Consider the following 72,089-nt stretch of genomic DNA (forward strand, 5'->3'; position numbering starts at 1 on the left):
ATTCGAAGAGAAATCTCTCTGGATATTCGTTTCTTTTCCCGTGGAAATTAGGAAGAATCGAGGGTGATATATTTTTCATTGTGAGGGTTGTATCTTCATCAAGAATAGGGAATCCAGAAGGATCTTGGTTTCCTTTGCCTCTACCCCCTCCTCTACCTCTACCTCTTCCTCTTCCTCTTCCTTCAATCATATATTCTTCGCCATAGACATTGTGTGCTTCTCCTTCCCCTTATTTAGCCATGATAGATTCTTCAGAAATAATATAGTGTTCTTCTAATCTTTTTGGTTCCTCTATCAATGGTTGCTCAGAATAAGTTTCTGATTCCTCTTCTTCACTAGGAACTTGTAATTTTCCTCCTAAAATTTGCTCACCAGTGGAGGATAGAAAGATTACTCCTGTATTTGGGGATGTAGGATTTTCTTCAATTACAACTTCAGTAGAAGAAGTGGGTGAAGTTCTATATTGGATTTCTGATCTTGAGATTTCATGAAGCCTTTGTCGACCTCTAAAAGGAATTCGGGTCTGAGTAGGTGGTGTGGATTCTCGAAGTCTAGGTGAAGTGGGTGGATTTGTGGGAATTAAACTTCTTCCTTTCCCTACAAATCTACCTCTAGAGTCTCTATCCCTATGCATATCAAAAAAATTTAACTTCTATTTGTACTTCCCCAACAACGGCGCCAAAATGTTTGTCCAATTTAATGTCTTTAATTTTTCAATCATAAATTGTCAACCAGGATGCGTAAACTAATGAAGTACAGATGCACTATGTGTGCTAGAAGTTATTCCTTATGTTGTTATGTTCTAGTTAGGGCCTAAACTTAAGATTAATATGGAGGTGGTGTCGTTGATTATATTAGTGTCGCAATCCTTAAAGTTGTCAGCTAATTTCTTATGAGTTATTCTCTATCTAATTAGTTTATGGATGATATGAGAGTGATCCTACTTGTATTAGATTGTTTTGGGATTTTTGGTCTTGAATCTTTATGCTGCAGCTTCTAATTCACTAAGTGAAAAAATAAATATATTCTATCAATTGTGAAGAAATATTGTCTGAACTCAATTGTTTAGGAGAAAACTCTCACACTTTTACTTATTCAATTTTCATTCAAACAAGATATTTCAAACAACATCTATACTATGAAGTAAACACACTTGAACTATGCTAGATAATAAGCAAAAGAAGTAACCATGTTGTACCAGGCATAAAGCAATTCAAATAACAGACTAAACTAGGTATGAAGCAGATGAAAGTACTTATGCAAACAACAATTCATTATGCTGCATTTCCACACAAAACAGAGTATTCAAGGAATGAAAAGAAATTGAATTGCAATTGGTTAAGACCTGGCACTATTCGTATGGGCCTTCCACAAATCAGTTCATAATCTCCAATCAACGCAACACATACACACAAAACCAATTCTATTGCTGGCAAACGAAATTCACAAACTGTTTCAAAATTACATCATCCGGCGCACACCAAATCACAGTGCAGCCATAAGTTTTATAACAAGTCTCTGGCATAACAACATGAGTAATTTAAGCCTAATATCTTTATCTTAGCTAAACTATATTGCTAAACCTTTGATTTTCTATTCTGAAAGCAAATCGATAAGATTTCAATTGAACTCAGATTCTGTTTCGGCGACAATCCTGCAGTTGACTTGGGGTTTGACTGTGATCTCCTGCGCTTATCTTAATGAACAATTTTAAGGGGATAGGAAGGGATCCACGAGGAAACCATTCCCTATCCATGTTCATCCTTTGTTGTTGACCTAGAGCTTCTGAACCTTGCAAACAATGGAGACAGCTACAAAAATCTGGATTAGTTGCGGAAACAAACCGATTCGGTAGCCAATTGCATTCTTTAACAAAAAAATAGGGTATAAAGTCAAACATGAATAAGAAGACATATTATTTCATACCTTCATCAAAACTTGGTGGATATGGCTTTATTTAGGTGGTAAATATATAGGAAAAGAGAGGAATATTAAGCAAAAAGGGATGTCATGGTAAGACAATCTTCGAACTCTACAATATCCTTGAGTGATTCCCACATCTCTAGTATTGAGGACAATGTTTCTTTATAAGTGAGGGTACATGATAAGGCCCCACCCTAACCCCCTTCAATACATATATAGGTTGTTATGCATTGATGCCATCTTTATTAAATAAGGCCCATGTAGTAGATGTTTGCATTGTTGTCATTGATCTAAGGGAATCCAATGCTTAAACATATACGAACTTCTTGGTGCACATTTGTAGGTCAATTGGAAGTGTTATACAAATGTTGGTAGCATTAGACATACATGAAGATCAATTGGTAGTGTTATACTTATATATTGGTATTAATATTCATGGCACTGGGATTAAATATTCATGACGTCCTAACTAATGTTGAAAAGATGGTGAGTTATTATATGGATTCATTGAATAACATAGTGTGTTAATATATTAAATACCATATATCTAAGTGCGTCAATATATTATATGATATAGCATTGAAGACCATTAATTATATTGTGCCTTGGATTATATGATATGGCATTGAGGGGTAATAGTCAACATGTTTTGGGGGTGATAGAACTAGGTTTGGAAGCAGGAGTGCAAGATTTTTTAGGTTGAAGCCCAGCTAGAAGGCGTCAGAGACCTTGTCAGAATGGCAAGAAGGCGTGGCTCAATGAGCTGTTGTTGGTTTTTTCTTTTTTTTCTTTTTTTTTGTGCCTTGGATTATATGATATGGCATTGAGGGGTAATAGTCAACATGTTTTGGGGGTGATGGAACTAGGTTTGGAAGCAGGAGTGCTAGGTTTTTGTTTTTGTTTGTTTGTTTGTTTTTTTTTACTTTTTTTATTTGTGCCTTGGATTATATGATATGGCATTGAGGGGTAATAGTCAACATGTTTTGGGGGTGATGGAACTAGGTTTGGAAGCAGGAGTGCTAGGTTTTTGTTTTTGTTTGTTTGTTTGTTTTTTTACTTTTTTTTATTTGTGCCTTGGATTATATGATATGGCATTGAGGGGTAATAGTCAACATGTTTTGGGGGTGATGGAACTAGGTTTGGAAGCAGGAGTGCTAGGTTTTTGCAGGTTGGAGCTGAACTAGAAGGTGTCAGAGACCTTGTCAGAATGGCAAGAAGGCGTTAGAGACCTTGTAAGAATGGCAAGAAGGCGTGACTCAATGAACTATTTTCGTCAGAGATCTTGTCAGAATGGCAAGAAGGTGTTAGAGACCTTATCAGAATGGCAAGAAAGCGTGGCTCAATGAGCTGTTTTCTTTTCTTTTCTTTTTTTAATGGATAAACTAGTTGGAAATGTTAACTTAGATCCGGATCCGCTGGCAGTCTGGTTTGGAACCCATGCATCTAAATTTAGCAAAGGTCAAACTCTCGACGGCTTCTCCAGTTGTAGCCATGCCAAAACAATGAGGTTCCTTAGGGACATGTGGCATCTTTGGCAGGACTCCCAACGGATCGAGTATGGAAATGAGAACGACTTGTTCTCATGATGGAGAGTTTTTTGGAAACAGTGTGCAATGTAAGGCCTCAGAATTAGCTAGTCTTAAGGAAACAGAGAAATGTCTGGTAAGTAAATTTTCCCCTGTTCCCACAAGAAGAATATAATGTTCACAGGAGGATAGAAGATATCATTAAGATTTGTGGGTTATGAGGTTGCAAAAATGCTCTTCCTCCTGAAAATTTGGGGGTTCCAAGTTTTCCATTTTTGGGTTCATCGGTGGGCGGTATAACCTCGTCGCATTTAGTTTTATGCTCTGAGTATCTAAAGGAAAATGTATAGCATGAAAGGGTTGCATCATTAGGGGAGAGGTCATTCTCTATGGAATATTTTCCAACGGTTGAGGCTTCGAATCTTCTCCTTCATAAGGAAGTAGGTCTAACCCAAAAATCCCCCAATCTTGCAAAGGATTTTACCTTAGTTTCTTTAGGTGAAGTAGGATGGGGTCCAGTCCAATGGTTTCAAGAGTCTAGTGGGAAAGGAGCCTCCTCTCATTTCGGGATGGCTAAGAAGAAGGTATTCTAAATAAGGAAGCAAGGGTATCTATCAGGTCTCGAGGGGCTTGTTCTGTTGGTGCGAGAGAATCCTTTGGAAGTAAACCTTTGATCAGGGAAAAAACATAGTTTATCTATCCAGGCTTCAGATTCTAAAGCATAGGTGATTCGTAGCTCTGGTGCAAAGAGGAAGAAAAGAAGGGGCATTCAATCGAAGTTAGAGGACAATAGTTTGGTATTTGGGTAGGATATCCACTTTGATACAACAATGTCATACTCAGAGCACATATTGATTGGCAGAGCCAAAGGAAGGTATTTCAAAGGGTCTCAAATCAGCAAATGGATGAAGCAGACATGTAAGGACACTTCGACATATGAGGAATGAGTTACAATTTTGGTTAGGGTTTGGTTCATGATGAGGTTCAAATTGACAGAAGCGACTTCGTGGGTGTTAGGGCGAAACTAGAGTATTACTTCTTCGCTGGTTCTTCTCAAAAGATTGAACCCCTTATTAATGCAAGTAAAGAGAAGTTGGACGAAGTCCCTGTGTGGGTTAGACTCCCTGTACTCTCGCATCAGATGTGGATAGAGGTTGTTTTCAAAGTGGTAAGGGGGAAATCAAGGAGTTTCTGGAGGTTGATATGTCTTTCTTGGAGACAAAAAATAGAAGGGTGGCTTGAATTCTAGTGAAATTTGATCCCAGGGAAGGATTGTTCGAAAACTTGAAGTTTTCCTTTGATGGCGACACCCATGTACAAAACCTAAATTACGAAGAGTTTCCGTTCAGATGTAAAATATGCCATAGGATTGGCCATCTAGTCAAAGACTACCCCATGGGGTTCTGAGGCAGGTGGAGGCACACTCCATCTCTTATGGAAGAGGGAGGTAATAAGGGGTCACAGGTGGATGAAATAAAACTTAAGAATGATATGGAGGTGGGCTTCTCCGGTTCAGAAGAGGTGGAAATGTGATCAGACATTCTTAATGTCGGGGACTAAATGGAAATTGAGGAAGGAGATCGATGAGTGTAACGGGTCGCCGATGCAATCGATGGAGATGCGACCTTGGATATCGGTTGGCTCTCTTATACTCCAAGTATTTTTCATGCATCATATCTCAATCATATTTCTAGTCTCGTTTCATGTGATTTCAATGGGTTGGGGCATGGTCCTTCCAGGCCTTCTCTATTTGAGTCTCCTAACTTCTTTCTTCATAGTGACCCTCTGGACAGTATTGTAACCACCATCACTCCCCTTTGCACATCTTCTACTTCCTTTAGAATCCCAACAGTTCCCTCATCCTCCATCCCGTACAATCTGATACCTAGAGGTCCAAAGTATTCTCTCGTTGCTCAATCGGGTGGTTTAGGGGCCCTCTCGGAGAAGCAATATGTTCCTAAATCTAGGGGAAGGAAGACCAACATTTCTAAAGCTCAATCGAAGGCTAGGATGGATATTTTCGACAGTAAACAAAAATCTCTAGATGGGGCGCTTAGAGTAGCGCAAGCCCCGACCAAAGTTTCCCAATGTTAGTCATCTCCCTTAACTATAGTGGTTTGGCTAGCACTTGCAAGAAGCTAGCCTTAAAGAGGATCTATACCTCGTCTAGCCCTAATGTTATTCTGCTTCAAGAAACCCTTCACCTTAGCAAGTTGGTGTGTGAAATGCTTCCAAAATTTATTATGGGTTGGTTATTCCTTGGTCTAGATGCCAAAGGTCACTAAGGGGGTATTGTTTCTGGGTTTAGTTTGACAAAAATTTAGAATTATAAATTCCTGGAGTTTGTTTTCAACCCTTAGAGTTGAGGTATTTGCAACAGAACATGGAATGGACATGTCTTTTATTAAAATTTATGGACCCTGCCATGACCTGGAACCTTTTTTGTCCTCATTGTTTGCAAATTCTTTTATGAAAAATCCTAATATGGTTATAAGGGGAGATCTGAACTTCTCTCTGGGGGCATCTGAGGTCTGGGGTCCACAAGCACATATTAATCCATTGGCTGATTTTTTTGTTAGAAAATTAGAAGAAGGGAAGTTGATTGACATAAATATCATCAAATTCAAACCCACCCGGTGGAATAAACAAGAAGGAAACCAAAGCGACTTGACAGATTCCTGATGGCGGAGGGGCTTGTTGACAAAGTTCAGTTATTCAGACAGTGGGTCAACTCTAGAGTCGACTCAAACCATCACCCTATCTTTATTGAACTAAAAGGAGGGTGCAAAAAAACAGGATGTCCATTCAAGTTCAATTATGTTTGGTTGAATGAAAATAGTTATGTCAATATCATCTCTAAATATTGGGTCCCTTTCAGTTTGGAAGACACTAGATCTATTGCTCAGAAATTTATGGAGAACCTCAAAAAATCCAAGAAAACCTCCATATTATGGGAAAAGGAGAAGAAGCTCAAGGATGAAGAAAATCAAAAGGATTGAATAGGAATTGGAAACCTTGGAGGACCTTGATAGAGGGAGTCTTGAGTCAGAGCAAACATAGGCTAGAATCAAAGAGTTGGAGCAAAGGAAAATAAGGATCCTTCTAGATATGGAATAACAATGGAGGCTTAAGAGTAGGGCGATCTGGTTGAAAATTGGATATGAGAATTTGAATTTCTTCCATAATTTTGTAGAGGCAGGAAAAACATCAATACGATCTGGGAAACGGATAAATATGATGATAGTAAGGTAAAGTATTTTGAGGAAATAGCAAGTTTGGTTAGGGATTATTTTAAAACTTTGTATAAGGCTCCCGAAGAAGTCACTATAGTAGAAGTCATAATGGTTGCTCAAATCTTCCCTAGATTCATAGAAGAAGACGACAATTAGAATTTGATGTCTCCCATTTTAAAGGGATAGCCAGAAGCGATGCTCAAATCAATGCAAAAGGATAAGAGCCCAGGGTTGGATGGTTGGATAGTGGAATTCTTCCAAGGCTTCTTTGAATTGGTTGGAAATGATCATCTCCGAGTGGTTGAGGATTCTCTGCAAAGGGGCCTTATTTATGAACCTTTTAACTCGACCTTTTTGGCATTGATTTTGAAGACATATCACCCCCACTCTTTTGATGATTATAGGTTGATTTCCCTGTGCAACTGCATATATAAAATCATTGCCAAAATTATTGTTGCCCGACTTTGAGCCATCCTTTCTAGGAATATTTCTAGGGAACAGTTCGGGTTTATAGATGGGTGCCAAATTCATGAAGCCATAGGGGTGGCACATGAAGGTTTGCATAGCCTTCTTTCATGACACATGAAAGGCATCGTTGCCAAAACTTATATCTCCAAAGCGTATGATAGAATTAGTTGGATATATTTGTGTATGTTGTTAACCCATTTAGGCTTTGAGATTCCTTTCGTTAATTGTATTACGAGATCTATCAATAATGTGTCTTTTGGAGTATTGATCAATGGCTCAACGTTCCCCTTCTTTCACTCTTAGATAGGGCTAAGACAGGGATGTCCCCTATCCCCACTCCTTTTATTGGAAGTTGAAGGTCTCAACGCAATTTTACTGGAAGCAAAATGAAGTAGAGATCTACAGGGTATTAAAGTAGGAAAAAAAAACCTTTTTATCATGCACCTCCTCTTTGTGAATAACATTTTACTTTTTCCAATGGATCTAGGAAAAACATGGAGGTGCTGAAAGTGGCCCTTTAGTTATTTCAAAAGGTAACAGGGATGATCCTTAATGAAATGAAGTTCTCCCTTGCATATGAAGGCCTCTCCCAAGGGTATCTCCGAAGAGTTTAAGCCTACCTACCTTTTAAAACCATTCCAATCAAGGAAATCTTTAAGTATATGGAGTTCTTTTTGAAGGAAAATGTGTATAAGAAAGCAGACTGGAGATGGCCGGTGGTAAAAGTGGAGAAGAGGATAAAAAATTAAAGCTATAAGTGGTTGTCGAGGGTGGGCATATTATTACTCATAAAGGTAGTATTAGAAGCTATTATGGTTTACTGGAGATCAGGTGCTCAAGTTGATGCTAAAAAATAAAAAGTGTCATAATTTGTTAAACTCAACTTCAGATCGAAGAGCTCATCATTTTGATTCCAACCGTGTGAACGACACTCAAATCTGATCTCGTATGCAGAAGTTAGAGCAAGTCAAAGTTCATATTTGACTTACTTACTTGGCAAGATTCGATTACGTGGCAAAGGTCCCAACGAACAGGGAAGAGCTAAGTGGGAGGTTTCCATATCCCACATATCACATGTCAGGGAAAAACAGTGGTTGTGGCTTAAGAATCGACCCCCAGCAGTGCTGATTTGTGATATCGCAATCATACATCGCAGAATGTTAAGGAAATCGACCCTTGGAGCAATCAAGTTGCAATGCAATATCGCAACAGGGCAAGCCCCGCATATTTACGACTGTCGTACTCCACCGATTTCAATAAGTACCTGGATGTGATATATTTATCGGTTCCATTTTATAGTGTCGTTAGGTTCATTGATATCGCAATCACAAATTGCTCATTTTATTCATAGACTGTAAGCCCGCAACACTTGCCGATTGCGATTTGCGATAAGATCAATGCTGAAAATATATGGCTCATCGCATGGCAAAATTTTCACCCAGTTAGCAGATTTCAGGTCGAATTTGATGGTTAGTGGTCGGAAAAGGGGAATTTGTTGAGAAAATTGTGGGAGAACTAGGAGAGGTCATAACTTCTGTAGTTTTTATCCAAATTGGTTTCAAAGAGAGTCAATTCTAGCAGTTTTGGCATTGTTGAACTCATTGAGACAGGTTTCAGAGGCATTTGAGCATTGTAAACACACTTTTGTTTTAATTTTGAGCATAACATACAGACCCAAGCATTAGATGTTGGACCAAGGAAACGTAGCCGAGGAGGGGTGAACACCTCATCAAATCTCTGTGTTATGTGTTGTATTTGATGTTCTTTGTTGTTGTTCAACATATGTTTTATGTTAAATTGTTTATAAAATTTTCATAAGAAACTCTCATGGGAATAAGTTAATTAAGCAAATGGTGAATCCTTAAGCACTTGATAAGCAAATGATAAGCATCGTGGGTTTTATTTTGAATGGGGAATTAGTACAACATTACGAATCTGCTCCATTTCAGATCAAGTTGGTATCAAAGCACTCGTTTTTGCTTACTAGATTTTCTTATGCAAAGAAGGAGTATTGTTTGCTAGTTTGTGTCATGCTAACAAGGTTAAAACTCAAAAGAGGTGAAGGAAAGCTGGTTGGAAGCCCTGAAGTTGGGTCAAGGGGAAGAAGAGCAAGGTTGCCACAATCTCCAACACTAGTTCAACCTCAAGTTGTAGTTGAGACTCCAGAGATCATGTCTCATGAAGGAGAACCTACAAACATGACAGAAGATGAGAAGACCTTCAAAAAGGCTTTCTTTGATATGATAGAGAGGATGAAGGTCCTCTATGAAGAGAGGAATAATAGGTTTCAAGGAGAAAGTTCCAAACCTCCCAAAGGAGAAGGCTCTTCAGGAGGAGGTAATGGTAATGGAGACAAACCACCACCACCTCCACCATCTTCTTCATCCTCTTCCTCACAAGCTTCTTCACAAGCATCTTCACACTCTACCACTAATACAACTCTTACTCATACTCATCATCATTCTTCAAAAGGAGTTGGAAAATCACCTCTACTTAAACTAGATGTTAAATTCCAGTTGCCCATGTATAATGGTGAAGTGAATGCAGAGAAGCTTGATAATTGGATTTGTCAGTTGGAGGTGTTTTGTGGAATTCAGAACCTTCAAGAGGATGACATCAAAATTCAGTTGGCTTCATTGAGAATGGAGGGTGTAGCACTCATTTGGTGGGAAGCAAGTACTCAAGACGAGATCAAAAAAACATGGTAAGATCTCTATTACTTGGTTTGATTTCATTGCTACTATAAAAAGACAATTCTACCCTTTAGCTCATATGCAAAAAGCTATCATGAATTGGCAAAATTTCAGACAATTAAAAGGTCAAAATGTGCAAGAGTATACTTAGGAGTTTAGGATAAGAGCTCTTATGCTAGGAGTAGACTTGCAGTCACAAGATACTTTGTTGAAATACATAGGAGGTTTGCATAACTATCTTCGACACACCATTCTTATGTTTAATCCCAAGAATCTTGATGAGGTATGTGTTCAAGATACACACCTCGAAACAAGAGGGAAAAATGTACAAGAAGAAGGTAAGAAGAAGTTATTTCAGAGTGGTGAAAAATAAAACACATCTAAAGGAAAGCAGAAGAAAAATGCTTCTGTTAAGAAAGAAGGGGAGAAACCTGTGTGCAAGAATTGTTCCAAAGAGGGCCATGATGAAGAGCATTGTTGGAAGCTTCATCCTAAATTAAGACCAAAGAAATTTAATAATAAAGGGAAACAGAAGACAAACATTGTTATACAACAAGACTTGGGTTCCGACTCAGGTGATGAAACAAATATTGTAGCCATAGTCACTAAAGGAAAATTCATGGAAAAAACAAGCAAAGAGGAAGTCGTGGCATGCACCAACACAAAAAATAACTCCAACAACGCTTCAAATAAAGAAAACAAAATTGAGTTGTTCCATATCAGAGTTATTTCCAAACACACCAAGATTGATACATTGTTTGACAGTGGATCCCAGGCAAATTTAATTTCTACAAACTTGGTCAAGAAGTTAAATCTAGAAACCGTGCCTCATCATAAACCGTATCTGTTGGGTTCGATAACCAAGGATGAAAATATTCAAGTCACAAGGAAATGTGTTTTCAGGTTTTCTATTACTGCTAATCTCATTGATGAAGTCGAATTAGATGTAGTTTTTATAGACATTTTTGTGCCTTACAGCATTGAGCATGAAATGTCCATAATCTAAGGGATCCTAAGTCCCTAAACATGTTGTTCCTACCCCTAGAGGAACAAGGCTAACTAACCACAACGATTCACAGAAGTTCTCCACCTGAAACCACTAAAAAACAAGTCAATTCAGGATCATGTCAACTGCTCCACTGAGCATTTGCGCTGAATGTCAACTGCTCCACTATCTACCTGCGTTGAATGTCAACTCCAACAAAGGCTACCTGCGCTGAGCGAGTTTGGACAAGTGGCAGGCTCATTCCTCAATGTGTCAATGCTCAGGAAGCTTCCAAAATGACACTTGCCTCAGAGAATTCGACTGGTGATGAGTAAGAGGTTCCAAATCTCCAAGTGGAAGCAAGAACCTCCAAGTGGACTCAAGAACTGATAGAGGGAGAGGACACTAGTGAGATCTCAAGCTGACTCATCCTCTCTCCAAACATCTATATATGGATCTCTTCTCCATGAGATCTGGAGGCTGGAATTTTGTTATTGCAAAGAATTGTTGTTGGTTTGAGACTGGAAACATTGGGTGCTTAATGCTTTGAAGGGAGCTGAAGAAGGAATTCCATTCTGTTGGGAAGGAGATGTTGGATTGGAGCCCTCTGGGTTGTATCTCTTCCTGAACCTTGTTATCAATCAATAAAGTTATCTTGGTTTTCTCCTATATACTGGTGTATTTGTATGATTGCATTAGTGTATTTGATTTACTTCTAATCCTGAATCATTTATGAATATGAATATTTGCCTTTGTGTTGTGTTCTTCTCTTGTCGCAAGTAGTTGTTCTCTTGTCATAGGTAGTTGTTCTCTTGTGATCTCGTGGGAATCAAGTAGCTGTTCTCTTGAGCAAGCGAGGAGGCAAGTAGCTCTGAACACCCAAAGAGAAGAGGATCTAGATCGAGGGACAAACGGAAGACAACGGTAAGTCTATCGATCTCCCCTCTTTCACATTTCATAAAGGAAGAAACCAGAATAGCTGTATCTGTTTGTTGCTAAGGCACTGTCACACCTTAGGTGGATAGGATCGTCCTGCATAGGCATTTTTCCCCACAACAGTAGTGACGCTAGATATTTCTGGAATTGTGTTGGAAAGCCCATATTTGTATGACCGGAAATCCGTTTTCCATAGATTTAAGAACAATATTATTTGTTTAAATATGGAGTGGAGTATATTGTGAGAGCCCATCATAGAAATCTTAATCTGTCTTTAGCAAGCGTAGGGAAAATGAAACGACTGGTCAATTCCAGCAAGAATCTCGTGCTCCTTATGATCAAGCAGAAGAATGACACAGAGTGTGAATCCTTTGTAGGCTATGACGTGAAGTTGAAAGCCGAATTGGTTGATGTGGTCAATCAATATGGAGACGTGTTTCAAGAACCAAATGGATTGACACCAAAAAGGGGAATTCAGCACGAAATTTAGATACAACAAGACTATCCACTCCAAATATCGGTATGTATCAAATGCCAATTCTGTAAAGTTTAGAAATTAAGAAACAAGTCTAGGAATTGTTAGATAAAGGTGTAATTCGTCCCTTTACTTTGCCATGTGGTTCACCAATTTTTTGGTAACCAAGAAAGGTGGACCCTGCTGCATGTGTGTAGATTATCGAGCTTTGAATAAAATTACCATAAAGTATTAATACCCACTGCCCAGAATAGATGATTTGCTAGATCAGTTGAAGAATGCATATTTCACTAAATTATACTTGAGAAGTGGATATCATCAAGTTAGAATAGCTGAGGAGGATGTTTGGAAGACTGCTTTTAAAACCAGGCATGGATTGTTTGAGTGGCTAGTTATGCCTTTCGGTCTTTGCAATGCTCCAGCTACATTCATGAGAGTTATGAACGATGTTTTAAGATCCTTTCTTGATGAGTTTGTAATTGTCTATTTATATGATATTTTGATATTCAACAAATCACAAGAATAGCATGTCAAGCATGTGAGGAAAGTGTTGGATGTCTTGAAAATAGAATAGTTATTTCTGAAGATGTCTAAGAGTGACTTACTTAGTGTATTTGGGCCACATAGTTGGAGGAGGTGAGCTGGAGATTGACCCCTATAAAGTTTCGATCATTGTGAATTGGCCAATAACCAAATCAGTCATAGAAGTAAGGAATTTTCTGGGAGCAGTGCAGTACTGGAGGAAGTTCAGTGCCAATTTCTCTTCCATAGCAGCTCCACTACATGCTTTGACCTGCGTGAAGGTTGTCTTCCAGTGGGTAGGCAAACAACAAAAAGAATCTAATGCTTTAAAACAAAAGATCAATTCAGCCCCAATTTTAGCATTGCTGGATTTGAAACAACCATTTGAAATACAAACAGATGCAAGTGACTACGCCATGGGTGCAGTTCTTTTATAACATGGTAAGCCCATTTCATTTCATTATGAGATTTTTAATGGTGTTGTTATTAACTATCCTACATATGATAAAGAGCTTTACACATTGGTGCAAAGTGTGAAGAAATGGAAGCATTACTTAATGGGAAAAGAAACCATTATTCACACCGATCATCAACCTTTGCAATATCTGCAATCTCAAAAAAAATTGCAGCAATCAAGGCACTTTCGTTGGATGGGATTCTTACAGCAATTCCACTTGGTAATCAGTTACAAGAAATGTATTTATAATAGAGTCATTGATATTCTTTCTAGACCGGTTGTTAATGTATCCATTTTACTCAAGAATAATTATGTTTTGCCTAAAAGTTATGTTGAATAATACGCACATGATGTTGACTTTCAAGAGGTATATTCAAACTTGAGTCAAGGCCACCAAGTTGAGGAATTAGACTACCATGTACATGATAATATGTTATGTCATTTGGGAAAAATTTGTTTTCCACAGGGAGAGAAAGTAAATGTCACAAGGGAAGCGCACACTTCTCTTATTGATGGACATTTCGATGTAAGTAAAACAGTGGCAAATCTTCATAGTTATTTTTACTAGCCTTGTATGCTTGAAAGTGTGTCACGTTTTATCAGAGGTTGTTCATTGTGTGCAGTCAATAAGCCTAGTAATAGGAAACTAGGATTGTACACACCACTTCCAGTGCCTTCACATCCATGGGAAAGTGTTTCTATGGATTTTGTAGGAGGTCTTCCTTTATCAAGAAAAGGTCATGATTGTTTGTACGTAGTTGTGGATAGGTTCAGCAAGATGTGTATATTAATGGCTTGTAAAAAACAAATTACAACTGAACAAACAACTCAAATTTTCTTTCAAAATGTGTGGGTTCATTTTGGATTACCTACTTCTATTGTAAGTGATCGTGACTCCCGATTTGTTGGGAAATTTTGGTCAAATTTATGGAACTTGATGGACACCAGGTTGAAGAAAAGTACAGTCTTCCATCCGCAAACATATGGTCAAAATGAAGTGGTTAACAGGACAATTATTCATTTGCTAAGAGGATATTGTAGCAAACATCCTAAGTTGTGGGATGAACAGTTGCATTATATTCAACATGCTTACAACCGAGCAAAACACTCTTCTACTCTAACTTCGCCTTTTGAGGCATGTCTTGGTTATTTGCCTAAATCGCCTTTGGATTTCATCTTTGAGAAAGATGTAGTTGTATATGGACATAGCGACATAGACAAAGCAAAGAAATTCATTGAGCAAATTCAGTTGATTCACTAAACAGTTCAAGAACAACTAGAAAAGAGTCAAGGCAAGTATAAGGCAAGGCATGATAAGCATTCTGTGGATCATCAAGCAACGAAAGGCTTGAAGGTGAAGGTAAAAAGATGAAACCAATCCGTTATGGTCCATTTAAAATTCTGGAAAAGATTGGTAATAATGCTTTCAAGCTTGATTTGCCTTCATATATGCAAATTTATTCCATTGTTAATGTTGAAAATTTGAGATTGTATGAGCCTCCTTTGATTGAAGATCAAGGAGAAAGTGTACAAATTCCATCAATTGAAGATTTTTCTCTAGAATTTCTTGATGAGCTTCAACAAGACACCATACTTAACACAAAAACAAGGTCATCAAAGAGGGGAAATGTCAATTATCTTCGAGTGGATCTCAAAGGTACAGATCCATCAAAGGCAAAATGGATTGAAGAGGGGAAGGTGAGGGAACAATACCCTCATCTGTTCAATAACTGAATATAATCTTTTGGGGTCCAAAAAGGATTCCAGTGGGGAGGAGTGATCAAGTGCTCAAGTTTACGCTCAAAAATCAAAGTGTCATAATTTTGTTAAACTCATCTTCAAATCGAAGAGCTTGTCATTCTGATTCCAACGGTGCAAACGACACTCAAATCTGAGCTCGTATGAAGAAGTTAGAGCAAGTCAAAGTTCAGATTTGACATGCTTATTTGGTATGATTGGATGACATGGCAAAGGTCCCAGCGAATGGGGAAGCGCCAAGTGGCAGGTTTCCATTGGGTCCTGCACATCACATATCAGGGAAAAATAAATGGTCGCGGCTTAAGAATTGGCCCCCAGCAATGCCGATTTGCGATTTACGATATCGCGATCGCACATTGCAGAATGTTAAGGAAATCGGCCCCCAGAGCAGTCAGGGTTGCGATGTGATATCGCAATCGCATATCACAATAGGGCAAGTCTCTCATATTTATGATCGTCGGTACTCTGTTGATTGCAATAAGTTCCTAGATGCGATATATTTATCAGTTCCATTTTATAGTGTTGTCGGGTCCACCGATATCGCAATCGCAAATCGCCCATTTTATTCACAGACCATAAGCTTGCAGCACTTGTCGATTGTGATTTGCGATAAGATCGGTGCCGAAAATATATGGCCCACCGCATGGCGAAATTTTGACCCAATTAGCAGATTTCAAGTCGAATTTGATGGTCAATGGCCGGAAAAGGGGAATTTGTTGAGCAAATTGTGGGAGAACTGGAAGAGGTCATAACTTTTGCAGTCCTTATCCAATTTAGTTCCAAAGAGGGTCAATTCTAGCAGTTTTGGCATTGTTGAACTCATTTTGACAGGTTTTAGAGGTATTTGAGCATTGTAAACACACTTTTGTTGTAATTTTGAGCATAATATAGAGGCCCAAACATTGGAAGTTGGACCAAGGAGATGTAGCCCAAGAGGGGTGAACTCCTCATCAACTCTCTGTGTTGTGTGTTGTATTTTGATGTTCTTTGTTGTTGTTTAGCATATGTTTTATGTTAAATTGTTTATAACATTTACATAAGAAATTCTCATAGGAATCAGTTAATTAAGCAAATGGTGAATCCTTAAGCACTTGATAAGCAAATGATAAGCATATTGGGTTTTATTCTAAATGGGGTATTAGCACAACATTACTAATCCACTCCATTTCAGATCAACTAGGCTACCTTTACTTGGGTCCTAAAAGGCATCCTACATTCTATTCGAAAAATATGTGATAGGTTTCTTTCGGTTGGTAATAAGGAGAATTTCACTTTTCCCTAGGTTGCCTGGAATAAGATAGCCCTCCCTAAATCATGGGGAGGATGGGGTTTAAAATACTTAAATTTATTTTCCAAATCACTCTTAGCAAAATCCAACTGGTGGTTGTTATCAGTGGAAAATTTGTGGACCTCGGTGGTGACAAGAAAGTATATATTTCCTCTCTCGATAGATGAATGGGTCAGATCTACAGTGAAATGAAGTACAAACTGTTTTGCGATCTACAAAGCAATTATAGAATCTTTCTCTATAGTTGGCTCGGGTCTAGTGTGGCATATAGGCAATGGTGAAAATGTTAGAATAGGCCTTGATCCTTGGGTGAGAGAAACTGATAATTTTGTGCTTCCCCCTAGACTGGTAACTACTCTAAATGATGAAGGCATCCACTTTTTGAACCAGGTCATGGATAATCGAAGAAATTCCTTTTGGTCACAAGGTTGGATGAGTGTTGACCATCTCCAGCTAAATGATGAATTTGTGATCCCTTGACGCAAATACATAGAGGATATAAGGTGATCCAATGTTAGAATCAGTGACCGAGCAGATATGATCAGGTGGGTCTATGCCCCTTCAGAAGTCTACTCACCCAAATTTGGTTACCGCCATCTTATTGAATCCTAAGTTGTTATCAACTCAAATTGGTAGTGGACCCCTTTTTGGAAGTTGGACTGTCCAGCTAAGACAATACTATTTTTCTGGTGTGTTATGAGAAACAAGGTCCCGACATGGGACAACCTCCAAAAAAGACGAAAATAAGGTCTAGGTTAGTGTGTATTATGTAAAAATGCAAAAGAAATAGTTCCTATATTTTGTCCCTTCCTTACCAGCACAGTGGAAATCGTCAAATAGAGTTTGGGATGAATCTGGTATGGCATGGGTAGTCTATTAGGGAGGCTTGGCAATCCTGGTGGGACTAAGTGCAGGATGGAAATCTTAGGAATGTTCCATCTCTTCTTTGTTGGGGAGTCTAGTTAGCAAGAAATTATGTTATATTTAAAGGCCATATTTCATCCCCAGCTATCATCTCTTCTCGAATAGAAGTTGTATACTCCACCCTAGAGCATAAAGAAGTTTCAAGTGCTCTTAGGGTGATTGTAAAGGAAGTGATCAATACCCAGATCCCTTGGGCATATTTCAATGATGAATCGAACAAGAAAGGGGTATGTGGTGGGGGCTTAATCCTTCACCTAAACAGTCAGCACTACCTATTAAAAAAAAAAAAAAAATGGGTTAGGAAGAGGAACCCACAACTATGCAAAACTTTTGTCTCTCAAACTTGTGCTATGTTGGGCTTGAGAACTTCGTTTCCGCTCCATTCAAACCTTTGGTGATTCACTCAATGTGAAGAGTGGTGGCCAATGGGTCAGGTGTGATGATGAGCAGGTGGAAATGATAGAGGAAATCACATTTCATAAAAAAATTTGGTCATCTAAAATAGTAGCATCTGATCCAAATAATGAAATGAATTCTTATATATGCAATGAATTCTTACATCTTGTTCTATCAAGCTGTGAATGGATCAGAAACAACAGTCTTGCAACACTAGTACAAAAAAAGAAGTCACAATTGCAATGTGGGCCAACAATGGGAGTTGTTTCTTAGAGGCTCACTTCAAATATTGATTGGACCATCAGAATTTGAGAGCAATTGGAATACTTGGTAAGTAGTAGGGATGATAAATTCTAAAGCTACAACCTTGTTTGGAGGTTGATTTTTACTTTTTTTATATAACATAGATAACAAGAAAACAAATGAGATTTGTCTACATGAACAATAATTAACTTTACTCTCAATATACTCCTATATCTTTTGTCATCTTTCAATCCTTGAATATTGATTTCTTCATCATTATTTGGAAAGCGTCGAAGAATGTTGTTTTAGCTTTGTAATATCTTCAGTGGAGGATTTCAAACTCACTTGAAGTTGTCAAACAACTATTACAATGACCTTGATGACCAATGCAAGATGCATTCAAGTTTACTGTGGACTAACTTAGAAAGAAAGTGTAATCCTAAAAATGATGAGCTAATTTTATAAGTAGGAATTTGGTACAAATGAGAAACTTGGATCTATTGTCACTTCTTTTACACATGCTTGTTGTGCATTGGTTTCAACTGCCAAGTGACTTTCAAAAGAGAAAAATTTGCAGTAAAAGGAGTTGTTGTTGTTGCTATTTTTTTTTTTTTGGTTGATTTTCATTATGAACCACACCCCTTTGCTTGGTATGCTTGATATGTTGCAAGGTATTACAAAGGATATGTTGATCATAGATGAAGGAGTTATTTATGCTTATGATGGTAGGAGCAACAAGGTATGCTTGATATGTTGCATGGTATGTTACAAAGGTTATGTTTATCAGAGATGGAGGAGTTATTTATGCTTGTGATGCGTGTTGTTATGCTTGCTTGATAGAAGTTGTCATGTTGTTGTTGCATATAGCGTTCAGTTGGTTTATTATGGAAAAGGAGCAACAAAAAGTGTGGTCACCATATGTGTGTGAGAAGGTTATGTTGACAAAGAGATGTTGCTTGTTGAAGCAGGGTAAAGGAGCAGCAAAGTATAATGGCACAGTTAATGTTTGCACTATTGTGAACAAGTATTGTTGATGCCATGCTTGTGTTGATGCGGGTATTGTTATGCTTTGGAGGTGAAAGAGAACAATTTGTTAGAGCTTGCTTTCATATGTTGTTATTGCATGTTGATGTTCTTACATATATTGGTATGGAAAATGAGTGGCAAAGTAGGATGTCATTAGTGTCATTAATGGCATGGTTGTCTTGGAGATCTTATTTTACACATCCTTGTTGCTTACATATACTTGTTGATTGTTGATGACAGAATGTTGCAGAGATAGTTGTGATGCAAGGCAAAGGTAAAGGGATAATGAAAAGATAAAGGCAAGGGCATGAATAATGTTGTTATGCTTGTGATGTTATATTTGTCAATGTATTGATAATGTATGTTGCAAAGGCTATGGTTATTATGCTTACTAATTTAATCATTACAGGTGGCTGAAAATCATATTTGGCGAAGCGTTTATTTTCTTTTAATATTCAAAATATCAAAATGTGTGAAATGAATGAATGGAATGCAAAGAGACAAGTCTTTTCACTTCATATTCATGTTTGGAATACCAACAACCATCGAAGTATGTTTATGAAAGTGTGTGAGGTTGGAAGGTTGTATGGTTAGAGAGTTAGAGAATGTGAGAGTTGATTGAGATGTTGTTCATTAGTTACCTGACACATATATAGAGCTGATGTGAAGCAAATTTGACAAGACGAAGAAGTAGAGATAGAGATGGAGGTACGTAGAGTTATAGACCAGGTAAACCAACATATTTTTTCTTGTGCGCCTGCAGAAAATTTGTGGGAGTTGGATCTTCCTGGCAAGTTGAATCATGCAGAAGAATTGAGGTAGTAGCCTCCTGTAGGTTGGATCCTACAAAAATTTAGATGTAACAAGGGACTAAGAGCCTAACTTTGCATCACAATAATAACAATGTAACACCCTCCTACCACATTTACCCAAGTTAACTGTTCTGTTGGGGTAAACATGTGACGAGAGGCTACTATGATTTGATTCAACTCCCCATGTACAATTAAGGAAGTGGAACTAGAAAAAGGAAACCCAACTGACCTTCCACACATGCTACAGAACCTCTGATAGCCAACCAACCATTCCAGGTGACCAACCCCTAAGGAACCTTAACATTTTCCTAACCTAGAGCCTCAATCACTCCCATGACATGGGAATGCATGTGACTGGGACCCTCCAGTCTCTCTCACAACAAGGGCATGCAAGCGACTGGGGTATTTTTCAGCTAGTTCTGAGCCTACGACCCTAGATTTTGCGCCACTTTTTTAGAGCTAGGACTCAGGCCATTTCCCAAAACTCCATGAAACTTCCAAAAATGAAATAAAACATCGGAACAATGATACTAATGCAATTAATTGAACAAAGACTACTAGCCATGACAGGCGTTTCGTCAAGCATGTCACAAATATGCAATCTACAAGTCATAACAACATATCTGAGCATATGGATCTCATACTTATCTGAGAATTGCTAAGAATCATTGATGCCTTATCACACTAGTTGTATTATCATATATTAGGTCACATATTCATTGTTCATTAATTTACAAATCAAGTTACGATGAGAGCATACATCATCATAGTCATAAAACATACTCATAACCAACATATAAAAAATAGAAATAATAAGGATACAACAACCATAGCATCCACATATGAACCAGTACATTTACACATGAAATACCAAGGAGAAGGAACTCTTATTATTGAATGCAAAATACAACTAGGTTTGGGACTTCCACGAACCACCCGACCATAGATTGGCTTAACTAAATATTTCTTTCATCCAATCACCCCTGTGCCATATTCCAAGCATGAATGTGGGACTCATAACCAAAACTCAACCAGGGCTTCCTAAGGCTACACCACCTCACCCTCATCAATAGAACCAGGCTTTACCGCAATCCACACCAGATCACTAGGCCCTAAACAAGCATGGATGCCACCGGATTTCTCCACCTACACTGTGAGGAATTTTCATGTCTCCTAGTCTCTAGGATTTACCGCAATCCACACCGGATCACTAGGCCCTAACCGAGACCCCACCCTCCAGGATTTACCGTATATCCTGCCATTCATCGACCAAGGATTCCTAGGCTTGATCGAGGGCACCCACCTCTAGGATTTACCATATATCTCGCCATTCATTGGTTGAGGATTCCTAGGCCCACTGAGGTAACAAAAAATCTGGCTTTACCGCAACCCACAGTTCGGTTCAGGGGTTACTAGGCCAAGGCTTTACCACAATCCATAGTTTGATTCAGGGATCACTAGGCCATGTGTTCTTTCTTTTAGAGACCACCTCACTCAGTTTCAAATCCATCTGGAAATCCAACTCAACCAAAACATGAAAACCCCATCACACCATGGCTATCTAGAAATAACAAGGCAAGGCTGAAGAACATTGTCACACCTGGAAAAACCCATTCCAATGACACCAATAAAACCAAGAAAACACATTCATAACCATGCATGCCAAAAATAGCAAGGAAATCATACATGCAAATCGATACCTGCAAATAATCTCGCTATAGCTGCTAGATGTTTCTCTTCCTTGCTTGGTCTTTGCTTCCTCTTTCCTTCTTTGCTTTCCTTGATCCAATGCTGAAGTGCTCCAAGAAAACTCTAAGTGTCCAAGAGTGTGAGAGAGAGAATAGAGAGAGAGCTCCAAAACTGAACTGACAAAAGGTACCAACTGATCCTTAGAAGCCTTTCTATTAATGAAGCCTCCATTTTCTTCTATTTTTCATTGTTTTCTTTCATTTTCCTCCTCACATGCAACATGTGACCTTTCACCTTCCTTTTCTCCTAATTTCCTTTATTTTCATAAATAAATGCCAATTAATGCCTCATGCCTTTCCAAAGCCTTTTCCATTGCCTTTGCCAATTTCCCTAGCCATAATAAACCAAATGAACAGCCACACTAGGATGTTTTGCCCAAAATTCAACTTGGAATAAGTGTCCCATATCCATGGTTATTATTTTGCCTTTATTAACTTTATTTACATGGAATTTTCACTAGGGTTGTTACAAACAAAGTCGTGGTTTTCTCCCTTTATGGGTTTCCACTTATATGTGGTGTCCATGTGTTGCTTTTATGTGTTGATTTGATGTTATGGTTTACATATTATATCTTTGTTATATATAAAATCTATTGTCATAAGATGTATGTTGCTCATTTAATAATTCAATTAACCATTGAAAATTGATCAAAATTTAATGTCCAAGAATGCACTAAACTGATTCACCCCCCCCCACTTAGTTTGGTTAAGTCTCCATCAATAGGTATATTGTGAAAGCAATAATTGTAAGAAGGATTAAATATTTCACCTACCAAAAAGTTGGTAGAAAGTTAGATAGAAACTACATAATGGAGCAGAAGCAAGGTAATAAGATGTCTTGGGAAACATATTGTAATTGGAGCTTTGTTCATATGGAGGTTTCCCCCTCGAAAGGAAAGTGAATATTGCTTTCATGAATAAACGTATTGTTATTTGTGGTATTCATATTCTTCTATAATTTCTCTATTGCTATTATAATATGTAATTTATGGTTTAAATCTTGGTATATTCTGTTATTTTTGTAGGAAAACCCATAAAATTTTGCAACTGCTAATATGAACAAACTGAAAACTAGTTTTTTTTCATATAGACACATAATTTCTCTACTTAATTTGTAAGAGAATAGAAAAGAATTAAAAACACATTCACACAATTCAACAACACATTTTTTCTAGGGAACCCAACTGGGAAAACCCTATGCTTGTTCGGAATATTATTGATAGAAACTAAGGAATGATCTCTTATAATAAAAAAATGTTTTCAATAGAGAACACACCCTTCTCCCTGCCTTCCCTAGGTTTGAAAACGATGCTTGTTGTAGTCTGATCTGCTCCCTAAATATCTGTGCAATAGGTGCTCCAATTAAATAGTAGTTTCCTCTTATTTTTATGCACACTACCCAAGGGAATTCTTCCTCACAATAATTTGGTGCATATGTTTCTCTTGCACATTCCTCCTTACAAGCTCACACACAACCTTGTGTGTTCTTCTATTGCTTTTTCTCAGCAACCCGTGCTCACAAAACAATGAGCAACAATGTGCCTTCGCTCCTCATTTTAAAGAAATTTGAATGGCTAAGTTTAGCAAATTTCTAACTAAGGAAGGATTTTGAAATTGATTGAGTTAGCATGAGTTAACTGCGCATGCAACTCATCCTATCTCTTGAGACTCAACCACAAGTTCTTTTCCTCAATTAACTCGCACTAGAAGATTGATAACTTGGCCTTACACTTTGACACATCAGTTAACTACTTCATGAACACTTCCTTTGCAAATATTTTCTTGGAGAATCAAGGATGAGAACGAAAACTATAACAAACAACAACGAGGACAAGTATTTTGAAAAAGGTATGAACCATTCATCCAATACTACATCTACAATTTGATGGTAATCTAAGGAATGTTTTTATGTATTTGATTGTTTTGTTCTACAGTATACTTTATAAACCCGGGGAGATCACTCTTGTCTACAAGAGTGATTCCTCCGCCAAACAAAATTGGTGACTCCACCAAGGAATGAGATGCTCCTCAGTAGTATTCCTTGTTTTCTTGAGTTGAACTTTTCTTGAGTCTCTATCGAACCCTAATTGACTGTAAAAACCCAGATCTTTTAGATCTTTTGAAATGTTTTTTTATTCTTTCTTGAGTTTTTGTGCTCATCACACCCTGCTATGAGAGATAGTGCGAAGACATCGCACTTTTCTGTTTAACCATTGTGATTATCCATGTTCATCACTCTGATATGTATTGGACAATTGCGTTGGTCGTAGAAAATTTAAAATTTTCCCAGGGTTTTCTCTGTGTGATCTTGGATCTATTGATTACTATAGTTTTTGGGTTTGTTGTTAATATGATATTGGTCAAACTTTTAGTTTTGGTTTTGTTTGACTGCCTTATTTTCAAAATTTCCATTTTTACATTGCTTTGATTTGATTGTTTCATTGGTCTATGGAAAGAACAATAAGTTTTCCACTTCTTTGAAAATTTTGGTTTACTTATTCTTTCTTTCTTTATTTCAGTGATCATTTTCAGAATTTTATCGTTTATATTTTAGTAAAGAACTTTCATTACTTTGCATAAAATATGGTTTTTCACAAAGAGGAAAAAATATTTGCCTGAATTAATTTGTTTATTAAACTAACCTCATTACATATTGTGTGCTTCATTCTATCTGTAAAAAACAAAAATATAGATTCTTGTATTTTAAAGGTTGCATTGTTGTTTTTTGTAAGAAGTGTTTTTGGAAATGATTTTGGTTCAAAAGGAATTTGATTAAAATGGGACTTCTGCTTCTTGGGAATTAAAAAATATTCTCCTTTCTCTAATTAGTAGTTCATTGAATTAAAAAGATTACATCTTCACATTCGCTGCATTAAGATTTGAGTCTAGTCATAATACCATTGGATTCATTTCCATTCACCTATTGAATAAACAAAGACTGCAAAAACAACATTTAATAAAATGAATTAGACATTTTTTTATAATTCTACAGTAGTTATTGTAACGACACCACCCCACATTTACCTGCTTTTACAAGCCCTTTGGGTAAATGTGAAGCAGAGTGCCACTATGACATGACCCGACCTCCTAGTTCCAATCAATAAGTGGGGCCTACAAACTTACCATAAACTAGCATCCTACAGGGACTATAGATCACTCATGCTGAAACACCACCCCAGGTGACCAATCTTTGAGTTGGAACCCTTTTCCTAGACCTAGACCTATAACCACACCCTTGTCACTGCTTGCATGCGGTTGTGAGCCTCCTACCACATTCACAAGCCTTGCTCCATGAGGTTATAACCCCAAATCTCCAGTTCAGAGCATGCGGTCCTCGGATCTAAGCCACTTTTCTAGGATAGCCTCCAACCATTGCCCAAAACTTCCTATAACTTTCCATAATCATATTTCTCATAATGGCAATGCTAATCACTCAAACTTGAATCAAAAACTTGTCCTGGACTGACTAGAACATACTAGACATTTCTTTAAACACATGGTAAACATGTAAGTTATAGGTCATGAATGCATATCTGAGTGTAAATATTTGTACTTTAGCTGAAAATCACCGAGAAGCTCTAATTCCCTCTCAAGTAGTTGCAACAACACTTGTTAGCCCATGCTTTCATCAACCATTCATCAACTTATCAAGTATAACAAGAGCCATGACTAATACATATTATAGAACCATGTTTATAACCAAAATATTAAGCATGACAAAACAACCATCAAAGCTACATAATAGCAAGTACAAATACTCATGAATCACAATAGGAAAAATAGTTCTTATTAACTTATGCAAAATCCAACCAAGTCAAGGAATTCCACGTACCACCCGACCATAGATTGAGCTAAACCAAATATTTCTTTCAGCCAATCACCCCCGTACCATATTCCAAGCATGAATGTGGGATCTCATGGGATAAACCAAGACATAAACAACTAAGGGAATCCAGAGGTTAAACCACCTCCACCCTCAAACTACTGCAATCTTGCAAAAAACAGTTAAGAGATCACAATACCAAAACAAGCTTGGATGCCTCAGAATTCCTTCACCATCCCTTGAGGAATTTTCCTGTCTCCACCCAGCCGTTGAGGGCTTCCCAAAGAAAACCATCTCCACTCCCAACCCTTGAGAATTTTCCTGAGACCGCCTCACTCAGATCCAAAACCTTCCAACAATCCAAAGTTCAACCAGAAATGAATCCCATCTCACCAAGGCTATCCTAGAAATGGAAAGGCAAGGCTGAAACCACTTTCAAACTAGGCAAAACCCATGTCAATGGTAGCAAATGAACCAAATACACAAATGCATGTACCATGCATTCATACCTCAGCTAGGAAATCAGACATGCAACCTCTTACTTGCAAAATATTCCTATTGAAACCGCTGATCCAACCTTCTCCTTGCTTTCCTTGCTTCTCCTTGCCTGCTTGCTTACTTTATCCTCTTGGTGCTCTTCTCTCTCTCTCTCTCTCTCTCTCTCTCTTGAAACTAATTCTGAATCCAAACTAACAAAAAGTTGCGAAATTATCCTCATAACCCTTTTTATCATTGAGGCCTCTATTTTCTTCATTTTCCTTCTAATTTCCCTCTCATGCAAATTTATGTCTCTTCACCTTCCTTTTCTCCTATTTTTTTTTTCATAATTAAATGCCAATTATTGCCTCTTTTCCTTTGCCAAATTCCTTAGCCATTAATAAACCGAAAGTGATGCCCATTATAGTTTTTTCCCAATATTTAGCTTGGAATACGTGTCCAATGACCTTGGTCTTCTTTTGCCTTTATTAACCTTTATTACATGAACTTTTAACCCGAGGTTGTTACAGTTAAACCTACATTAGTTTAAGTGTAGGGCTTTAGATTAGGTGTGAAAGTAAAACATCCAAAGTTGCAAACAAACACTAGTATCTTGTGATAGGGAGAGAAATCCATTTACCGCATCTTATATTTGGGAAGCTCCTCTTACACAAGAGTGAAGCATGGCGTCATATCGAACCCAACTAAGTAATCAACCCTGCTTCATTGCTTATGGCAGTGTCCATCTACACCATTAAAAATAATGTCGAAAAGGAAATTAGGGGTCACTTTAATGGACTACATTGCTTTGAGGGATCTTTCAAGAGGATTTCGAGCTTTAATACTCTTCCGTTGAGTGTATATCTGACTTACGACTACCTTCCCAGGCCAGATTGTTGTAGGTGGTAACTTTAGTGACCATACTCCTAGGGCTAATACAGAAGGTGATGGTGAGGGGGAAGTCCTTGTTGTACCTGGAACATAAGTTGGCTAGACTCACTCGGGCCTTCTTGGAGGGTTCTTCGCTATATGTGAAGTTACTTGTACTAGGTTGTGTCATTAAGCAGGTTGTCAGCATAATTGGTTCCACCCGCTCTATCTCATCCACGTATTGATCTTTACGATGTTGGATTCCATCACCAATTAGTGACTTCACTGTGAAAAGATTGTTTGCATGGTTTGACTCAGATTTCTCACTGTGTGTTACTTTGTTTGTTTTACTTTTTAGCAAGACCATAGGTGTGAATTTTGAGTTTTTAATTGTTGGGTATTTTAAAATTCTTAATAAAATTCATCGTGGCATGTTTACCTCGACGTTCTTGTAAAATGCAAGGTTTACCCCTTGAATTTACACCTGGAAAATTGAAGAATACAAAACCAGAAAAATAAAAACCTACAGAACCTGGAACATTAGAAATTATAGAATCTGAATCATCATCACCTGTTGTTATGGAACCTGAGATCACAGAATATGAGACATTGCAAACTGAAATGGTTGAAACTTTAGAACCAGAAATAATTGAACTTGAAGTAACTGAACCTCAAATTTTGGAACCAAAATTACTTTTACCTAAAGAATTAGAAATCACCAGGCCATTAACTTCAACAACTTATGTCTCTCCTTCATTAGGTCTAGTATCTAGCCTTTCACCTGATATATCTCAAGAAGTTGTGTCTTTAACTGTCGAAGTAGACCATCTTCCACCTAGTCTGTTGAGTATTGAGGAAATTACTATAGAACTTGTTCTTATTAACCCTCCCATTACCTAGGCTACAAGACCTACTCTCATTCAACTTCCATCATCTCCTTTATAACAAAACCATTGGTATCGAGCTCTTCTAAGCTCTCTAAGACCCATTTCGATTAGCCCACCTGAGATAATTCCCTTGTTACACACTCCTTCATCTTTTTTACCTAATCCAACCATGAATGAGTCTACACTTGAAAGTCAAACTTCATTTTCTCTTGTTAGTGGACCTACTGAGTCAAGTATGACTTCCATGTTTACTAGACCCCCTAAGTCCTTTATTTATGGTGGACCTTTAATACCTACTGGTTATCAGCCACTCAATGGAACCTTTTCAGGTGTTTCAACTTGTCCTTCTTTTTTTCAATTTCCTACTTGGCCCTCTGAAATTCTATCTAGTTAATGTTTAACAAGTATTGGTCACACTGCCCAAACTGTAGTTGCTTCACAAAATTTTGTACCTGGGGTACCAAAAAAAATTGATCAACAACTTAATTTATTATCTGGTGGTCTAGGGTTTCCACAACAACTGCCAATAGGTTTCTTATCCTGCTGGGGCAATATTCTTATGGTCCTTATTTTCCCACAGTGGGGAAACCTCCTCTACGAACATATCCTCCACTTGAGGGGCAACCTGTTGTAGGATCTTGTCCACTTCCTAGTCAAACACCTCAGGTAAGTTTAGCACAACCTACAAGAACTCAACCTTTTACTGGTGCACCATTCCCATGAATAAATGGTACTCCTTGGAACCTTGCTTATGGTAGTTTACTATTGTAGGGAAAAGTATCCGACTCGGATGACCCTATCCCACTCTAAGGGTGATAGTACCTTAGCAACAACTGTAAGGAAAACTATTGAAGGTTTACTTCTTTATGAAAGCAAAAGAGAGTGGAGAAATGCACTAACCGTTGCCTTGCGCTTAATGTCGAATCCAAACTCTTCTCTTTGGCCGCTTGCTCCTAGCTCCTTGCTCTTTTGCTGGCCCAGCTATAATGAGATCCTGCAAAATGACAAAGAAGGAAACTACAAGAGGCATGCAATCATAACTGGTTCAAGGATTAGTGTAAACCAAACATGCAATTATCACAATATATTATTGAAACAAGAGCACATAGAAGAACCTCAATAGCTTTTATTAATGAAGAAGTAAAGGTTCTGAGAGTATTACAACCATTGAAGGCTCCAATCCAGCAACACCTCCCAGCAGAAAGAATTTCTCCTCTTCACCTCTCTCAAACAATCACCCAATAGCTCTGTAGTGAAACCAACAGCATATCATTACTTTGCACAAAATTCCAGCCTCCTGAGCTCATAGGAGAGAGCTCAATATATAGATGAATTGAGAAAGGATGAGTCAGCTTGCAACTGATGTGTAGCTGCCTTGTGTCCTCTCTCTCTTCAGTTAATCTTTAATTGATCTTCAGTTCTTGAGTCCACTTGGAGAACCTTGCTTCCACTTGGAGAAACAGAGCCTCTGACTCATCACAAGGCGAAATACCTGATCCAAGTGTCATTTTTGGAAGATTCCAGAGCAATGACTCAGTGTGCCACTTGTCCCATCTCGCTCAGCGCAGGTGGCCTTTGTTCCACTTGCTTTGCAACGCAGGTACACCATGGAGCAACTGAGTTTCAGTGCAGAAACCTAGTGGAGCACCTGCTTTGATTTCAGGATTGCTTGTTTTTGAGTGTTTTCAGGTGGAGAACTGATCTGAGAGCTGTTGGTTTGCTGACCTTGTTCCTCTAGGGGTAGGAACATCATGTTTAGGGAACTTTGGATCCCTTGGATTATTGACAATTCATGCTCGTTGCTGTAAGGCACAAAATTGTCTATAACAGATGCCCCCTAAAGTATGAGGTCGTTTATCGGGTGAAATGCTTTATTGAGAGGATCCGAAGTTCATTCAATCTGCTGAGAAGTGTCCTGTAATAAGATACAATACAATACATTATTTTTCATACATTTTCATGATCTAGCTGAGGCGGGCATTCCCCTGCTCAGCTTTATAAATACATTTTGGTACATAGAACAGACGATCGTCTGATTGTAGACTGATAATTCTCTGCTGAAATTATCATCCTTTGAGAAGGATGATCATCTGCTGTAATGATGTACATATCAAATGTCTTTATGTCCTGAATATATATCGCAGCCCGGATGGATGAAACTAGATCCGGGGTCTTCAATCTCTTCCGATCTTCACTCGATGTACAAGTCGATCCATGTGAGAATTTTTTGAAGTCGAACATGGAAAGACATCGCTTGATTACCGGTCAATGATGTAAACCGTTAACAACCGCGAGAGGAATCACCGATAAGGATGATGACCCTCAAGGTACGGCAGTACAATTCACATGGTGGGAATAAAGGACTTGGCGTCGACCACCATGCAAAATCTTTTGGTCGAAGGTCATTGATGTATACCTGTCGCCGGAAGTGAGAAACTTGCCATTGAGGCATGCAAGCTTCAAAGTACTGGAGGGGGTGTTCCTAGATCAACTCTTTGGATAATGAGCTGATGTCGACAAGGAGCGAGCCGTCAAAGGAGGGCCTTAATGAATCCCACATCAGTGACACGGAACGGAGCTAGTGATTGTGATGAGGTGAAAACAAACTGTGATGTATGATTCAGGGTGGCGGTCATGAAATGGATGAAGGACAATGTATGGCAGTGGATGGGACACGGTTGACTCTTTGCAGAACCACATCTCTTGAACATATAACGACACTGATGTGATGGATTGGTAGCATTACCCCAATTGTGGATGGTGTGGCGAGGACCATGGTTATGAGACCGGTGAATGAAACAACCCAACCCGATGTGATACGGAGGACAAAGTGTCATGTTCAAGAGCGACTTGCTACCATTAATGCTGTGAGGTTCTCCCAATTTTTCCCCAGTCATTGCTGACCAATACCTCTTTATTTTTGTCAAGCTTGAGGAGGATAACATATGCTTGTTCTATAACCTGCCCTTCGGGCAAGCCCATCGCTATGTTTTAACGAGCCTAGCGATAGGGAAACTCGTTCTCGTCTAAAGACAAGTTTGTCGCTATTTAATCATTTTAACGAGTCTAACGACAAGGAAAACTCGGTCCTTTTCATTTTTAGAGAGTCTAAAAAGGTACGGAAAGTTAACTCAAAAATTCCTTTTCGTCATCTAATCCCTTAAGTCCGAAAAAGTATAAAACAATACAAAAGGGATGAATTTTCGATTTCTTTAACGAGCCGAACAAAACAAGCGCTCGATCTTTTTGTGCAATAATCCCTCAGGTCCAAAAAGATTAAAATCTAGAGGAGGGATAGCTCTTCCGGTCCTTTTAACGAGCTGGAAGGCCAAAACTCGGCAAACTTTTCATATTTTACGAGTCAATGAAAAGAGCTCAAAGAAGACTCGTCTTTTGAGGAACGAGTGATAAACAGGGATAGCAGCAGATTCCAGGTACAGGTTGGAATTTTCCAATCACGGCAGTGTCACAAGGATGGCTAAATGAAATCACTCTTCGCAGCTGTTCCTCAAAATGGGTAAACAAACATATGGAGATGAACGATTGGCCAAATGAACGGATGGAGGTGATGGCATATAAACACGACCAAGGGTTTTAATATGGCTTTCAAAGGTTACTTTTCTCAAGGTTATTTACCGGTTCATTTTTTTTGAATGAGCTTGAACTGTTAGGGAAAGATTGCTCACAATTTATGTTTATTTTTTTAACGAGCATGAACTCTATACAAAAACTGCTCGATTTCTTGTGTTTATTTTTAAACGAGCATGAACATTGCCAAAACTGCTCGATTTATACCAGTCTTAGTACAAGGAATGCCTTAGGTGAGGTAATCTTATTTAAGGAGCGATACCTCACTAATTACTCCAATTTGGCAGGTTTTAACTTTTGCCTCACATCCTTTCTTTATGCAAGCTGGAAACGGCTAATCCTACGAGTTTAACGGGTTAGACCTACAGGTTTAAAGGGAGGACCTAAAAATTTAAAAAAATAAATAGTCGTCCCGTGCTTGCACTCCAAAAGGTTTGCATGCCCCCAGGTATAAAGTATAATTTCGAGATTCTGTCCTCTTACTTATTATCCGAAAAATGGTTTTGTTTGCTGCCGCAAACTAAACTCTCTTTTCGGCGATGTCTATCATTAGGTTGCTAAGGATGGTGACTACTTGTTTCAGCAATTTCATCTCTTTCTTTGGAGACTGCCCCTACTCTCTTTCAAAACATATTGTTTTAATGGGTGAGGCTTGACATTCAAAGATGGTGGCTATTTGCTGCCACAAATGGATCTCCTCCTTAGGAGAGCCTACTTTTTTAGACAAAGGGAGCGATTCTTCCGCTTCACATAACTTTGACAAAAGAATTTTATCCTAGAACAACCCTCTCTTCCTTTTTCGGACGGGGTACGGACTAGTCCATTCTTCTGCGGAAATTAACTTTATACCCAAGGTTTTCTCTGCCCAAGGCAGGCCAGGGTGCATGCCCCCTGGGTCCCAGTTCTTTCTTTCCGAATTACTCGCATTCATCGGGAAGTAGAACCGGGGGTGGTGGCATTCCTTGAGTGAATAAACCGTTAAGGGATGGTATTTGACTATTTGCGATGCATGATCCTGGAAATGAAAGTTGGTCTACGAGCTTGACCATTCTCCCTTCGTGCGGAAAACACATGACTCTAAAGAGCGAGGACACTATTGCCTCCATGCAATATATATAGTCTCGTCCAAGGAGTAAGTTATAAACCAAGGGTCCCTGGACGACCATGATGTTCATATGAACTGTCTTCCCTTTCAATGTAATTGGAACATTGGGGAGAATCCCTAACGGGTGACTGGTTCCTTTATCAAAACCTGATAGATTTCTCATCTCAGGTAAAAGCGCCGGGCAACCCAGTGCTTTCCAAGCAATAGAGGAAAGGATACTCACAGATGCCCCTTCATCAATGATAGTTCCAGCCATCACCATTCTGTAGATTTGGACTATGATTCTGAATGGGATACTGGCTGGTAACCGGGGTCTGCCTAATTGATTCCAATCAAAGGATACAACTAGGTTGCTTGGTGGTGGGACCGAATATACGGCCGGATACGACTCTGACGATGTTCCTTCCTGCGATAAAGGAATGGGTGCATTGCCCTGATGCTCATCAGAGTCTATGTTGATGAAAAGAATATGGACGGTGTCATCCTTATCCTCTTCAGTGAGGGTGTCATTTGAAGATGGGTCTTCAATGACGGGGTCATTGGAGGATGAAACCTCTGAAGGAAGAACCAGGTCAACTGCCGTTTCGACCTTTAGACTTTCGTCTGGTCTGGATTCAGTAGGTTCATTCTCAATGACCGATACTTCAGCCGACCACTTGAGCGGGTCAGCTGGATTTTCAACTATCGAGGGATTAGGCGCGAGTTTTCGGTATCTAGGAGGAAGTCGTAACGGTGAAACTGGACGATCTTCCAAAACTCTTTTTGCCTCATCTAAGAATGGACATCGGTGGATGGCATGATCGCCTTCACACAACATACAGGGTGATCTTGGTCTCCCTCTTCGTCCTTCACTCTCGCTAGTTGACGGACTGCAATCAACATGACTACCAGAGGTTGATGCTACCGGATTGTGCAACCTTGGGGACCAGTCCCTTAGTATCCGGGGAATACAAGGACAATCACGATGGAAGTGGGCCCCTTTGCAAATGACACATGGCGATTTAGGCCCGGTCGGTGCAGTGTGTGGATTTTTGTCAGCTGTCTTTTGCTTGCCCCCAGTCGCCTTCGCCATAGGCCCCTTCTGCTTCTTTTCTATTTTCTTCTTCTTTTCCTTCTTCTCCATGGGAGGCTGACTTTTGCCGGCTCTACCTTGCGAAGATGAAGGATCAGAGGAAGTATTGTAAGAAGTGGAAGGCTGGTGGGTAGTTCTAGACTGGTCTGACTGTTGATTCGACTGCTCAGGATTAGTGGCGATCTGGACTACATTAGTTGAAAAGAGCCATACAGGTAGGCCAATTGTCAATCCTGGAAGTGACAATGTGGCCATATGAGGCGCACCAATATCTCCCCAAGAGGAGAAGGGATTTGGACTTCCACCAAGGTTACTTCCTTGGTTGGTGGGCTCCATACTTTTCAACTGAAAGATCAACGTGGGAATAACAGGTGATTATGTTCCGTTTAAAATAAATTTTATTAACGACGCTTTTAGACACAAACTTGCTTTTTCATGTTTTAAGAGTCGAGAAAAAGCTAAAGATGACTCTAGTCGCCTTCGATGTTTTAACGAGCCCGAAGTGACAAATGCTCGGATGGACTTTTTCAGTTATAGAGTTTGAAAAAGGCCAAAAGAAACTTCTCTGGAGTTCTAGGCAGAGGGTGTGCCAAACTTTTCGCGAAACCACAGAATACGTTTTACGGTACGGGTGGTCGATCTTCGTGAATGCTGTGTTCACTGCATCGCGATCAGTAGGGCGGCCGACACGGCTTCCTATGGATAAAGGCTTTGTTCCTATAGGGGTCTCCCAATATATACGCGACGGTACGTGGGAGCACAAGTCCGTATTAGTGCCACCGACTCTCAGGAGGAATCACCCACCTTCGTAGAGATCGACAGTCACTATGTTTAACGACGCCGGAACACGTCTCTACCTAGACCTCTATGTGTTTGCGTTATGTTACAAAGCGTTGTTATGTAAATTGGATTTATTTTAATGTTGATCTTGCTTAGCAGTTTGCCTTTAAGGATCACCACGAGATGTATGTAACAAATTCCTGAATGCAGTCTAAGATGAGAAGCAAACTTTTCAATCTTTCAACTTTGAAAACCTTAACTACTGAGGGAAAAGAAAGGCAAATCTTTTCACACAGATCATAGAGCACACACTAAATGCAAATTTTTCCTAAATCGTCAAGCAAACAGTCAAATGCAAAATGCACAATGCATGTATTTTCTTTTCCCTTTCTTAATGTTGATGGGTTACAAAAAGAAAGTTGTTATAGAACTTTGATTTCGATTTAAAGTGAAAACAAACAAGCTTGTCCAAAATCAAAAGACACCTTAAGATTTACTTGCTTAATCACTGGAAATGCATGAAATCAAACCATAATGACGAAAGTAAAATGACTAATCAGCTATGGACAGCAAACAAGCTAACTCTTTAGACCAGCAAAATGCCTAACACAGGTTCAGATCTAAGAGGCCAAAAGCAAGACTAGTTTACTCTTCGTTATGGGAAATTGTAAATGATTAAGAAATACAAAAGAACAAGTACAATTTCGTTATATAACAGAGGCAGAATGATGGCAAGTAATGTTGGTTTCAGAACAGGTGCAAGACTGGTAACTGGCAGCCAAATCTATAGTGAAAACAGGCAAGAGAAAAGGAGGAAACCCCAACAGCACTAGGCAAAATTGGGCCAACGCAGGTGCTGCACAGCCAGTCTGGCTCTCAGCGCAGGTAGCCCCTTCGAGACCTGCGTTGCAAAGCAGGTAGCCTGTGTACTACCTGCTTTGGAAAACGAAAGTTGCGTTTTCACAGTTTCCGGGTCATAATTTTCTCAAAAATGCACAGTTTTTGCTCAAATCAGAAGCAATCAGTCAAGCACACTCAAAGGGATGATAAGGAAGGTGAAAAGCTATCACTAATAGCTTACAAGGATCCTTGTAGATCAGCTCTTCAAATCATGAACTTACTCAGAAAGGAGCTAGAGTAGCTGCCCTCTACTTCGCTTTTGATATAGTCAAAAGCTTTTCGATTTGGTACTCTTTTGTTCAGGAAATGAATAGCAAAATACTACAAACACAATCAAACGGATACGATCCCCAGCGGAGTCGCCAGTTTGTTGTAGGGAAAAGTATCCGACTCGGATGACCCTATCCCACTCTAAGGGTGATAGTACCTTAGCAACAACTGTAAGGAAAACTACTGAAGGTTTACTTCTTTATGAAAGCAAAAGAGAGTGGAGAAATGCACTAACCGTTGCCTTGCGCTTAATGTCGAATCCAAACTCTTCTCTTTGGCCGCTTGCTCCTAGCTCCTTGCTCTTTTGCTGGCCCAGCTACAATGAGATCCTGCAAAATGACAAAGAAGGAAACTACAAGAGGCATGCAATCATAACTGGTTCAAGGATTAGTGTAAACCAAACATGCAATTATCACAATATATTATTGAAACAAGAGCACATAGAAGAACCTCAATAGCTTTTATTAATGAAGAAGTAAAGGTTCTGAGAGTATTACAACCATTGAAGGCTCCAATCCAGCAACACCTCCCAGCAGAAATAATTTCTCCTCTTCACCTCTCTCAAACAATCACCCAATAGCTCTGTAGTGAAACCAACAGCATATCATTACTTTGCACAAAATTCCAGCCTCCTGAGCTCATAGGAGAGAGCTCAATATATAGATGAATTGAGAAAGGATGAGTCAGCTTGCAATTGATGTGTAGCTGCCTTGTGTCCTCTCTCTCTTCAGTTAATCTTTAGTTGATCTTCAGTTCTTGAGTCCACTTGGAGAACCTTGCTTCCACTTGGAGAAACAGAGCCTCTGACTCATCACAAGGCGAAATACCTGATCCAAGTGTCATTTTTGGAAGATTCCAGAGCAATGACTCAGTGTGCCACTTGTCCCATCTCGCTCAGCGCAGGTGGCCTTTGTTCCACTTGCTTTGCAACGCAGGTACACCATGGAGCAACTGAGTTTCAGCGCAGAAACCTAGTGGAGCACCTGCTTTGATTTCAGGATTGCTTGTTTTTGAGTGTTTTCAGGTGGAGAACTGATCTGAGAGCTGTTGGTTTGCTGACCTTGTTCCTCTAGGGGTAGGAACATCATGTTTAGGGAACTTTGGATCCCTTGGATTATTGACAATTCATGCTCGTTGCTGTAAGGCACAAAATTGTCTATAACATTTACCTAAGATTCCCTATAATCAACCTATTTAGGTCAGGCCTCAAATTCCTTCTTGTTAACCTATTCAAGGTATAACTCAAATTCCATTTCAAGGTTATCTCAAATGCAAACAAGTCAACCTTTCCAAGGAGTTCCACTTATAGCTCAACTTGCTCCAGTTTACTGTGAATTTTCTCCTCCAACTTATCCTGATGCAATGCAAATTCCTATGGCACAACCTATTCTAGGATATCCTAAGTATCCTCCTATGGCAATTGGAATTTATCCACAAGTCTACCATTATCCTCAACCTAATTTCAATAGGTACTTACCATTCATTGTTACGCTAGATCTACTAGACTTATCTTGGCTTACCGGGAGCTAGTAAATTTGAGCCTATGTGGCATGGCCCTGATATAGTCAAACATGCACTTGCAAAAGACACCTATGAGCTGGTGTATTATGATGGAATCCCTTTATCTCAGCCCATAAATGGGCTTCATCTCAAAAATACTATGCTTAGGTCTCTACGTAGTTACTTTGTACATTGTAGTACTATAACTTTTGGTGTGTTGCAATTTCTGTCTTTGCTTCTTATCTCATGTCATACTTGGTTTGTAGATGTCGACAATTCCTTTACCTTATATTAGATTTTTTGATGGTGTTAGCCGTAGTATTTTAAATCTTTCTTCTGCAACATGGGTAGTCTATACACCTAATGATGAGTTAGTGAGTTTGCGTGGGATATGTTTGGGTCATACAACAAACAACATTATGGAATATAGTGCAATAATTGAACTATTGACTGATTCCATTGCTTTTGATATTGTCGTTTGGTTGTTAGATTATATTCTCAACTCATAGTACTACAACTAAGTAATGTTTATTTTATTAGAAGTCCTTTAATTTTAAGAATGTTTTAAGGGTTTGTCTCTTGGAAAGAGAATTTGATTACATAGATATCAACACATTCTAAGAAATCTAAATACATTAACAAATTCATTATGAAACTATGTATTAGATAGACATTTGCGCAAATTGTAAAAAAACATAGCATGCATACATTGTACAAAGATAAATAGCTCAAATAGAAATAGGCTTCATAAATAATTTTGCAAAAGATTTTTACACAACAAAAAGTGTATAAGGTAGTCAAGGCTTCCAACCTTTATTATGTCGATAAGTATAAAGAAAAAAAATCTAACCTAAAAATGCCTAAACCCTAGGATGATGCTCATGGTAACACACTACAACCTTGACTACATTCCAAAGCAAACGACCTATTCGAGCAGGCACTCTCACTGTATGTCTCTAATAATAAAGCGTTACATCATCAACCTGTAAATCGAGAATGCCTTGAATGAGCCCCTTTAGATTTCTCTCAATCTCCTTGAGTGCCTCGACTACCTCATGGTTATGTTCACCAATCTCAGCCTGTTGTTGCCCCCACCTTTGAGTATGGGGCATCCTAGCTGGTCATACTGGTCCAACATTTGTATGATAATTTTATGTTAGTCTTGACATGAAACACAAATCCATAAAAATCAAATATGTTGAAAAACAAAAAATATAGAGATCTTTTTACCTAATTGGTCCCATTGCATTCCTTAAAGGAGTACTAAGTTTGGATTTCCCCTAAAGTTAACATCTGCATATGGGTAATCCTTAATCATAATGATCTATTGTCATAACCGTATGAAGGAGGTAGCATTGAAGGACATCATTTGGCCGCTACCATTGACTGCCATCAAATCAACCCATCTCTTCATACGGGGCTCTCTCAATTTAGGAACGTCCACTCCCACCCTCTGAGAATGAAGTAGCGATACTCTCTCTAGGAAAAAAGATACCAAGATTGAACCATAGAGAAACTGTTTCAAATGACCTATCTTGCACCTCTTAAGTTGGCCTTTCATATTTATTAATAGCCCTTCACACCAAGTGAATATAGTTGGCTCCATGCAATCAAAAGCGTATCACATCTGGGCCTTAATGGCCAAGTGTGGAGCAACGCTCCCAACAACACAAGTGACAGTGAACAAAATGGTCTTTAATGGAAAATATCTTATGTCTTTAATTTCAATCTTCCCACTATTAGTCTTTTGTGATCCTTGTACACAATGTTCATTGACATAGTAGTCAGTGGGAACACCACCACCCCTATGGCCGAATAGTGAAACCCTGGTTCCTCTTCATGATAGCCTAGTCAGGAAATAAATATATTCCACCTCAATGGTAAGAGTGTGGCTATCAATTTGAAAATTTTGGTCATTGACATTCCATGCATGAACCAAATAATCTAAAAGTTATGGCCAAGCTCTCATTCATGGAATCATGAAATATTTTGCTAACCCACATTATCAGAGTGCTAACATGGTGTTGGCATCATTTTCCATGATAAGATATTGAGCTTCATGCTCTCTTTCTATCCATTCCAACATTTTGGCGATCTTGGCAGTCGAAAAATATGTCAATAACAAGGGGGAAACATGTTAGATTACAAACATGCATTTTTTTTGGGTAATTTTCCTCAAAAACTTAAAAATTTCCAAACCTTTTGTGCCCTTCGCAACTATTTTTAGAAACAATGTAATGTCATCGTAGCATTTCCTTGAGGATATGCAATGATCTAGGATCATCGTAGATTTCAAATGGCATGATTGTGATGGGCCGAAGGTGAAATCTCCTACCTTGAAGAAGCTAAAAACTCAAAATTTCGCCGCAAAAAATGAAAAATATGACCGTAGAAATGAAGACGAGGGAGACTACTCTTACCTGAAAGAAATGACGTACAAAATCATCCACTAGACTGCCTGAAATCAACTCCTAAAGGTCAAGGGTAAACATGGATTTTTGGCTTTGCAATTGATGAAAACTCAAATGGTAAAAATGAATTCACTTTTTATCCTTTTATAGGAATAAAAGTTATTTTATTATTGTTATTTTTTGCCCTTTTTTCCTAATTGTCAACAATCAATCCTTTTTATATATTTTTTTGGGTAAATATGATGATTTTTACTTGTATGTGCTAAAAGAAGGTTAAAATTTTGAAATATGGTAGTTCGACGTGAGTATATTTTTATCACTTTTTAGGCTCATTAAAACTATATGAAAAAAGGAACCGCTTGGAGTTCTCTTTAAGCCCTTTTCAGACTCTCTAAACATGAAAAGATAACCGAGTGACCTTGTTTCTTTCACACTTGAAAAATTATTTGAAAGAAAGTCTACTTAGAATAAGTTTAACCCTTTTCCAGATTGAGTAGACTAATTACAAAAAGGGCATACTTTAGTCAACCATGACTAAAAGAGTTCTCCCTTGTATTGTTTTATCCTTTTTCAGCCTCGGGGGACTAAATTTATGAAAAAAACATTACAGAGTTTCCTTTTTATTTAATTTTCAAACTCTCTAAACGTGAAAAAGAAGTTGAGTTATCCCTTCATTGGACTCGTAAAATATAAACAATGTAGGACTCATTCATCATGATGAGACCGAACCACTCCTTCCTAGGGTTCATTAAAAATACTCCAAAGGACTCATCTCAAGAATGAGCTTATACTTCAAGCATATGTTATCCTCCTCAAGTTTGTGTCAAAATAAAGAGGTGCTTGCTAGAAATGGTGGGGGGGATTAGGAAAGAGAGGTGTAAATTATGTATTCGAAAAGGCAAAAAGTCGCTCTTGAACATGACATTATCACCTTTTGTGTCTAGGTTAGGGTATCCACTTGTCTCGCTAATCAATCATGCCTCATTGAAAGTCTTCATTCAATCCTATTTTGATTCAAGCGCTGCCAAGTTATTACAACGTCGTCAATATGTTCAAGAGAATTTCAACCTCAATTAAATTATTTTGGAATCCATAAAGCCCTCTATTCCATCGGCAATCCTTGAGTCAATCCTGAATTACTCCTATTTTGTACTCCAAATATTGATACTTGTTTCATGTTGTAGACCCTCCTATGACAGATCAATTCCTATCGACTTCAGCACATTATCTAGGAAGTTGATCTAGAAACCATTTTGGTACCTTGGAACTTGTGTGCTTCAATATTAGGTCTCCTCACTTTCGATGAAAACTTTACAACATTGACCTTTGATTAAAGGATTTTATGGGTGTTTGACTTTATATCACATATTCACACCCCATAGATTGTACTAGAGTACCTTCAGGGTCATTGTTATCATTGGTGGTTCCTCTCGCATTTGTTAACGATTCTTATCATTGACTAGTAATCAGATGGTTTCTACCATGTTCAACTTCAAGACATTCGTTCACATGGTTAGATTCATACCATGATAGATAGAGACGAAGACCCTAAATTTGTTTGATACATCTAGGTTGCATGGAGTTTTGAGTATTCATGACTATGACATAGATCCACGATGTATGCCTGGTGGCTGTGTTCATACGAGTCTTCACAACATGGATCCACAATGTATGTTTGGTGGCCATGACTTCATATTATTGATATGGATCTTTGCAAATTTCCATATTTACCTAGATTTGCGTATATTATGAGTATGGGAATGCCTACCTCAAAGATGATCATTTGATGATATTGTATTGTAATATCTTGATTATTGACTTGTATGTTTCCAACCATTTATTCCTTGATATGAACCTTCACATGATAAAACACTTCAATAATTATACCTTTTTTAACTTTGTACTTTAGGGGGAAATTTGTTCCACATCAAATTTGTCACATCCATGCAAATGGTGTCAAATATGGATCGTTTGCCATCCAAAGAACTATTGTCACTAATCCATAAGAAATATGGAAGAAATACATGTCCATGAAGTATAATAATCCTGGATTACATACCTAAAAAAACCTATCTTTGGAGATCATTGCAGGTGCTAGTATTACAACTTGCAGTGTCACATGTTGCATAATAAATGTGTTGCGATGTCAGTGCAGCTTGTCTTCGTTAAAAGTGCGACGATATGTTAGCATGGGTAAAATATAAAAAAGGTTATGAAGCTTCGGTTCTAGAAGCCTCGTAATGGTATCTACTCCAAGCGGTGGGGATTTGGCTCGCGTTCCTCCTATATTGGATCTCATTCCTACCATAATGGATCTCATCCCCTCCATTGTGGATCTCACCCCTACCTAAGTGGATCTCAAACTTCCATCCTTGGCCTATAAGTACAATGCACTTTAAGGAAAAAGGGTTGGCTTTTGACTCTTGAAACTATACTTCCATTCTGCTAACGTGTTCGCTGAAGCTTTTGATTGCAAGGTTGGAATTGAGGGATATTGGGAGGAATCCATCAACATCAAGGCTTGGTTGTAACTATCTCCTTTTCTCTACTTAATACAAATTCATATTTCTTTCCCACATTCATTGTTATGATGATTGTTATGAGATTCCTTGATCACTTGTATAGATTATGTTAAATCATTTATGTATCATATGTTTTGATAATTTGTATGTTCGTGTCTTTGCAGATCTTTTCTTGGGGCATCAAGGAATAGATCAAAATCTATAGAAAACAACAATAAGGACAAGAATTTTGAAAAAGGTATAAACCTTTCACCCAATTTTGTATCTATGATTTAATGGTAAGATGGGGAATGTTTTTATGTATTTGATTGTTTTTTGCTAGAGTTTACTTTCTAAACCTAGGGAGATCACTCTTGTTCGCAAGAGCGATTCGTTCGCCAAACAAAATGTGTGAATATGTATGTGTGTGATGACTGAGTGGTTGACACAATGGGATGTTATCCCCTCCACCCGGTTTCAAATCCCATGGGGGGACATCTTTGGCCCGGCTCAAGAAGTAGTATTCCCCACCTTGCTAAGTTATAAATTTATGGAATATATGGCTTACATCTTATGGGTTGTGGGATATATTATTGGTATAGTGACAACTACAAAAAGAAGAAGAAAATAAAAAGAAAAAAGAAAATTCATGTATTTGTAATATTTATTTAACTTTTTTTATTCAACAAAACGATTACGATTTATATTAATAGAAGTTGGTTTCAAGGCCATATCCTTTTACATATTTAACCGATTCTTCAGATTCCAACATTTGTCCAAACCAAAAAATACCATGATTATACTACACCTTTTGCCTATTCTATTTATGAACTGATTTCACTTGTAAATTTTCCAAAAAACACCTAGAACCAATACATATTCAAAGAAAAAGAGATGGTAATTAACTAACTATCTTAGGTCGGCCCATCTTCAACATCTTCTCCTATTGTTTTCACTTCCTCACCCTCTTGGTGAACATTAACATTGTGTTGAGAAGACTCCATATTTTCGCCATGTTCCATCTCCACTCTCACCTCCTTTGACCCAATTTAAGCAACAACTTCATTTTTTCTTGAACAAAGGTCCTATAATTTCGCCTTTACCTGCATCCTGTCTAACTTGACCTGAAGGAGGCCAATTTTTTGATTTTCAAGAAGGGGTTGAGTCTCATTTCCATTTGACAACAATTCCTCTTGTATGTTCAATAGAACTAGAATATGCTCCATGGTGGTTGTCATATAATTCAACTGCGCTACCATGTCCGCATTCTCCTAAACCATTGTACTTTGAGCTGCACCATCCATGATATATGTCATATGTTGATAGGAGGGTGCTTTAGGGAAACTACTAAACCATACATGAACCACCACCCCAGGGAGAAGAACAAGACATACAACTATGTTTTGTAGGTTTTAACCCCGTACAAAAATTACTTGCATATGAATTCTAAAACATAGAAAATAAACAAGCAAGAGCATAACACATAAAACACATATACACAAAGATTTTCCCCTGGATCGCAAAACCAGGACTACCAACTTGATTTTTCATTATATTCCTTTCAATGTTATAATACATATTTATACATGCCGAAGCATCCAATACCATGGACTGAAAATCATCGCGTCCAATACCATGGACCGAAACCATCGCGTCCAAAAACATGTGCGAAAATCATGCACAAAACCATAGGTGGGTCCACCCAACCTAAGGTACACCTCAAACCCCCTATGACCCCCCCCCGCTACACAATCGACACAACGAAAGGGGACTCCGCCCCCCCTCTAATCCCCCGGTTAACTACGTGGGCTAGTCGTGGAAAGAATATAACACAACCCAACATGTTTCCTGTAAGAACCCCTTTTAGCTCACTCTTCTTATGTGCATAGTCCTTAAACAATTTACCCCCCTCATTAATGTTCTTGTCCATCTGTATTTGACCTGAACATTTGCAGTTGGGGATCGATACAACCTACATTACTATGGTGCTAATAAAGTGTGTCGAACTCAATTTTGGAGTTAAAACCATCGTCCACATTTCCTCCATGCAATAACGAGTGGCTCTTTCAAACCACAATTGTCCTCTTACTTGGGATTATCATGATGTTTCGCCCACATGGGGAATGAATGTCCTATACCCTTCATTAGATAGAGTCACCAAACAACTACAACAAGCTTCGATTGGCTCGCCATACCTCTGTCAATGACACTATGAGGCTCCTTAATTCCCATTCCTCTTCTCCTTGCGCTTAGTTTTCCCATTCCTTTATGAACTTTATTTTTAATTACTCTAATCATGGTAAGTGCTTATATACACATCCTTCATTATCTTGGAGAATCATCCCTTGATTCAAAGAGGCTCCTTTGTTCACTAAGGTATTTGTTTTGGTGTTAAGATGTTTCTTGACATGGAAGAACTTGATGGATTCAAACTTTCCAATTTGTATGTGAATCCTTTGTTGAATAGGAGTTTGATCATAGTCGAAGGTTTCTCCTAGTTTTAGCACTTGTTGTATGACTATCATTGAATCCCCAAATACCATTAGATGTTGAATATTCTTTGATATTTCCATTTATAGCCCTTGCCACAAGGCTAAGAATTCTGCTTGGTTATTTGTGGCGATTCCCAATCCCCAAGCGTATGGCTCTAGATTTCTTTGTTAGGGCGATAACGAACCCCTCCTGCTCCTGTCTCCCTTAATATCTATTTATCTATTATTATTATTAATATTTTGTCCTACATAATTTATAGCCATGTCATTCTTATGAAAATATATTTAATAATGAATCATACATAAAAAATCAATTTTTGGGGGTTATTTATGTTTTTTGTTTGGAAATAAGTCTTCAAGAAATATTTGGGGACTTTTCCATATTTTGAGGATGATACCAAGTGTAAAGCGAGGAGCATAGACTTAGTGCACATAAATCCATAGGAAGGATTGATTAAACTAACTTTTAGGGCTCTTGGTCATTGGTAATAAGAATACAATACATTTATTTGCAGAGGACAATAGTCAAATGGTTGGGAGGTAGGACTTCACTCTCCCCACCCGTGTTGAAATCCTTGATGAAATATTTGGCCCATTGTGATAAGGATAGAAGATAGATGCCCCCAAGAGTGGGATCCCCTGCATCGGTTGTCTTTTAACATCTCAGTGCTTTCTAAGTCATTAATTAATGGTATATCTCATCCATGGTTCATTTTAACATCTCAGTGCTTTCTAAGTCATTAATTAATGGTATATCTCATCCATGGTTCATAGCTTGAGTAGTTGGGTAAACTATTTGTTCTACTCCCCACACAAGTTCAATTCCCATAAGTAAGCTTGTTAAGTCATAACTTAATGGAATATCTTGTCCAAGGTTCATATCTTAGGTGGTTGGGTGAACTATTTGTTTTCCTCCCCGCACAAGTTCAATTCCCACAATTGACATATTGGCCTATTATGATAAGTCTGGAAGCGTAGATACCCCCTAGGATAGAGGTCCACTTTAATGTGCCTCTAATAAATTACCAAATTCCTATTTTTTTAAAAAAGGAAAAAATAAATTTGTAAAATTTGTTTCCATACTAAATTGCACCAAATTAATATGTAAAATCCCTTTATCTATGAAATAATAAACCTCTCCCACATACATATATACTACCTCACCCCTTAAAAATATTATTCAACCATTAATCTCTTGCCCTTTCATGGTAAATTTTTATTTTCTTTTAAGTAAAAGGTCTCATAGTCTCCTCATGGGACGACCAAGTGGTTTGCACAACGAGATGTTATACCCTCCACCCGGTTTCAAATCCCACGGGGGGACATCTTTGGCCTCTTGTGATAAGGCTCAACGAGTAGGCTCCCCCACCCTCATCGAGTTTCAACTCTTTCCAAGTCACAAATTCCTGGCACATCTGGCTTACGGGCTGTTAAATATACCCTTGGTGTTATAGTGATAGCCGCTAGGTTCGAACTTGGGCCTCACCCAAATTGCTCCAACAAGTTATTGATTCACTATGGTAAAAAAAAGAAAAAATAACTAAGATAGATCAATCTTAGAACCAAATAATATTAGAAACACCACCCACATTCGAAATACAAGCCTGTTGCTCATTAATGACATATGACTTTTTGAACCTCATGGTGCCATGTGAACATGAAAAAAGTCAATAGAATAATTTATCTAATAAATGTGATACCGTGTCAACTACTTATATAAGTTATATCAACTTGATAGAAGAATATATCTAATAAGTATGATATCGTGTCAATTACTTATATAAGTTCTATCAACTTAATAATATAATCTATCTAATAATTATGATACCATATTATTTGCTTTCATGTCTTTTCCTTTAATCTATTTAATCGTTCTTTTTGAGTGAAAAGTTAGTTTTCTTCTTTACGTATGATTAAAGCAAATTTTGGATGCTAAGATAAAATCTCTGTTAAGAAATCAAGTGAGTTGCTATGCAACTAAGAGATGGTACTTTTTGATTTCTTTTGTAGAAAGATCAAAAGTATGTTTTTTTCCTTAAAACAAAAAAGTTACGACACTTTAAATACCAACCAAATACATCTTATAACACATATGCATATCTAAAAAAATACTAGCTTCATAGATCTAGCTCTATATATCTAATCATTCCATTCCATTAATGATTTATCATTAATATTCCCTTATATACTCATAAAAAAAACTAATAAAAATAATGGGATGCTTATCACGAGGATTGTGTAAGGTTCAGTCGAGCCTGGATGCCCCTTGGGAAGTTAATTCCCCCAAAGTAACTTCTCTCCTCAACCCCTCCTCATGAGGTTTGAACCTATGGCCTGACAAAGACTAAACCGTAGGCAAACCAACTGGTCTACACCTCATGAGTAACACATATTTGCATATTTTAAAAAATATGGCGTAGTCTAACTAATAAACGAAATGATTTTTTGGTTGGAATCCAACAATATAATTTCTAGTGAGATTGTGAATTTTTGTTGTTTAAAATACAATTTTGAATTCATAAATGGATTCAACACCTTGAAAATCCCCTAAGACACTCAATCTTTGCAAACTAAGCAACTTAAACTTATGATTTAAAAAAATATGTATCACATTTTGAACAAAATTGACCAGAAAAATGTCGAGAAAAAAGTCATTTCATCTATTAATTAGACTATATGTTTAAAAAAATACTAACTTTATAGATTTAGCTCTATACATCTAATCATTTTACTATATCACAATTAATGATTTATCATTGGTATATCCTCACATCCCATAAAAAGAGTAGTAAATAAAAACTAATAATAATAAATTATATAAAATTGAATATTTAAATACAAAACATAATTTATTATTTAATATATTATAATATATTTTAATATTAAAATTGATCAAGCATGATAATAATTAACATCCATTAAAATTAAAAAAATGTTAATAATTGCAAATTTTTTTAATACAATGATAACAATTACCATAAATTTTGTCCTAAAACTGCTCCTGTTTGGCGAAGAGTTCGTCTTCTTTGGACAAAAGGAAACAGGTTAACGATCTAAGACCTGGCAGGAGTGAAAGCTTGCCCCCTAAAAATGCTTTTGTTTGGCCAAGAGTTCGTCTTCTTTGGACATAAGGAAACAGGTTAACGACCTAAGACCTGGCAGGAGTGAAAGCTTGCCCCCTTATGGATTACCATCGGTCATTCTAAATAACGTGGTTTTCCTTGCATAACAATAATGAGTCAGCTTGCATATGAGTCAGCTTGCATTCACAGATAACAACTAGAAATGACTGTCCTCATTTTTAGTTTGACAACTGAGTTTGTTTTGTTTTGTTTTTTTTGTTTTTGTTTTTGTTTGTTTGTTTTTTTTCTTCTTTTTTTTCAACTGAGTTATGAATAAAATTACTCTACCATCTACTTTGGGTCGATGATAGATATGGAGTATGTCTTAATACTACTTTTGCTTGGTTAAGAGCTTGTCTTCTTCAAGCGTAAGGAAGCGTAAGGAAACATGTTAGCAGTCAAAGACCTAGAGGCATTTGGCATGAACGAAAACTTAACTCCTTAGTGACCACCAACTAATAATTCCAAATAACACCGTTTTTCTTGAATAATAATGATAAATTAACTTACTTTCATCTATCTCATTCACCGTTTTTCTTGAATAATAATGATAAATTAACTTACTTTCATCTATCTCATTTATTTGACAACTAAATTATAATAATTTTTTTAATATATGTTAAATATTCCCCAAACAAATTGGTGATTTTATAAATTACGATATGTGACAGATGATATAGTCAAATCAACAACATAACTTGCATTGCATATGAAACCACCCTTGTTTGTCACTACCCATTCTTTTACCGCTCTTAAAAACACTCTTAAATAGCCAATCTTTTCCCACCCTTAATCTCACACACACGCTCTTAAACACACTCACACACTTAGATAGCCAATCTTTTCCCACCCTTAATCTCACACACACGCTCTTAAACACACTCTTAGATAGCCAATCTTTTTCCCACCCTTAATCTCACACACACGCTCTTAAACACACTCTTAGATAGCCAATCTTTTCCCACCCTTAATCTCACACACACTCCTCAATGGAGAACCCCTAATTATTCTCCCCAACAAACTTGAAAACCCTTTGCTGTGCAGTATCATCAATGTGATTTGAAACCTCATACTGGCTTAAGCCAATTCAAAGCCTTGAATCCTCAATTATATCACGAGTTTTATGGAATTCCGCGGGACTATAGATCAAAAGAAGAGCGCTTCATTGCAGTGGGAGGAATGAACGAATGTATGGCTCTCAAAACAATTCAAACTTAAGAGTGCACATTTAGACAGTTTTCCGTGATAATGAGGTGGAGTGTTCACCCAAAACGACAAGGTAAACATCTAACAGTTTTTCTCCGGAAGGTCCAGACAATTAAAAACTTAATCCATCTCTTCTTGCTCTTCACAGTTGTATGCCTTTTCACGACATGGACGCGACCCCGATACCTCCTGGTCGCAAGATCAGAAGTGGGTTTATGGTCTTTGTTGCTCTTTCCCTCGATGCTTCTGCTTCTGTAGCGTTTGGGTGCCCGTTATCTTCCATCTGTGTGGTACCCTTTTCTTTGCCCCTGCAAGTTCAAGGATTAATGGGAATTAGGTATTTCACAACTTGACTGAGCAGGTTCTCTCTTCGTGTTCACTTGTAGTGCACAACATTAATTTATGCCAGGTACAGTTATTAGGCATTGCATTCCATGTCCCCAATTTGACCGGTAAAATACCTTTTCTGTCTTCCAGCAACCCTTGGCAAAACTCCACAATATGTCCAGTTCTAATGCCTTTGTATTTGGCTTGGGTTCTGTCGACACAACATATACTTACACATTAACTCCACAATGTATCCAGTTCTAATGCCTTTGTAATTGGCTTGGATTCTGTTGACACGATATATATTCACACATTTAAATGTAGTCAATTATTAAAAATGGAACGGATTGGGTGCTTACCAACTGTCTCTATCTCATCTTGTACTAAAGAGGAACATGCCTCAAAATCAAACGGGGAGGATGGGCTTGTATTGGGCCAGCCACTATCTGAATAATATTAGTACTAGTATATATCAACATCAACATTTTCCACATTAGTGAAGTGTTTCTGCCTATTGCTGTTTCTTAATTGGGCTCTCTGATTGGTTACATTCTGATATTTAAATTTTTTAGATTACCTGGAGAACTGGGATTTTTAGGTGAATTCTGGTAAGCGTGGTCCTCGGTCGCTTTGCCCCAGGGATGCAAATCTGACATGGATTCTGTGTTTTTTAAACGATTTAAAATCACTCTGCATTGCTGTTTTCTATGATTTGTATTGGGGCTTCTGTGTGATCTTTTCTAGTCAAGTTTCCAGGACTAGATATTTTGGCAAAGGGCAAACTGTCAGGTGAATTCATTAGAGGGCTTTCGAGTTGCATATTGGTCATAATTCTTGGCTTTTATCTGCAGCTTTAACCATCTTCTTTTGATGGGAGCTTCTGGCCATGATAGGTGGGTCTTTTACTTCAAGATTTTCTCCACATCTGTGCTTAAGAATGCAGTTCTTTACACTCTGGAAGGAGAGCAACGTTTGGGCACTACACAGAGTAAATATTTATATTAAAACTTCAAAAACCCCAAGGTAGTACAGAGCGTTCACTTATGATATTAGTAAAATCTCTTTATAGAAACTGAGATAACTTTGGTTCATACTGATGGCCACTGAACCCAATGGTTCAATCCTCCTGGAGCCGCCAGAGACACGAGATGACCTCACAGTGGTTTCAAGGAAGGTGATTTCACGAGATTAGCTGAGGAAGGTGATTTCCCAGATGGCATCACAGTAGTTCCGACATTTCCTAAAGAAGGTGCTTTGCCAAATGGCCTCACAGTGGTTTCGGCATTACCTCAGGAAGGTGACATCGCTCATTCTTCAACAGAGCTTAATGTTGCAAGTACGCAATTTTCACCCATCAAGACAAGTGTGTCAGTACAGAAGAAGCTATGCAAATTTCACCCATCAAGGCAAGTGTGACAGTTAAAGATGGTGTTATGCAATTATCACCCCTCAAGACAGTTGTATCAGATAAAGAAGATGTTATGCAAATTTCACCCATCAAGACAAGTGTGTCCAATAAAGGTGATCTTATGCAAATTTCACCCGTCAAGACAAGTGTGTCAGATAAAGATGTGATGGAACTATCACCCTTGATGTGAATTTGATTTCTTTAAAGCATCCTCACACGGCCATAAATATTAAATAGCAACCCAGATGTTAGGTTACATGGGAGTTTCTCTGAAAAAAAGATTGATACGCATCAAGATATTCTTACAGGGGGAAATTATAAAATGGTTAGTTCTTTATGCTCCGACGAAAAGGATGAAGAAGAAGACCACATTGAACATGGTGCTAAGAAACTAAAACTGGGAAGGACGCTAAAATTGAGAGAAGAAAACCACTTGATGATGCAATCAAGCAGATATCAGAGATTCTAATTGTCTTGGCAGGGATGGGACGGATGAGGGCAGGTAGATCTCTGACAGATTTTGAGAGAGGACTTCTGACTGAGGCACGCCAACAACTTGGATACTTGGCTGCAAAGCTGGCTCCCAAGGATTTAGTTTCAAAGGATGCTGTTCAAAGTATGACAGAGCACTGGAAACTGCAGGTCCAAAAAAATCAACGGCAGAAAGAGCACTGGAAACTGTGAAGAAGGTGTGTTTGTGTCTTTGATACTATCCTGCATATTTTGTTATTGCATTTTAGAAATTCTGTGTGATTTTTTGTATTTTTTGACAGTCAAGGGCATAACCGAGTCACCATAATCATTCAAAGTATGTGAGAAACCAATCATATGGAATGACATTATATAAAATAGAAATTCAGGATGAAGTTGGGCTGAATTCTCTGAGACCCTTTAAAATGCTATTTGGATTCTTCTGAAATACGAGGCTATAGTTTGTAACCTGGCTTTGGCAAGGTCCTTTTGGATGTTTGACTAATAGATGTTGTTTTCCTTGAACATTTGGCAAAGATCTGCAAGAGAATTATAAAATCAAATAGCCAACTTAAGCTGTTCACATGTGATATTGACTGCAATACAGCAAAGTAAAGCTTAAGCCATGGCATAAAACACTTTGGAAACCGTCTCAATAAGTGGTAGCCTATTATGGATTATATCACACTGTATTGTCAGTATTGTCAGATCCTTCAACACAGATATCAATACTTTAAACTTGATTCTTGATTGGATTTTTAGGGAAGAGGAAGGGTGACCATATTGCATGTTATATATTTTGTATTCTCTTTCCAATGTAAGTATACTTTTGTTCTGTTTGATGAAAATTTACAGTAAAAAATCTCAAATGGTTTGCTGTTCGAGATGTTCCCCTAATCCGTAGTTGCATCAATACCATCTAATGGCTTTGTTTTAGCACTTTCCTGGCATTTTGTTCTTATTGAGCAAGCAAGGCCATCAATTGCAGCCATTTTATCCAGTTCATTGGCTAAAGCAGAACATACATCTGTTAATTCTACAAGCCACGGTACCTCATTGGCATTGACAAATCAAGGAACCCAACCAGCGCTAGTGAAACTGTCAGCCTCAATTTCACAACCTCTTCCAGCATCGCTGTTATTTGTGCCAGCTATTTTAGTCACACCATAGACTCCACTTGCACAATCTGTTGAAAATGTAGTGAGCAGGGTCTTCTGGCTTGTGCCTTAGCCAGTGAAGACCTCGAATTGTCCTCATGTGTTAGATTTTAGTTGTGGTGAGTTAATTTTCAGTTTATGGGAATAATCATGTAGAGTTCATGTGTAGTGTTGGAGCTCCAGTTACGTGGAGCCTTCTTCAGTTTAACTACAGGAATGGGTGGCGGTCCGAGTTCAAGTTAGAACGAGTTGGGACTTCAGTTATTGATTGAAGGAAGGACGAGTTGTGACTCTAGTGTTGATTGGAGAGAGAAGAGTTAACTCTCAGTTAACTTGTCAATCTACAACTTGAGTTCTAAATTTGAACTAGCCTAATTTAGCATGAATAGAATCTATAAAGGAAGGATGAAGGCACCAGGATCTCACAATTGTTTTGTGCACGAAAGATTGTGACAAGACAGAGCTCACGAGTTAGTCTGAGAGAGCCTTGATTGTGGAGCGCAAGAATTGTGTCCTAAAGAATAGGAGCACAAGTGCGCCAGAATTTAGGAGAATTGGTTGTGCGCAGGTTGTGTGGAGTTGGGGTCCTAAAAAATAGGAGCTGAAGTGCGCTAAGAAATAGGGCCATAAGTGCAAGGAATAAGGGGCTCAAGAGCGCAAGGATTTAGGAGGCTTATAGTGCGTAGAAGGGAGCAGGTTTTGCAGAGCAAGTCAAAGAGGCAACAAAGGAAGAATTGTGTGTAGGAACCAAAATCAAGAAGTGATCAAGGAAAGCCAAGATAAATTGTTTAGTTAAGGTATGTGTGTGAGAAGCAGAACGCTTTCTCAAGAGAGACAAATTGCTTTGTAATAGATCCTAGTGCTCAAGAACAATCAATAAAATAGCTACATCAAGCAAGCAGGTTTTCCCTGTTGGGTTTCCTGAGAAAATAAGTGTGTCAATTTGTGCATGTGTTTTTATTCTGCTGCTTATAAGTTGTTAATAAGCTTTGTATCTTGGTGAAGGTTAACTACTTTCAATTTTCGGTTATTCATCTAAGGTTGCAGAGTTTCATGGAAATTTAACACAATCCGTTTCAATCCAACCAAGGACTCCAGTTGTAACAATAGCTTTAGTTGTATGACAGGTCCCATGTGGGCCAACATCACTGGTTTATCCGCAGGCTCAACTTTTACTGTGGCACTAGTTGCAGTATTTGCCCCCGTTCCATGTTAGAAATTGTAGCTTGGGGGTACTTCTGTAGTGGTGGTGCCCAACTTGCAGAAGTGATAAAGCAAATGTCACTTCCTAGACACTTTATTTAGAAAGTAATTTTATAAGGTTAGCGTGAAAATTCCGAAACCCAGAATCCTACTGTAGCAACTGATTTAGTTTCTTCTATTTGTTAACTAAATTGAACAAATTATATGTGTTCTACGATAAATATCGAAACTAATACACTGCAACCTTCACAAAATAAATACTGCGGAAAAAAATAACACTGGAAGAATAGATGCACACACACATAAATACACAATTATTTTTGGACTAAAGTCCCCAAAAAAACCCAACTTGGGAAAACTGGTGCAGCCGCTGGGGGTTTTAATATTATGCAGTAGTAAATCTGAGTACAAAACTATGGATGCTCAAATATAGCAATCCATACAGAGAAATGACCGACAATAAGTCTAGTGAGAAAAATCTCACTGGATTCTATCCATTCTAGTTTTAGAAATTCTAGGTTGTTCTTTCTCTTTATCAAGGAATTTTTTTTGCTCAGCCCGCAGTAAATCTAATAAGCAAGTGATATAATCGAGTAATAACCGCAAACCACAGGCGATCCCACATTGACCTTGGCTCAAGATGAGTTGCTCTTTGCTACCTCTGTGCAGCCCCTACGTCATCCTACGCAGTATTGCGTCCCACAACTCGGAACTGCTTCCCTCTTGCTATCTGATCAACTTCTGTCTTGAAGATGAACCCCTTTGGCCTTCAGATTCTCTCTCCGGCTTCTGGCATTGAATCATTGCTTCTCCCTAGCAGAATACGAAATCCCCTCTGAAGCACTGCGCTGCCTCTCTGTGGCACTCACTGCCTCTCTACAATGCACTCATCGGAATAGGGAAATCTTCCTCCGGCCTTACTATCCTTGCCCCTCTCTCACTGCTTTGAGTTCACTAGCTCTCTCTCCGACAACTCAGCGCCGCTACTTTGGAGTTCGATCTGCCCGTGAAATTGAACTGCTGGTGTCTCAAGTGTGTTCTCCAACCCCCATCGAGTTTCTTCTTATAATCTCTTGTTGAGACATCAACGACCATGATTAAAACTTAACTGATGGCTAAGATTAACTAGAACTCGATTCATGTTGTTTTCTAGAAGATTCTCACCATGAATTAATTAATACCCTTTAATTAATCAAATTTCCTAAGTTTAGACTTAGGAAAGATTAAAAAACGATTATTTATTTTAATTAAGTCGTCTCTAGTGGAATTTCTAGAAACGATTTTTGGGTTTTGGAGAATACATGTATTCTAGCCTCTCCATCAAATTTCGTGGCTAGAACACATTCGATGCTACAAAAACTAACACTCCCTCTTAGCGAGGAAAGTGTTCTAGCGCTGCAACCCTCTGAAGCAACACCCGGTCTCTGTACCATCTCCTGTCATGCTGCTAATGTCTGGCTGTTGCTGCCCACCAACTACTGCGCAACTTTGATAAACGCTGCATCTGTGTTGCTGCTGGCCCTGCTGAAGTGCTGCCAACACTACATCTGCATTGCAACTCCTCCATCTGCTGTGTTGGCATTATGATACAAGTGTTGTCCTTGATGGCAACTCACTCAGAGGCAGGTACAGGTGATGGCAACTTAATCAGAGGACAAATCTTAGTACAACAGGACAAGAAAGCGATATACGCAGGTTCAGTAAGGAAAATCAGCGTGTACACGTAGGTTGGCTTCAGTAAAAGCGCGTACATGTGGAAAACTTATCTTTGGTCCGTGGCGGTTAGTCCTTGGAAGTTGTGCCTATGGTTTTGGACCATGGTGTCTCGACGGACGTGTTGATCCCTAGTTTTGAAGTTGATGGTATTGTGTTACTATGGTTTTGGACCGTGGTATTGTGAAGGGCCTAAGCCTATATAAGGAGAAGATCATTAGGCCAGATTGGGAGTAAGTGTGTGAGTGATGAAGATCTGAGGAAGTGTGAGATCCAAGTGCTGGTTATGGGTTGGTGATCTGAACCAAGGTTTCACTCATGTGGAGGATGATGAATGTTGGAACGAGATCTCAAGGCTTGGAATGATTATCTTCATATGGTATGACTGTGGATAGACTAGATCTATTGACGCATGTTTATTGTTATGATCTGGGTATGTTTTGATGTCTGATATAGCTGCGGAGTTATAAGTTAGAATTTGCAGATCTGTACGCGGGTTGGTTTTGGTAAAAGAGCGTATACACGCAGGTTGGGTTCGTCGAAGTAGCGTATACAATGTGAAGTATGATATTTGAAGATGGAGTTGGATCTGGTTGTTGTTATGTTGTCTGGTTGTTGTTGACAGGGTTTCAGTGATTCAGTATTGGGTGATTCAGAGATTGATGATGCAGGTTGTACTACAATGGTGATAGTTTTATGGATCCAGTATGAAAATGTATGAAACGTGGTCCCGGAAAGATCGTAGGCCGGCACCTACGTACTGGTAAACATATCAGCCAGTACAAGAGCCAGGGGGTTGTAGCTCCCTTCCAGTAGCAGCTGGAAAACGAGTAAAGGTTGGAGCATTCTGTAGGTAGGCACCTACGTACTAGTAAATGGATCGGCTAGTACAAGAGCTATGAGGGTTGTAGCCCTCTGCAGGTTGTAGCCTGCGTGCTGGTAAAGGACTGCACCAGTACATTGTAAAAGAAGTTTCTTATTAAAGGAAGATAGAAACAAATTGCAGCAGGTGGTTTTCACCCACATTGGGTTTCCACCTTATATCATGGTGTTCATGTGTGTGGCTTTTGTGTGATGATCTGTTCTGTTATACTGCACCTGTTTACTGTTAATATGGTTAATAATGTTCTGATGCATTTACTGAAGATAAGCTAACTGAATCATAAGATTTCTGGATATACGCTAGTTGCTTTAGACACAGTAGCGTGTACACGCGGGTTCACTTAACTGAAGTAGCATATATGTTTCTGAGTATGAAATTTGAAAAGTTTTATTGATCTGATAATACTGATTCACCCCCCCCCCCCCTTCTCAGTATTATTTCCAACAACTGCTACTGCAACGGAAAGCATCCAAAACACTGAACCAAATGTGATTAGTATGATGCATCTGTCACCCCAGTCTTGACTACTGCTAGACTCCGCGTTGTCACTGAAGCCTCTGTGCTACTACTGACTCTACTCTGTGCCAATTGCACTACTACCAACTCTGCATTGCGCTGCTTAGTATCTGACTGCTACTAGCCACTGCATCTATCACTCTGGCATCTGACTGCACCATATGCCACTGATCCATCCTGCTACTACATGCTATGGGCTCCCGTAGCAAGGTATTGATTCATGAGGTGGACCTCCTTAAGAATCCTGCCCATCTTGTAGCTCTCTGGGGCTACAAAACCAAATCACCCCACCTCACTCCTGGAGGTATATTGGTGATCATGGAAAACTCTTCCTCCAATCTAGAGGACAACCTATCAATCTCTGCGGATGCAGCTTGCTGATCCTGCTTCTCCTCTTTGTCCTTCTTTTTGAGAGGACATTGAGTGTTGTAGTGGCCAAGCTCACCACATCTGAAGCATTTGACCTTGGAAAGGTCCTTCTTCTTCCTGCGCTGCTCTTGCTGCCCCTTTGATGCAAGGACCACATTTTCCTCTTCCTTCACTTGCTTCGTCCCACTGCTGCTGCTACCACTGATGGTGGTGCTATTCACCAAATCTCGCCTCATCTCCTCCTGCTGCCGATCAACCCACATTCGATCCCACTCTGGAAACTTGTCTTTGCCTAGAATACTTTGGACGAAGACCTGCCAGTGTTCGGAAACACTGTTGAGAGCTAACTGCACCAATTTTGTAGGTTGGGGCATTGACCCTACTGCAAACAACTGGTCTCATACATCCTGAATCCTAGTGAGGAAGGAGTTTATGCGCTCCCCTTTCTGCATCCTTTTACATCTCAACTTCTCCTCAAGATACATCTTCTGCTGCTTGGAAGATCCCTCGTATAGCATAGCAGGAGCTTCCCACATCTACCGGGCAGTGCCTTTGTCAGCTATGTGAGACACCACATGATCTCAAACCCCATTGAGAATCAACCTCTTTGCTTTCGCCATCTCCTTCTTGTAGGTCTTCAACGGATTTGCATCTGTGGGTACAGCTACCACGCTATCGATGTAGGCTTTGAGATCGTATTCATTTAGAAGACAGGAAATTCTTGCTTTCCAGATCACATAGTTGGAGGCTGCGTCCAACTGATCCTGATCTCTTAGCCGTGCTGATGCCATCTCTGCAAAAGTCGGTTTTGTCCTTTTCTCCTCTGTGCAGCTACTGACTGGCTCTACGCACTCCCTGCTCGAGTGGGCAAATCTACTCACAACTATTGCTGCTTTGCTGGGAAAAATCGAACTTTTGGACTAGAAGTTCCCTGAGAAAAGAATTCCCTCAGTGTGTGCTCTTTCTTCCTCTTGACGCTGTTTTGTACTAGCAAACTGCTGCAAAATAACTGTGTCCCAGTTGAAGATCTACTCTGTAAGGAAAATATTGTTGCTCCTTCTGCGTTTGGTAATATTTGATCTGGAAATTTTATTCTCTGTCGACTCTCTCAGATAAATAAAATTTTCCTCAAAAATTGACCCTGCTGGTCAAAGGAATTGCGCTGCCTTTGAGGGTTTCGAACTGCTGCCTACGCAGAGTTTCAAAATTCCTCTTCCCTTCTGCTACTAAGCTTTCTAGCTTACAGGCTGTGCTTTGATACCATGTGAAAATTTTGAAACCCGGAATCCTACTGCAGCAATTGATTTCGTTTCTTTTATTTACTAAATAAATTGAACAAATTATTTACTGTGTTTTACAGTAAATATCGAAACTAATACACTGCAATCTTCACAAAATAAATATTGCGGAAGAAAATAACGCTAGAAGAATAGATGCACACACGCACAAATACACAATTATTTTTGGACTAAGTACCTGGAAAAACCCAACTCGGGAAAACCGGTGCATCCGTTGAGGGTTTTAATATAATGCAATAGTAAATATGAGTACAAAACTATGGATGCTCAAATCTAGCAATTCATACAGAGAAATGATTGACAATAAGTCTAGTGAGAAAAATCTCACTCCCATAGGCGGTCCCACTTTGACCTTAGCTCAAGATGAGTTGCTCTCTGCTGCCTCTGCGCAATCCCTGCGTTAGCGTACGTAGTACTGCATCCCACAACTCAGAATTGCTTCCCTCTCGCTATCTGATTAGCTGCTATCTAGAAGATGGACCCTTCTGGCCTCCAGACTCTCTCTCCGGCTTCTGGCACTGAATCACTGCTTCTCCTCAGCAGAATATGAAATCCCCTCTAAAGCACTGTGCTGCCTCTGCGTGGCTTTGCACTGCCTCTCTATGGTACTTATTGCGTCGCTACAATGCACTCACTGGAATAGGAAAATCTTCCTCCGAACTAACTTTCCCTGCCCCTCTCTCACTGCTTCGAGCTCACTAGCTCTCTCTCTGGCAACTTAGCGTTGCTACTTTGGAGTTCGATTTGCCAGTGAAATCGAACTGTTGGTGTCTCAAGTGTGTTCTCCAACCCCCATCGAGTTTCTTCTTATAATCTCTCGCTGAGACATCAACGACCATGATTAAAACTTAATCGACGACTAAGATTAACTAGAACTCGATCCATGTCTTTTTCTAGAAGATTCTCACAATGACTTGATTAATACCCTTTAATTAATCAAATCTCCTAAGTTTAGATTTAGGAAACATTAAAAACGATTAATTATTTTAATTAAGTTGTCTCTAGGTGGAATTTCCAGAAACGGTTTCTGGGTTTTGGAGAATACATGTATTCTAGCCTCTCCACCAAATTTCGTGGCTAGAACACATCCGATGCTACAAAAACTAGCAGTTAGAAAGTGTCTTTTTATATTTAATGACTAAAAGTGGCTTTTTATTTTTAATGACTAAAAGTGACTTTAGTCATCTCAATGAGAGATTAAGTCACAACCATTGATCTTGAGATGGCAAGATTTAATTTTGGCCATTGAGATCAAGGGTTAGTGGTTTTAGTAATTATGAGTTTATAAAAGGAGAAGGGGGAAGTGAAGAGGCACATATTGACACATTAACGAAGAAAGAGGGAAAAGGAGAGTTGAAGAAAATTGTGAAGGAGAGGCAAGGTGAAATGGCATAGATCCCAAGGTGTTGGGTGTGTGTTATATTCTTTGCACAACTTTTATGCACCACGAACATAGGGGGGTTTGAGGGGGGCTGCCCCGAGAGAAATTTTTGGGCTGTTTTGCGCATAGTTTTTATGCATGATGGTTTTGCCCATGGTATTTTGTAGATCCGGTTAAGGGAACTACGATTATGTTCTAATCTAGCGTCAATGGATTGAGTGTTTATGAATGCTTCAACATGTATATAATGTATTGTAACGTTGAAAAGAACATAATGGAAAGTCAATTTGGTTTTCCTGGTTTTGGGTTCCAGGAGAAAATATTTGCGTATATTTTTATGTTCTCACCATTGCATATTTTCTATTTTTAAGAATTCGTTTGTAGGTAATTTATGTACAGAGTTAAAATCTACACAAGGCACCTTACCAACAGTTATTGCAGTTGTAAGAGGGCTTGAATTCCAAGGGACTGGGCATGCATTTTGAGGAGGTAGTACAACAGTAAAGAAGGCTGTACAGTACAGATCTGTACAGATTTATTGCAGGTTCATACAACATTTGATGGACACAAAAATCGAGCCGTGAGGCATAGATTTCGAGGTACTGATTTTTGCTGTGTGAAGGTTGTACAATATTATATAGTTGGTACTTATAAATCTGCACAGAATTCAAGAAAAGGGGCTGCATGTAATACAATTGTTTGGCACATCTTTTGAGGATGAAAAAGTGCACAAATTTCAAGGCAGATTTGTGAGATAAGTGTAGGGAATTTATTGTTGGAAATTTCTGCTGTAAAATTCAATGTAATTTTCTTTGAGCTCATTAATAAGATTTCCTAAGTTGCACGAAACGTAGAAATGTTTTGGAGTTTCTGAAATGGGTATAGTTAGAAACGTCACTTCCCAAAAATGGAAACGTCAGCCGAAACGCCATATATGTATATATAAGAAATACATATGTAAATAAATAAGTGAATAACACATTATCTTGCAAGAAAAAATGGAATAAGAGCCATAGATGACAATTTAGAAGGAAAAACAACTCTATATTAACTCTAATAGATGATTACATGATGGTCGAGTTTCGGCCAAGTTTTGGGTATGAGTACGGCCCGAAACGTCAGGTTCCTTGAAGTTTCGTGCAACATAGAAGATTTCCCTCTTGTGATTGGTTTTCTATTTTGTGTCAAATGGTGTGGCTGTTTGCTGTTAATTTCCGCTGCAAATAATTAACAGACTTATGTGTTGGAATTTAGTACATTATTGTTGAATATTTATTGGAGTCAGAAATCAAAGTTTAGCTAAGTATTTGAGGAAATGCCTAGAAGGGGTTTTTAGCTTGTAGGTGGTTTTTCTACATGGTATCAGAGCTACAGTGAGCTTATCAGCTAAGAAGTGTTGAACAACAAGCATAACCAACCTATATACCCAAAGATTTGGTGGTTGATGTTGAAAATTGTAACTAGGTTCGGTCTTCATTATGATGTAATTGTAATCATGACATTGTATATTCTTTATAAAGAAAGAAAAATGAAAGAAAGAGAAATTATATTTTATTTTGGAGTATGGGTTTCATACTCAAGTTTGAGTCAAAAGCATGTTCTTCGTGCTTTTAGGTCTTCTAGGTCTTTTTAGGTCTTTCTAGGATAAAGAATAATATTGGTCATGTGTCATAGCCCCATTTGGACTCATTGTAATGAAGAAACATAATTATTCTATCATGTAAAAGCCATGGATAAGCCTAAAACCAAGTCGGCCCAAGAGGAAGGACAAGTTAGCCTAAGGGAGAGCTATTCGACCCTCAAGAAAGGCTATAAATAGAAGGGAGCTCAACCTCATTTGGACACTCATCTCAAGCTAGTTCGATTTGCAATAGCGAAGGTGAAGAGGAGTAGCTAGAGGACGAAGAAGAGGAGCAAAAGCCGAAGTTTGTCAAGGTTATCTTTCTCTCTTTGTCTCACTAGGGTTTGTGAAGCTGCTAGCTACAAGAAGCTGAAATTTTGAAGCAGTTGCAGGGGGCTGAAGTTGCAGGGCTGAAATTTTATAGTTGAGGTCGAAGTTGCAATAGCAATGTAGCAATATCGAAGTACTAGAAGCTGTCTCAAGGAAGACCTTGCTGGGGGCTGACTTGGGCCTTGGAGGGTTTGTTGGCTTGGGTCTTTGGGTCTTGGAAGTCTCTTTTGTAAGCAGATTCTAAAGAAGAAGAGAAGCATTTTCTTGGTTTTCCCCTTGGAGGGGTTTTGCCCTGGCTTGGAGCCTATATCTTGTGTACTCTATCTCTTTGTGATCTTCTTGTTTTTGGTAATTGCTTGATGAAAAAAATTAAAGAAGTAATAAAAGAACATCTAACATCACAAGTAATTATCAAGCTAAGGAAAATAAGTTATAATATGCAAGTCTCCAGATTTTCCAACATGGTATCAGAGCTAAGGTGCAAGAAGGAGATTGAAGATCACATCTTTGTTGGTACTATGGCAAGGGTTATAAGGAAGGGTTTCAAGATTCTTGAAAATCTCGCTATCTCTATCAAGAACAACATATCGAAGATCATCTCCAAACTTGCAAAGGAAGTAGTAGATGGAAGCTTGTTCTCCGCTTTATCCGACACATTCAAGGACGAGAATGTATGGGTTATTGACAGTGGTGCCTCCAGACATATGACAAGAGAATGCAGTCAACTCCAAACCCTATCTAAGGGAATCTCATCTCACTCTATCGAACTTGGAGACAACAAGTGCTATCTAGTGAAAGGCATTGGGTCTACATCGCTGGAGCTCGAGTCAGGTGGAAACATTCACCTCAACAACATCTTATATGTTCCAGGTTTGAAGAAAAGTCTACTTTTTATTTCTTGTCTAGAGAATAAGGGTAATAGAGTTGCTTTTGTTGATGGCAAGGTTTTGGTTTGGGATAAGGGCTCTAGTATTAATGAAGCAAGGGGATTGGGGTTCATGAGGGAACATTGTATAGACTCTATACACCTCTAGCTCAAGCCCTAGTTCACCTAGAAGTGAGTCCTTTCGAATTATGGCATAGAAGGTATGGGTACCTTCATTATAAGATTTTGCCATCTATGAGTCAAATGGTCAATGGCATCCCCAAAATAAAGGATGATTATGAAGGAACCTGTAAGGGATGTGCTCTGGGAAAGAATGTGAAGAAACCATTTGCAAGTAGTGAAACCAGATCTAAAGAAATTTTGGATCTCATACACTCATATGTATGTTGACCTATGGCAGTTAAGTCTCTTGGTGGGAATCAGTATTATGTAACCTTCATTGATGATTACTCAAGAAAGACTTGGCTATACCTTCTCAAGAACAAGAATGAGGTATTCGATAAGTTTCAAGGATTCAAGAATGAAGTGGAAACTCTAACCATGAGAAAGATCAAAATTCTAAGGTCAGATAATGGTGGAGAATACACCTCCAAAGAGTTAATAACTTTCTGCAATGAAGTAGGAATCAAGAGGGAGCTTATTGTTCCCTATAATCCTGAACAAAATGGTGTGGCAGAAAGGAAGAATTGTACTATTGAAGAATGTATCAAAGCTATGTCGCATGATTAGGATATTCCTCAGTTCCTATGGGGTGAGGCATGTATGACAATTGTTTACTTGTAGAACCGAAGTCCTATCCTCAACAACATGACTCCAGAAGAAGCATTTACAGGAAATAAGCCAAGTGTGGATCATCTTCGTATATTTGGGTGTCCTGTTTATATACATGTACCCAAGGATAAAAGGAAGAAGTAGATCCTACCAGTCTAAGGGGCATCTTTGTTGGGTATAGTGCTTCATCTAAAGCATACAAAATCTATAATAAGGAGGATCTTCGAATTGAGGTAAGCAGAGATGTCATCTTTGATGAAAAGATAACTTACAAGAAAGCGAAGGATGTTCTAGTTGACTTTGATGAAGAAGAAGTTCCTATCTTTAAGGATATCTCTAGGGACAATGATGGTCAAGAACTGAGACCTACTCAAGAAGATGTTGAAGGTCCTTGTGAGCCTATACAACAAGTAATTGTTCCAGAAAATCAGAAGAGGCTTGTTTGGTTGAAAACTACTCTTCAAGAGGCAGAAGGACATACAACATCAGGGACATCTAGGAAAGTAAGAGACCGAAGAGGTATTCTGGATATGTTGCATACATGACAAGGCTGATTGAGGCAAAACCTTCCTCCTATGAGGATGCAACTAAGCATCAAGAATGGAGGAATGCAATGTAGGAATAATACCAGTCCATAATGAAGAACGATGTATGGGAGATTGTCCCTAGGCCAAGTGACAAATCGATAGTCACTTCAAAATGGATTTATAAGATAAAGCACGCTACAGATGGGAGCATAGACAAATACAAAGCAAGGTTTGTAGCAAGGGGCTTCTCACAGAAAGAAGGGATTGATTATGAGGAAACCTTTGCTCCCACAACTAGGTATACAACAATAAGATCGCTTGTTTCGTTGGCTGCTTCTATGGGTTGGAACATTCATCAAATGGATGTCAAGACAACTTTCCTGAATGGGACCATTGATGAGGAGGTCTACATTGAGTAGCCTCAAGGATTTGAAATAAATTAGAGGGAAACTCATGTCTGCAAGTTGAAGAAGGCTCTATATGGCTTAAAGCAAGCACCGAGAGCATGGCATGCAAGAATGGATGCATACCTCTTGAGACTTGGTTTTACCAAGAGTATTGTAGATCCTAACCTATATATTAGGGTGGTCCAGAATGAACCAGTTATAATACTCTTGTATGTGGATGATCTACTAGTTACAAGGGTAGAGCATCAAATTCAGGAATGCAAGAAGCAATTAGCAACAAAATTTGATATGAAGGATCTTGGGATTATGCATTATTATTTGGGACTGGAAGTATGGAAAAAGCTTGGAGAGATATATCTTGGTCAAGGTAAGTATGTGATCAAGATGCTTCAGAGTTCAGAAATATGGCATGTTGGATTGCAAGCTCATGATGACTCCAATGATTTCAAATTCGAAAAGGTCGAGGAGTTTAGAATTTCGGTAGTTCTGAATTGCTACAGGCAATTAATTGGGTCCTTGCTGTACTTGGTGAATACTAGGCCAAACATTTGTTTTGCAGTAAATGTCCTCAGTTAGTTTCAGATGGAGCCAAAACATGATCATTGGATTGCAGCAAAGCATATCCCAAGGTACTTGCGTGGGACTATACATCACTGCCTTAGGTATACTGGGAATGAAATCCAACTTACAAGATATATAGATTCAGATTGGGGTGGCAGTGAAACAGACGGAAGAAGCACAACACGAGGATGTTTCAGCCTTGGATCTTCCATGGTTTCATGGATGAGCAAAAAGCAGGATACAGTTGCTTTGAGTAGTGTTGAAGCTGAATATGTTGTTGCAAGCGAGGTTTGTCCGGAAGCAGTTTGGCTCAGGAAGTTACTATCAGACTTGTTTGAAGGACCGCTTAGCCCTACATGGATACATTTTGATAGTCGGAGTTGCATAAGTTTGATGGAAGACTCAGTGTTTCATGCAAAGACGAAACATATAAACAACAAGTACCACTACATCAGAAGATTGGTGCGAGATGGGGCCATAGAGCTGCACTATCTACCTATAGATGAACATGTAGCTGACATATTGACTAAAGCGTTACCAAACAAGAAGCTTGAGTACCTGAGAGGCAAGCTTGGTTTGGTGGATATCTCTTCCCTGGTTGAGAGGGAGTGATATCAAATAGTTCTTGTCTTTATGGGTCAGGCACTAGACTAGGACTAACAACTGTAAGTCTTAGTGAAGGCCATAAAAAAAGAATGGAGTCCGGAGGATTGGATAAGCATCTAGATTGAAACTTCTTATGGATTGGAGAATCCAAGGAAAGAAGTTGTTGGTGACCGATACTCTTTGAGGATGAGGTAGGGCATCCAGGATAAGAGTAGTCAAAGAGGACTGATATTCTTTAAGGATCCAGGTTAGGGAATCCAAGATAAGAGTAGTCCTAAAAGGACATATCTTGTGGACATCCAGATGGGGTATGTACCTTGAGAGGTAGTGTGGCAGCTCACGTAAAGCCTCCCAACATAATGCTCATAATTAAAGATGAGTTTGTTCATTTAAGGTCTTCGGGACAATGTTGGTTATGATATAAAGATGCTTGACAAAAGATGGCTTATCAATCTGACTCTTCTTATGAGAATGCTTCAAGATTGAGATTCCTTGTACCATGAATACCTCCCTAGTTAAGAGGGAGTGTTGAAAATTGTAACTAGGTTCGGTCTTCATTATGATGTAATTGTAATCATGAAATTTTATATTCTTTATAGTGAGAAAAATGAAAGAGAGAAATTATATTTTATTTTGGAGTATGGGTTTCATACTCAAGTTTGAGTCCAAAGCATGTTCTTCGTGCTTTTAGGTCTTCTAGGTATTTCTAGGATAAAGAATAATATTGGTCATGTGTTATAGTCCCATTTGGGCTCATTGTAATGAAGAAAAATATTTATTTTATCATGTAAAAGCACTGGATAAGCCCAAGACCAAGTCGGCCCTGTGAAAATTCCAAACTGGAATCCTATTGCAGCAACTCGAAATTATTCTCATAATTGTTAATTTAATTTAACAATTTATTTGTTGTTTGCTACGACAAATACTGAATAAATCACACTGCAATCTACACAAATAAAATTACAGAAGAATAAACATTGGAAGAAATGTTAGTACACACATAAAATAACACAATTGTTTTTGGACAAAAGTCCCCGAAGAAACCCAAACCGGTGCAACAAATGAGGGTTTTATTATTATGCAGCACTGAAATAATCTGAGTATAGTCTAGATGCCTGAAACTGGCAATCCTATAGAGAAAATACTGGCAAAAATCTAGTAAGGAATTTTCCTCACCCCACAGGCAAATCCAGGCTTGACTGCAGCTCCAAGTGAGTTGTCCACATTGCCTCTACGCAGGCTTTGCATCACCTTGGCGCAGTCCCTTCTACACTCAGTCTGAATCAACCTCTCCTCAAGCCGTCTAGTCTGCTGCTGTCTGGGAAAATGTCTCTCCTGGCCCCCAAAACCTCTGTCCAGCTTTTGGCACTGAAACTCGACTTTCCCCAGCAAAATCGAAACTGCCTCTAGAGGCTACTGCGCTACCCCAATGTCAACCTCTTTGTGGCTCTTCTGCCTCTCTGCAAATACACTCACCTGATCTGGAAATCTTCCTCTGACTTCACTGTCTCTGCCCCTCTCTTACTGTTTCGATCTCTGGCTTTCTCTCCGGCAATTCACTGCTGCAACTTTGGAAATCGATATGCTCATGAAATCGAACCTCTCAAGTGTCCTCTCTCATCACCACATCAACCTCCTCTTATAATCCTCTGTTGGAGCACCAATGACCAAAATTAAAACTTAATCAATGGCTAGGATCATCTCTGGATCGATCCGTGTGGGTTTCTAGATGATTCTCACCTTGACTTAATTAATACTGATTAATTAACCATATTCCCTAAGTTTAGACTTATGAAATATTTTAAAACTGGTTAATAATCTAACGAAGTCATTTCTAGGCGGAATTTCCAGAAATGATTTCCGGGTTTTGGAGATCTCATGTATTCTAGCCTCTCCACAAAATTTCAAGACTAGAACACATCCGATGCTACAAAAACTAACACTCCCTCTTAGCGAGGAATGTGTTCCAGTGCCACTGCACACCCTATAGCAGCACCCATCTCTGCATCATCTTTTGCCACTTTGCTGATGTTTGGCCATACTGCCCACCAACCACTCCGCAACTCTGATATACGCTGCATCTGTGCTGTTGCTGATCCTGCTGTACTATTGCCAACACTGCAACTCCCTCTCTCATTTGTTGTTGCTGCAACTGCAACGTCTGCAACTGAAAAGCATCCAAAATACTGAATCAACTATGATCAGTATAATGCATCTGTCACTTGAGTATCTGACTGTTGCTAGTATTTGCACTATCACTGAAGAATCTGCGTTGCTGCTGACTCTGCACTGTGCCAGCTACACTGTTGCCAACTCTGCACTGCGATGCCTAGCATCTGACTGCTACTAGCCTTTGCAACTATCACACTGGCATCTGGCTGCACCAACTGTCATTGATCCATCCTACTACTGAATACTGTGGGCCCCTGTAGCAAGGTATTGATCCATGAGGTGGACTCCTTAAGGATCTTGCTCATCTGTAGCGCTTTGGTGCTACAACACCAAATCTCCCCACCTCACTCTTGGAGGTATATCAACAAACATAGCGAAGTCTTCCTCCAGCCTAGAGGAGAGCCTACCGATTTTTGCTGAAGCTGCTTACTGGTCCTGCTTCTCCTCCTTGTTGTTCTTCCTGAGAGGAAACTGGGTACTGTAGTGACCAAGTTCATCACACTTGAAGCACTTGACCTTCGACAGGTCCTTCTTTCTCTGCTCCCCTGTCCCTGACTGAGACCCTTAGATGCGATGGCCACATTCTCCTCCTCCTTCACCTGCTTCTCTCAGCTACTGCTACCACCGATGGAGCTCTTTAGAAGAGCTTGCCTCAATTCCTCCCGCTGCAAGTCAGTCCACATCCTGTCCCAATCTGGTAGCTTGTCTTTGCCTAATATGCTTTGGACAAAGATATGCCATTCCTCGGAGACACTGTTGAGTGCCAATCTCACAAGCTCTGTGGGTTGAGGTGCTACCCCAACAACTGACAACTAGTCCCAGACCTCCTGAATCTTGGTGAGGTGCGGCATGCCTTCCCCCTTCTGCACTGGATGAGCCTCAGCTTCTCCTCGAGGTACATATTCCGCTGCTCGGAAGTACCCTAATACAACATGGTGAGAGCATCTCACATCTGCTTAGCAATATCTTTGCAGCCATATGTGAAACAATATGATCCCAGACTCCATCTATGATTTGTTAATGAAAAAGGTATTATAGACTTTATGTGAAGTTTGCTTATGTTACTTAGTGCAATGGATCGAAAAGATTGCAAATAACATAAACACATAAGCAAATTGAAACATAATCAAACATATCAACACAACAACAATTTGATAACGAAGTTCACCAGACTTCCTGGCTACCTCTCTGGGTCCTTAGCTTCCAGTGTGACCGCTTTATTAGTCTTCAAAATGCTTTTACATACATGAGCTCAAAAACAGAGACTCAAATGAGAAAAAGGATCTCACCATTGCGTTCAACTCAAAATTTCGAGTCAAATGAGTATAAACTTGCCCATATTTGGCCTTTGTGACCTCCAGACCCCCTGGAGAAATCCAAAACCGCCTCTGCCCTCTGCAAAACCACTTCTGTCTGCACAATACCACCTCGGTCTGCGCGCTGGTGGTTTGACTGGTTCGGCACCTGCATAAACCTTAAACAAAGTTTTGGTGGCTTGGTTTACCAAGCTCCGCCCTTGGCATTGTGGTTAGCCCGAAGGTGTGAAGGCGTTGGTATATAATGTTGGAGGTCGGTAGGTCGAAACCCCCGCCCGACACTCCGACGTTTTGATATGGATTAATATTCATACATAGCAACATATATTCGCATGAAACTTTGGTGGCATATATCTTTGCGCTCCGTTGGCTTATACATGGGATATATGGTTATATATACCATATGTGGTTCTCTGTTGCGGTGGATGTGGGATAATTCCAAAACAAACTAAGGGGTCCGGCGGCCGTGGGGTTGACCCTGGCCGTCGGCCCTTTTTTCCGGTGCCTCCAATCTCGCAACCATAAATACAAAGTCATCCGCAATCTTAACAAGAACCATCGTAGCCCGTCTGGTGCGGCCCCTTAGACGAAAATTCATTCTTCCGGGAGGTCAGGGGTTTGATCCTCCTTGATCCCCAAAATTTTGGAAAATAGGTGATATTGGGCAAAATCCGGGCTGCCACGTGTCAGCATCGGATTGGCCCATATCAACCAATCAGAATCTGCCACGTCACCTCCTCTGCTGACATCATCCAGGACCCGTGGCTCATTCCCGGGTTGACACGTGTCCTTGCTGACGTAAGCGTTGACTTGGTTGACCTTTGACTTTTTTACTTTTGCCCTAATTATCCCAAAAACTTTGACTGGCCCTAACTTCTTCATCTGGACTTGGATTTACATGCTGTTCGCACCGTTGGAATCGTATTGACGAGCACTTCAACTTGATTCTACTTTCAACTGCATTTGAAGACTTTGATCTGGAGGCAAAACTGGATCCATTTTGGATCACTCCTCCCCACTAGAAGCTTTTGGACCACCAAAAGTTGGTTTTAGTTGTTGAACAAGTGAGGATATGCTTCCCTCACTTTTCTAATCTCTATCCATCGTGCTTTACTTGGATTTATACCTTTGAGTCCCACTCGAAGATACTCAACACTTCCTCGTCGCGAAGTCCTTATCCTCCTGTTAAGAACTGTATCCTCCTGTAGCTCATTGAGATACTCGGGCAAAAAATCTTCAATGGAAGGTAACTGACCTTGCTCTTCGAGATCTTCAATCAATGAAGGCTCATACAATCGCAAGTTTTCAACATTTACGACGGAATAGATTTGCATATAAGCTGGTAGATCTAGGCGGAAAGCATTTTCACCAATTTTGTCAAGTATTTTGAAAGGACCATATATAATTGGTTTCAACTTCTTACCTTCCCCTTGCAGTTTTTCTTTGCTGATGTACAACCAGACTTGATCACCAACTTGAAAACTATGCTCAACTCGATGCTTGTCATGCCGCGCCTTATTCTTTGCTTGGCTTCTTTCCAGCTGTTCCTGTATTGCCTGGTGAATTTCCTGGATTTGTTCAATGAACTTGGTTGCTTTGTCCACATCACTATGTCCATCAACTGCTATGTCTTTACCAAAGACAAAATCCAAGGGAGACTTTGGTATAAACCAAAACAAGTCTCAAAAGGAGATCTCTGAGTAGAAGAATGTTTTACATGGTGGTAAGCACACTGCACTTAACACAAATGCTCATCCCAAAGTTTGGGATGCTTGCTGCAATATCCTCGAAGCAACTGTATCATTGTCCTGTTGACCACTTATGTCTGACCATCTGTTTGCGGATGAAATGCCGTGCTCTTCTTTAACTTTGTGTCCATTAACTCCCATAGACTTGACCAAAATTTCCCGACAAATCGAGAATCTCGATCGGATACAATAGAAGTGGGTAACCCAAAATGAACCCATACATTTTGAAAGAACAACTTTGCAGTTTGTTTAGCTGTGACCTGTTTATTACATGGTGTCAAAATACACATCTTACTGAACCTATCCACAACTACATACAAATAATCATGACCCTTTCTAGACTTTGGCAATCCCCCAACAAAATCCATGGAAACACTTTCCCAAGGACGAGAAGGAATTGGAAGTGGAGTATACAAGCCTAATTTTCTATTACTTGGCTTGCTTGTAGCACACATAGTACATCCTTTAATATATCTAGAAACTGTCTCATTCATTCATGGCCAATAGCAGAATCTTTGTAATTGTGCAACTGTTTTACTTACACCAAAATGACCTGATATGAGAGAAGTATGTGCTTCTCGAATTATATTAACTCTTTCAGTTTGTGGAATGCATAACTTTCCCAAATGATATAAGAGTTTGTCCTTTATGAAATAATCCAATTCTTCTACCTGCTTGCCGTGACTTAAAGTTGCACATACATCCTTAAAATCTGTATCTTGAGCATATTGTTCAATGTAACTTTCATGAACTACTGAATTATGCTTAAATATTGTGGATGCATTTATAATTGGTCTTGATAACATGTCTGCAACCTTATTATGTATGCCCTTCTTATATCTGATAACAAGATGAAATTGCTGTAGAAAACCCATCCATCGATAGTGTCTTGATTGTTGCAATTTAGTTTGTGAGTGTAAATATTGAAGTGGTTGATGATCTGTGTGTATGATTGTTTCTTTACCCATTATGTAATGTTTCCACTTTTTAACACTCTGAACTAATGCATACAATTCTTTATCATATGTAGGATAGTTAACTACTGCTGATGTGAATGTCTCAGAATGAAAGCATATAGGCTTTCTGTGCTGCATCAACACTGCCCCCATGGCATATTCACTTGCATCTGTCTCGATCTCAAATGGATGTTGAAGATCTGGCAGTGCTAGTACTGGCACTGTACTGATCCTTTCTTTCAATGTGTCGAAGGCTTTTTGTTGTTTGCCTCCCCACTGAAACACCTGTTTCACACTTGTCAAAGCATGTAAAGGAGCTGCAATCAATGAAAAGTTAGCAATAAACTTTCTCCAATATTCTGCTGCCCCTAAGAAACTTCTAACTTCTGTAGTAGTATTGGGCTTAGGCCAATTTACAATGATTTCGACCTTAGAGGGATCTATCTTCAATTCACCACCCCCTACAATATAACCCAAATAATTCAAAGATGTTCTGCCAAATTCATATTTTGACAGTTTTACATAGAGATTTTCTCTTTTCAAAACATCTAAAACCTACTTTACATGCTTTACATGTTCATCCCATGTTCTACTGAAAACAAGAATATCATCTAATATACTATTACAAAATCATCAATGAATGGTCTAAATACATCATTCATGACTCGCATGAATGTAGTTGGAGCGTTAGTTAAGCCAAAAGGCATAACCATCCATTCATAGAGTCCTTGCTTTGTTTTGAAAGTAGTGTTCCATACATCCTATTCTGCAACTCTGATTGATGGTAGCCGCTTCGCAAGTCCAATTTAGAGAAGTAAACGACATCTTTTAACTGATCTAACAAATCATCAATTTGAGGAAGAGGATAATGATTTTTTATTGTGATTTTATTTAATGCTCTAAAATCAATGCACATTCTCCACGAACTGTCTTTCTTTCACACTAACACAATAGGTGATCCACATGGTGATGTGCTTGGTCGAATAAACCCTTGATCGAGCAACTCTTGTACCTGCTTCTTTATCTCTGCATTCTCTAGAGCTGA

General features: G+C 38.9%; 1 long non-coding RNA gene across 1 annotated transcript; it reads left to right on the top strand.

The window, feature by feature from the left end:
- Positions 1 to 48,199: 48,199 nt before the first annotated feature.
- On the top strand, positions 48,200 to 51,193 carry LOC149235831 (uncharacterized). The gene is made up of 2 exons (XR_016246190.1): positions 48,200 to 48,490; positions 49,596 to 51,193. It is a non-coding gene; the product is annotated as an uncharacterized LOC149235831 (long non-coding RNA).
- Positions 51,194 to 72,089: the final 20,896 nt, after the last annotated feature.

Source organism: Pinus tabuliformis, chromosome 8 (assembly GCF_031772625.1).
Source record: "Pinus tabuliformis cultivar Carrire ecotype Pingquan chromosome 8, CPIR1, whole genome shotgun sequence".
Classification (NCBI taxonomy): domain Eukaryota; kingdom Viridiplantae; phylum Streptophyta; class Pinopsida; order Pinales; family Pinaceae; genus Pinus; species Pinus tabuliformis.